This window comes from Vigna unguiculata, chromosome 7 (genome assembly GCF_004118075.2).
Source record: "Vigna unguiculata cultivar IT97K-499-35 chromosome 7, ASM411807v1, whole genome shotgun sequence".
NCBI lineage: Eukaryota > Viridiplantae > Streptophyta > Magnoliopsida > Fabales > Fabaceae > Vigna > Vigna unguiculata.
The window spans coordinates 32,701,929-32,774,017 of record NC_040285.1 but is presented as its reverse complement, the minus strand read 5'-3'; the positions used below and the strand labels follow the sequence as shown (position 1 = coordinate 32,774,017).

General features: G+C 27.5%; 6 protein-coding genes across 7 annotated transcripts in view; 4 read left to right on the top strand and 2 right to left on the bottom strand.

Moving 5' to 3' along the window:
- Positions 1 to 7,278, bottom strand: part of LOC114192614 (embryogenesis-associated protein EMB8-like) — an 8,422-nt gene extending 1,144 nt beyond the window's left edge. Inside the window, exons 1-11 of the mRNA XM_028082394.1 lie at positions 6,830 to 7,278; positions 6,669 to 6,730; positions 6,275 to 6,375; positions 4,006 to 4,095; positions 3,252 to 3,374; positions 1,635 to 1,712; positions 947 to 1,032; positions 747 to 795; positions 311 to 367; positions 102 to 232; positions 1 to 9 (exon numbers count right to left, since the gene is read on the bottom strand). The exon at positions 1 to 9 is cut by the window's left edge and continues 75 nt beyond it. Coding sequence (XP_027938195.1) covers positions 1 to 9; positions 102 to 232; positions 311 to 367; positions 747 to 795; positions 947 to 1,032; positions 1,635 to 1,712; positions 3,252 to 3,374; positions 4,006 to 4,095; positions 6,275 to 6,375; positions 6,669 to 6,730; positions 6,830 to 7,170 — 1,127 coding nt within the window. The 5' untranslated portion in view covers positions 7,171 to 7,278. The remainder of the gene's footprint in view (positions 10 to 101; positions 233 to 310; positions 368 to 746; positions 796 to 946; positions 1,033 to 1,634; positions 1,713 to 3,251; positions 3,375 to 4,005; positions 4,096 to 6,274; positions 6,376 to 6,668; positions 6,731 to 6,829) is intronic.
- A 15,317-nt stretch (positions 7,279 to 22,595) lies between these two features.
- On the top strand, positions 22,596 to 24,367 carry LOC114192266 (isoliquiritigenin 2'-O-methyltransferase-like). Its single transcript, XM_028081927.1, has 4 exons — positions 22,596 to 23,101; positions 23,379 to 23,692; positions 23,772 to 23,836; positions 23,933 to 24,367. Exons 1-4 carry the CDS (start codon positions 22,668 to 22,670, stop codon positions 24,227 to 24,229), a joined length of 1,110 nt encoding a protein of 369 aa, XP_027937728.1. The 5' UTR covers positions 22,596 to 22,667; the 3' UTR covers positions 24,230 to 24,367.
- Positions 24,368 to 24,964: 597 nt separating this feature from the next.
- On the bottom strand, positions 24,965 to 29,775 carry LOC114192263 (embryogenesis-associated protein EMB8-like). 2 transcript variants are annotated; one of them, XM_028081925.1, is made up of 13 exons: positions 29,178 to 29,775; positions 29,031 to 29,080; positions 28,816 to 28,898; positions 28,111 to 28,200; positions 27,814 to 27,936; positions 27,309 to 27,386; positions 26,683 to 26,768; positions 26,480 to 26,528; positions 26,108 to 26,164; positions 25,887 to 26,017; positions 25,714 to 25,797; positions 25,354 to 25,419; positions 24,965 to 25,263 (listed from the first exon to the last, which is right to left on the bottom strand). In XM_028081925.1, the coding sequence occupies exons 1-13, from the start codon at positions 29,639 to 29,641 to the stop codon at positions 25,239 to 25,241; spliced, it is 1,386 nt and encodes a 461-aa protein (XP_027937726.1). In that variant the 5' UTR covers positions 29,642 to 29,775; the 3' UTR covers positions 24,965 to 25,238. The 2 variants fall into 2 exon arrangements, with proteins under 2 accessions (XP_027937726.1, XP_027937725.1); XM_028081924.1 differs by having other exon boundaries at positions 29,031 to 29,092; positions 29,178 to 29,774.
- Positions 29,776 to 36,260: 6,485 nt separating this feature from the next.
- Positions 36,261 to 38,683, top strand: LOC114192264 (isoliquiritigenin 2'-O-methyltransferase-like). The gene is made up of 4 exons (XM_028081926.1): positions 36,261 to 36,762; positions 37,682 to 37,995; positions 38,077 to 38,141; positions 38,225 to 38,683. The coding sequence occupies exons 1-4, from the start codon at positions 36,326 to 36,328 to the stop codon at positions 38,519 to 38,521; spliced, it is 1,113 nt and encodes a 370-aa protein (XP_027937727.1). The 5' UTR covers positions 36,261 to 36,325; the 3' UTR covers positions 38,522 to 38,683.
- A 17,505-nt stretch (positions 38,684 to 56,188) lies between these two features.
- Positions 56,189 to 57,754, top strand: LOC114190466 (isoliquiritigenin 2'-O-methyltransferase-like). The gene is made up of 4 exons (XM_028079361.1): positions 56,189 to 56,646; positions 56,733 to 57,046; positions 57,137 to 57,201; positions 57,285 to 57,754. Exons 1-4 carry the CDS (start codon positions 56,234 to 56,236, stop codon positions 57,579 to 57,581), a joined length of 1,089 nt encoding a protein of 362 aa, XP_027935162.1. The 5' UTR covers positions 56,189 to 56,233; the 3' UTR covers positions 57,582 to 57,754.
- An 11,509-nt stretch (positions 57,755 to 69,263) lies between these two features.
- LOC114192433 (isoliquiritigenin 2'-O-methyltransferase-like) lies at positions 69,264 to 71,670 on the top strand. The gene is made up of 4 exons (XM_028082150.1): positions 69,264 to 69,722; positions 69,809 to 70,122; positions 70,211 to 70,275; positions 71,213 to 71,670. The coding sequence occupies exons 1-4, from the start codon at positions 69,286 to 69,288 to the stop codon at positions 71,507 to 71,509; spliced, it is 1,113 nt and encodes a 370-aa protein (XP_027937951.1). The 5' UTR covers positions 69,264 to 69,285; the 3' UTR covers positions 71,510 to 71,670.
- Positions 71,671 to 72,089: the final 419 nt, after the last annotated feature.

The following is a 72,089-nucleotide window of genomic DNA, read 5'->3' as shown; positions in this document are numbered from 1 at the left end:
TTATTTGCCCTATCAAAATAGTAGAAACATTAAATTGATATTGAGGTAATGCAAGAAAAATCACATTAATCAGAACCTAGGAAAACATTAAAGCAGTGTACCTGCATTCATCCCAGGGAATGGCTTCTCTGGTACAGACTGGATCATCCAGAGCACTAATACAGAGAAGCGGAATCGAAACAAATTGGACATAATTAGAACTGCTGCAGCGTCTGTAGTACGTATCCACAGTCTAAGGAAACAAAATGAGTTTAGTTAACCGATGTGAATAAAAACGAAAGATAAGGCAAAATAATAGAGTACTACATACCTCATACTTCCCAACAATGCGGGTGGCATGATTATCAAAATCTCGAATGGAAATAGACTGCGAAGCACAAGATTGTGTATGCACACATGATTGGATAAAATTTAAAACTCACAAAAAACAATAAAATGCGGCACATAACACTTAAGAATGTTTACGTGAATAAACTAGTCTAACATTAACTTCTATCATTCAATCGCTTGAATAAATCCCTTCCATGTATCTCCCTTGTTTACTACTACTACAAAGTACAGACTAGTAAATTGTCTCGATACCACAATAAATGGCTAATAAATCATTAAAGTTGAGTAATTGGATTAAACACGCCTGCATCATAAAAAATTTCAATAACTGCAGTCTTTTTTCTGTTTTGAATAACTGCATGCCTTAGTTTTATGATTAGTAGTAGTAAATACGTATTATAGAGAGTAAAGGGCACCTTTTCTATCCCTTCCCAATTAGCAAGGCGAGAAAAATGAGGCTGGTGTCTGCAATGAATATTTGTAATGATATAAATATAGATTAAGTTACATTGTGAACTAGAGGAACTTCGTAGTTTTGCAACAACTCTTCGCATATGAAGAGCTCTATAGAAAAAAGTCAATATATTTGAATTCTACATGAAAGACAAAGACATACAATTTTGCATAACCTTGAAGTCCAACTGCAAGTGCTTTATCATAAAACTTCTGCACACGCCTACGGGTTATAAATCTATCTCCAATCTGCAAATAATAAAAAGGTGATCAAAACAAAATGAAGAATAATTCAAACTTACAGTAATGTGGAATTGGTGCAAATTCAATAAAACTCCGTTGATCATGTCATAAATTATATAAAATAAAAACAATTTTTAACAAAAAGCATACACGTCTTGTACGCTGAAGTCGCCATGGATATAAAAAGCACAACAATATTATATACAAAAAGGTCTAAACAACAATATAAAAAGAATCAGCTGAAGAACCAGTTCAAAATCAATGAAAACTAGTTTGAGTCAACCATCCTTTTGATTTTCAATCAAAATACTTTACAGAGGAAATAAATTAACATGTAAAAGGTCCACGAATGATGCACAATAATTAGCCTTTTATTATTGAGTTTATCTTGTAGGATACGTAATATAATTATGTAAATTTAAAAGTCTAAGATAGTTTATTATGTACTATGTAAGATTACATCCAAATTATATTTAGTTGTCATTGGTTTAACAATGGATGAACCAACGATAACCAAGGTATGCTTTTATTGGTTCAAGTACTAATGTCGCTGTTAAAACACAAGCTAAAAGTAGACCCAACTTAATTTTTCAAATCAAAATACTAACCAAAAGGTCCCAAGGAGAGCAAACAGCTACAGCTCCAGCTACAGGAGTATTCTCACCTTCCTCACCAAGATATTTTATCTGCAAACAATCTTTCCAAATCAAACAGTGCAGTGACGAAACTAAGTTCATTACATTTGTAAGAATAAGTTAAAAACTGTACGGTCCCTAGTTTTGCTGTAGTTTGAAAAGCAGGCAGACCGTGTGCCAATGGTTACAATATAAGTATTACAAAAATTTTAAGCATTAACACAGGAGTTGCAATTCATAAAGTTACGGAACCAGCGTGATGTTTTCCTTATTTCTTTTTTCTTAATCCGTTCCCAAATAGTTTTTTACAGTGGTTCTCTAGATGTTTATTTCTCACGTCTTAGAAACTGGTACATTTTTGGGTTCCCTAAAGTTACATTCTATAGCAATAAGAGAATCCACAGTACATGGTTGCTTAAATGGATTTGTTTCGCTTAATTTTGTTAGTCTTAAATGCCAGATAGATTTAAACACTAGCCATTGAAATTCATTCCAATGGTAATGTTGCTAAAGTTGTTTAATCTAATTTTGTAGATCCTACAAATGATTATTTTTTGTCGTGATTTTTTTTTTTTAAATCTGAGTTGTATTGTTTGAATTCGATGATGAGTTTTGATCTTTTTAGTTTTCGTTGTACTTTCTGTTTTGTTTGTGACAATATCTCTCTTTTACAGCTTTTCTTCAGAAAGTTTTTAAGCTATGCTGCTTATAGCAACACTAGTGCTTGTGCAAGCAACGATAGCTCATACGTTCATCACTAAAAAAAATTTAAACAAAGGTGTTTAGCACAAACCAACCCCCTTAAGCACGCACTACCATTGGACATGGTTTAACTCAACAGAATATAATGAACCACATTAAGTTTGAACATTAAGTCTCACTAAGATTACACATAATGAACAAGGAGAGATTAATATGATAATATTTACCCCTGAGAACAGTTTTTTTATCATAGATTATGCTAAACCAATTCAAGAAATTAAGAAAAATTCATCATCTCCGACGAGGAGGAAGCATAGAGGTCAATAGGGTGGAAAATTATACCAATGACTGAACAATTTTTATCAAATATGATCCTAACCAGTACGACGAAGTGTGAAACTAGAAGGGATCAGTTGCTCCTTTGTACTTGTCACAAATGGCACTTCAAGACGTATGTGATACGGAAATTTATAGGTTTACATTATATGATGTGATTAACTAAATTAAACAATTAAGGTTCATTTGTTTATGCCTTTTCTAAAGAACACAAACTATTTAATTTATAATGATGATGTAAGTAACGCGCAAGACTAGGGCCAACAGTTAGGTCGTTGCCTTGTGACCTCAGTTCAAAGGTTTAAATCCTAAGAAAGTTCTCTCCACTTGCAGGGGTAAGACTACACACAACTATCCTCTCTAGACCTTATTTGATGGGATGGGAGTCTCGTGAACTAGACCTCCTATTATTTTAAATTCTTTGGGAAGAAAAGAAAAACCTCAGAAAGAAAAGTGTCTTTTTTCACAAAAAGTTAAAATAGCTTATAGAAAAAGTTATATATATGACAAACGCATTGTTTCAACTTTAAACAATCTAAAGAAAAGAAATACCAGAACATTAGCTCCAATGCTAGTCCCCACAATAAACAAAGGTGCCCTGGGGTTTTCTCTGTGTAGATAACTAACCACTGTGCGTACATCCTCAGTCCATCCAGCATTGTAGAAACAATCAGACTGAAACGATTTTAATGAAAAATTGCATTACTGGGGGAAACAATTAAACAAGAAAACTAATACGCCACAGTGATCACAGTACTGAAATGCAAAAATAATCCTAATATTCTGACAAAAAGTAATGAAATAAAAGTAAGAACAGTTTACAGTTTTGTTTGAATTATTTTCAAATTTTCATTTCCACTTCTCCCTAACAATTACAAAATGTCATCTTATTTCCTGTGTAAAATGAAGTTGGTGCCTTCACCAATTTGGTAATATCGTAATTATTAATAAAACCATTTCCTTGGACTAAACAGATACTTTAAACTCTTTGTGGTTACTGACTTACGGCTATTTAAGAGCTATTTTTCTGGACATGCAAATAGATTGGCCGATTTTCCCTACCTACTGAGCTTAATTAGCCAACTCATTAACCTTAAATTTTAATAATGGTAGTAGGAAGCAAGCTTAGTTTAGAGATATATGACCAGTCCAAGTCTTCGCAAATAACTATAAACAATTTTATATTGATTTAGATGCTTAAGTACTAAGTACGATATATAGATGCAAATAGTCTTCAAGTATATCGACAATATTCAAGTTATGTCTTGAAATTGAATTAAAAACCTGCAAACTGCAGAACACTAACCGTGATCGAAACGCCTCCAAGTCCTCGGTGGTTACTGATAACAACTTTCCATCCACACTTAGCTGTATGGTATGCAAGATGTTTGAGATACTACCAAGAAAGTGGGAGGATAAACGAAAAACAAAGTGTAAGGAGGCAATCTAATATAAAATGAAACTTCAAATCAACAAAAAGATGAAATTTATAAACTAATAACTATTTTATAAGGGTATATATAAGCCAAAGTCTAGCATACTTCATGTCTAACAGAATAAATTAACAAATTAGAATGATTGTGCCGGACGCTTTCTCCATTTTAACAAATTAGTACTATTCAGGGAAGAAATGTTTTTAGCAATAATACCCCAGCAACAATCAAATATCAATCTAATATTGCTCCTGGAAGTCCAGTTGCTCGTGCAAAAACTTAATGGCAGGCCAAGGCTTTTGTTGAGGATTTTAATGTGTGACATTATGTTGTGTGTGTTCTCAATATGTATTAGGCATGCATAAAAAAGGTGAAACATATATTCTGAATTTGTGAAAACTGAAGAACCTCAACCAGAAAATCAAATCAAAACATTCATCTCATAGCACAAAAAAATGAGTATTGAACTTGCAGACTGAATCATGGAGACAGTGACAACAACGACTAAGTGTTTTTTCTCGTAAGGTGGGTTAGCTACTTGAATCAAACAATGTCTTAAGGTTGCTCACAGGTATGGATACTCATTAACCCAAACCGATCCAATCCAACTCAAATACTTTTAGGTTGACAATTTTGAGTGTTTGAGTCAAACTCAACCAACCTCAATCTAACCCATTGTTCATTGAGTCGGGTATTGGAATTTTTGGTTTTGTTCATTCAGTCGGGTATTGGATTTTTTGGTGTTGTTCATTGAGTCGGGTATTGGATTTTTTGGTGTTGAAACCCATGAACCCAACCCAATCCATCTGTTACATAATATAATTTTTATTTTTATTTATTATTTGTATATTTTATAAAAAAGTAAAGATCGAGGAAAATCACATATATTAAACATCATTTTCTTTCTTTCTTGTCCTAGTCTTTTTACCCAAACATTCGTTAGAGCATCTTGAGTGGATAACTAATTCATCGGTTCTTAAACTGTCTTTTGTAAATCCTAGATTTTCCATGTCATATTTAAGAATTCTATTAGCATTTTACTCCAATTGTAAACTCAATATTCTCTATAATTTCTAGTTTTTGTAAAAAAAGGAAAATATTTGTTTATTTGCAAGAATACATTATCAGAGACAAACAATTTTTATAGTGTCAAACTCCAACAACAAACGTCATGAAAAATAAATTCCTAGTTTATGAAATGTTTGCTCACTTTTGCATCAAATTTTTTAAATTAAGATTTGGTTTAATTTATTTAGATGCATTATTCAATAAAAATAATTTAAAATTTAAATATTGGAAAGTTATCAAAATGAATTAGTAAAAGAAAATTATTATTTCGTATATTGTAAAATCATTTTTATCTTTTGGATTCCTATTAACCCAATCCACAAATCGGGTTGGTTCATTTTGAATTTGGATGAGAAATGACACATATCCAACCCAACCGAACTATTTTAATCAGGTTTGGTGATCAACCCAACTCTACCCATGAAGACCCCTAATAATATTCTTTAGTAAGTCATAACAATAGACTAATTACTTAATTGTTTTGCCAATAGTATTAGTATCCCTGTGCCTCTAGTAGCTAGGTCCTTCATCTAATCCACTCTCCTCTTCAGGGCTTCCACATGACTTTCACCACACATGACCAAACCACCTAAAGCTACATTATACCATCTTTTCAGCAATAGAAGCTACCCACACTCTTCCCCCAAATGCATGCATATCTTAGCAAGATTTTAAGTTTGTTGGGCCTATCGTGTCATTCGCTATCAAACTATCTATAAATATCTAGTTTCATCTTGACATATATATGGCTTGTCGTAATGGGGTATTGACAATATCTAAGTGAATGCAAATGTCACCTAACAAACCGCTTCTTTTATTAGGTTGAATTATGCTTAAAGTTCATTATGTTGCCAACAGATAATGATACTCATGCAACACTACATAAAGCCTATGTCATAACTACCATCTACCAAGACACTAAACTACGAAGTTTACAATTCCTGACCAAGCAATCAATTAGCTGCTCACAGGGAAGGACAGGTACGTGGTTGTTTCCAAATTCCAACTAAGTTGTATAGTGAGGGAAGTAACAACAACATTAAGAATACACGTAAACTGAAATTAATGACTTACAGCGGAGGAAGAGTCACTTGTTAGACCAGGAATTACTACAACAATGGGAGTGGATTCATCTTTACAAACAACACTCTCCACATGGGTAGCGCCAGCAGAAACTGTACCAAGACAGGACACATAAGAATGAATGATCAAACCTTGGAAATTGTACACAACTGGTATCCAGCATATCTGGAATCATATAGGATACAATTCGATATCATATTAGAATGTGTGTTTGGTCCAACTCCAACCGATAAAAACAGCTTGTGAATTGAGAGTGGTTCTTTTTTTTTTTTCCAAAACATGTTCAATCCAAAATTTATTTGATCCTCAGTGTAAGTCACTACTAAGTATGCAGGCATTATGAAAAGAGAACTAAAAAACATGAAGATTCGATATACTGTAGTACCGTCGGAACTCATTAGCCAGTCCAAAGCAACGGTTCCACCATCAGGAGTAGTAAACAGTTGTCTGAAAGATGAGAGAACATAATAAGCTGAAGGGTTAAACGAACGAATCCAATAACCCAATCAAACGCACAAGAATTGAAGAAAGAACGGTGGAGAGGACCTTCGGTATTTGAAAAAGGGAGGTCGACCGAAAAAGTTGAGGAAGACGGTCTGGAGATGGGGACTGGAGAGCCAGGGCGTGGCGAGGTAGGAGCCGTGGAGAATCCTGCATTTGGAGACGACGCCGTCGTAGACATCGGAAGCGGGGTGAAAGGTTAGGGCGACGGGGGAACCGGCGAAGAGAGAGAAGAGGTCTTGGAGGAAATGGAACTCGAGAAAACGGTAGAGAAGGACGATGAGAATGAGAGAGGCGAAGAGGAGGTAGTGGGAGATTGGAATGAGGGAGAGCGCCCGAAAGAGGAGACGGTACGCGGATACAGAAGAAGACCAATCCAAATCCATGGAAGTGGCGAACTAACCGAGGAACACCACCGATTATTCAATTCAAATTCGACAATGCTGGTTAGTTACTCCTTCTATGTTAGATCAGAGGAAGAGAGGAAGAGAAAAAGGAGAGTACCATACTGTAAGGAAGAGTGGCGCGTGAAATTAGCGACCATTCCTCGACTTCCACGTGACCCCATGCCGTGCATCGTACACGCCGTCGTTTTTTATTTTACTTAAGGTTAAAATACTCATTTGGTCCATGTTTTTTGTTGAAAAATCTCAAATAGGTCTTAAGATTTTTTTTAGTCTCAATTAGGTTCATATTTTTGAAAATATGTAACAATTAAGCTCATTCCGTTAGTATAGAGTTAACGGTGTTAAAGATGTGTCACGTGTCAACTTCACATTTTTTTGAATTTTTTTAAAATTTTTTAATTTTTTTTTAATTTTTTTTTAATTTTTTGAATTTTTTTTTAAATTATTCATGTCACGTGTCACGTCAGTATTGTATCACGTGTCAAGTCAGTAAGGTGACATGTGTCAAATCATTATCTGAATCTCAATTTGGTCCATATATTTGTTATTTTTATTACATTTTAGTCCATTTTTTTTAAATTTTTTAAATATATTTATTTTAACTTTTTACAAAATTGTTTTAAAATTTTATATTTAAATTTATAAAATTGTTAATTTTAAACCAACTCTAACATTTGTATATAAATTATTTAAAACAATTTTGTAACAAGTTAAAATAAATATTTTAAAATTTTAAAACAAAATATAAAATAAACTTAATATTATTAAAATGTTTAATAAAAATATCATTATAAAATTTATATAAAAGTTAAATTTGATCTCAATTTGGAAATGATGAAATTAAAAATTAAAAAAAAAATTGACAGAAATATAATTAAAATAACAAATATATGGACCAAATTGAGATTCAAACAATGACTTGACACGTGTTACTTTACTGACTTGACACGTGGCACAATATTAATGTGACACGTGGCATGAATAATTTAAAAAAATTTAAAAAAAAAATTCAAAAAAAAAATTCAAAAAAAATAAAAAATTTAAAAAAATGAGAAGCTGACACGTGGCATATCCTTAACACCGTTAACTCTATACTAACGGAATGGGCCTAATTGTTACACATTTTCAAAAATATGGACCTAATTGAGACTAAAAAAAATCTCAGGACCTATTTGAGATTTTTCAACAAAAACATGGACGAAGGGAGTATTTTAACCTTTACTTAATTGTAATGTAATCTTTATAATTTACAAAATCCATAATTTCCACCTTTAATTTTTAATTCTGTAATTTTCTACGTATGAAATTTTAGTTTTTCAATCATCCGTAAGTGTGTTTAATTTTTAGAATTTTTTTGTTACTTTAAACATGTCTTAATGAAATAAATGAAGTGGACAATTTTTTAACATTTTTTTACTAATTGAGATTTAACAGTTATTCAACATATTTTTTTGACTGCATATTAAATAAAATCACCGATAATTAAAAAATAAAGAATTAAAATTCCATGAGGGATGAAATTATGGATAATTAAGAGACTAAAATTGTGGGGGAAAAATTAAGGACAAAATTGTGGATTTTATAAAATTGAGGCCAGCAAACTTCCATCTTCTATGATGAAATTCATGGGATTGTTGAAAACTCTAACTTTCATTCTTGTCATATATAAGCCTCCAGTATTTAGCAAGAGAAGAGTATACTCAGGTGAGATATGAAATACGCAAAGATCAAAGCAACTCTGAAGCAAGCTTTAGAAGATAAAAAGAAGGCTAAAGTTTAGGTATGATATTAATTTTACGGTGCTTTCGGGTGATGCTTCATATTTGATTTTTGAGAGTATTGGTCAATTATGCAGCATGATGACTCTGTGTGTTGTATGAGATTACACAGCTTTTTCATCTGATCTTTTAATGTGGTTTGTGGTTATTAACGTAATGTGCTCTCTACATGTTTGTAGTTTTGTCTGGTCCTTTTCTCCATTGTCTTGCTAAGGTACAGGATCTTTGTATTCTGTGGGTACCTCTGGTGCCATTTCATTTATATTATATTTGTTTTGCTGATTAAAAAAATTGTGCCTACCATATAGTACAATCTCCAAGATCACCAGAATCAGTTTTTATGGTGATCTCTTCAATGAAGAGTAAGACCTCATGCCCCTTTCTGATCTTCTTGCCCAACAAAGGAGAAGAACAATTACTTGCATCAAAGAGCAGAAAAAAATTGAGAAATCTGAAGTCTGAGTTGAAGCCAAAAGGGAGAGCAAACAAAAGGCATTAGTTTGAGAGGGAGCAGATCCAAATTTTTGGGAATATTATTTCTTTTTGTTTGATTTTTGTAAGCCCTGATTATTTTGAAGCCTGACATGGAAAACACGTTATCTTTGACAGAAAAAAAATGTTTTATAGTTAATGATAAATAGAAAAAGGTGAAATAATTTTTTTCAAAGATTTTTCAAATTTAATTTTAGTAAAAACAGAAGAAAAAAAAGTTTAATTTTTTTTAATTATTATACTCTTTCTCATTAGCCCAACAACCAATGATCTAATGTATATTCATTACAATTAAGGTTAGGAGTGTATTGATATTACAATATGTGAATATAATCTATCATAGGTAAAGAAAAAGAGATCGAATAAAAACATATTTTCTACATTTTCTCTTTCTTTCTCGTTACTTTCTACACAAATACATTTCATTTTTATCTCTCTTGGAAAACAAAAATCCTAGAAAAGGATGCATGAAAAAAAAAAAGATAATTGTAATGTACAAGATGAGAGAGTGAAATTGATATAAAAGAAGAGATATTAAAATTTTTTGAAGATATGTCACCGTCAATTTATCTTTCTCTTGTTTTATTTCCTCCAATTTTTATTATTTTTTTAAATCATTAAAAATTAATTTTTTCCCATTTCTTTAGTGTATATTCTGTCGCTCGCATCGTATGACACCAATTTTAAAATAATTCAAAATTTTAAAATTTTAAATAAAAAGGTTTTCAAAATGATCAAAAAAATCAAATCATTTTTTAAATAGTTTTCTGAATTGTTTTTTTAATAAAGAATTATGTAACACTGATTCTCTATTCTAAATTTATAAAAAATTTATAAATAGAGATATGTAGGAGCGAGGATTAATCCTTCTCCGACCCAAAAAAATATTTTTGTTTCTTTTGTACATTCTTTTATTATTATTGTTTGGGTAAATAAATATTTTGAAAAATCATATAACTTTTGCACATTTAATTAAAGGTATCGTCTTAAGACAGACGTTGTGGTGTTAATACCTTTCCCATGCGTAACCAATCCCCAAACCCAAAATCTGGTTTGTTGCAGACCTTGTCATATCTTTTTGGTTTTTTTCATAGTTTTTCAGGATAAACTAGTGTGACAACTTCAAACTCTGTTTTCTCAAATTTTATTTTTGACCAATTTTGGTTGCGACAACTATGTTTGTTTTCTTTTTCAAATAATTTTCCAATTAAATCTATCACCGTCTTCTAATTTCCTCTACTTCATTACATTGGGCAATTCTTAAGACCTGAAGATCTTCCTCAACCAATGCTCTCGGTTGTGACAAATGACGACTCTAATGGGGATGTTAGAGAGATGCTAGAGAGTTAGGTCATTTATTTGGATGTGCAAAATTGATGTGGTTTTTTTTCACATTTTTTCTTTCCCTTTTTTTTCTCTTTCTTCTATTTAGGTATCTATCTCTTTTTTATATTTGGAATTAGGGATGGCAACAGGTCAGGTCGGGCACGGATAGTGCTTACCCGCAACCCGACTCGCAAAAAAAAAAAATTTGCCCGTTATCCGCCTGTTTACCCACCGGGTATCTGCTTAAAAAATACCTGCAGATATTTTTAAAACCCGCGAATACCTGTGGATACCCGATATTCGCAAATATTTAAAAATATATATTTTATAATTTTTTTAATATAAAATTATAAAAAATAAGTAAATTAAATTAAATTTTAACTATAATTAAATTTGATATAACAAAATATACTATTAATTTTTATTTTAATTAAATTTAACTTAATAAAATATAAATTAAATTTTAATTTTAATTTTTTGCGGGTAATGGGTACCCACGGGTACGAATAATATGATACTTATACCCGACCCGTTTATAAGCGGGTATTAAAATACCTGCTACCCGCGGGTACTAACTATCCACCGCGGATTTTATCTGCGGATATCCGCGGGGCACGAGTATTTTTGTCATCCCTATTTGGAATAGTGTTATGTGTATGTTCATTGGTCACTATGAGAACCCTAACTAGAATTTATTTGCTTTATTGGTACTCTTATTTCTTGTTGTTTATCCCGTGTCATGGAAAATGTCATGAAGTGGGTCATAATATAATTCTAGTGACCTTGATATTTAGGTATTAGGGAACTATCATTGTGAGCAAATATATTTTGCCTTGGAACTTCAAGTGTCCAACCTATGTTAAATTAAGGCACAAAAGATAGACTATGTGGGTCCTTTACCCTCACATTCCTTGTATATAATAATAAATCCATCACTATCACACCATTATTAAAAAAATGTCTTTTGTTTTCATTATTTATTTTAAATGTAAAATTTATTTTAATTATTTATTTTAAAACATGATTTTAGCTTTAAAACTAGTTGTTTAGATACTGAAAAAGTATTGAAAATTATTTTATTTCTTTAAATATATTGTTGAGTCATTAAAAATAGTTTTAAAAAATATTTTAATTTCTCAAATTTAACATTTATAGAACTAAATATATTTTTATAAATAGGAGAGACTAAATTAAAAATAAAAGAAGCAGAGTTCAGTCCTGAAATTAAAAAATTAAAAACAGTTTTTTCCTGAAATCATGACATATTTTCTTGTACCTTTCCTTTTCAATAATTGCTTAAATACGAATATATCATTTCTTTTTTGAAATAATAGAATGTTGAGTATTATTAAAAATTTTGACATATTAAAATCATTAATTATTTATCATCACATAAAAATTTATTAAAATAAAAAATATAAGAGATCATATCAATCTATAATAAAAATTAAATTATATTTATAATAAAAAAATATAAAAGACAAAAAATATATGTAGGTAAAGCATTAAACACATTTATATTGTTATTTATAAATTAAAGTTAAATGAATCAACTTAACGGTACAATGATTTTTCTTTAAAAAAAAATGAGAAATCTTAATTGCATATTCTTAAAACAAAAAATGCAAATATGAATATGATTTTGAACATACGTAACTTATTGGTTTTCATTGACGTATATAGTAAATTATTTGTATTTTAACGTATAAAACTATCCTTAATTTCTTAATATGTAGTTTTTCTGTGTGTATTTTTTACTTGGATATATTCTATAAAGTATTGTGAGTGTATTTAGCAAAATTAAGTGATAAATTAGTTTCTAATTCATAAGTTTGAACTAATCAGTTTATTAGATTAAAAATGTTTGATAAATTAGGTAACAAGTAGGTAATAAACATAAAATTATAACTAAATAAGTTTTAATACATAAATAAAATTTGTGTTTACAAAAAATATATATTGTTATAGAATTATAATTTTATATACCTTTTAAATAATTATTTTTTTAGCACTTTTACTTTTTAAATTTTTTTAATATTTGATAAATTTTTTTATTTAAATATATGTAATGAGTATTAATTAATTTTTTCTTTTTTATTTAATAAATTTAGAGTTTTTGATTTCTTAATTCAAACTAGTGTTCCATTGAATTTCGTGTTTACATTATATCATATAATGAAATATTTTTTATTTTAGTTATAATATTAATTTTTAAATTTGAATTGTAGAAAAAAATAAAGATAATTAAATAATTATACATACATGAAATTTTAGTAAAAAAAATTAGAACAATAAAAAATATATTAACATATAAGAGATAATAATAAAATAAATTAAATTAAATTATAAATTAAAAGTTAATTTAAGTAGTTTATAAAATAGGAAGTTATTATAAAGTAGACTACTTTTAAACAGTAAATATAAACTTTTAAGTTAATTAAATAAATGTAATACTTAATTTATGATTTTACCAGAATACAATTTTAGACTTGGATATTAAAGTCTTTGAATACAAACAAAGTTGAGAATGAACAACCTTGAAAAAGAGCGTCTGTAGTAAACACGTTGTAGGACTTTTGAAAACAATAGAAGAAGGCATTCATCACTTGTGGAGCAAGTGTTCGAGTATTTTCAAAGATTAAAATTCAACAAATGAAACTACAAATAATTCCACGAGGAAAATATATGTGCAAATTAAAAAAAATCAAAATAGAAAAAGCTAAAATACCTTTTTATTTTTTATTTTTATCAATTTTGTTTGATTTGGTCATTTGTTGCTAACACCGTTTAAATTATTAATCGTGATCGTCACATGCCACTTTGTAGTTTTCTTTATATATATTTTAATTTTTGAAAAAATGTTCATGTGTCAACTCAACAACGGATCACGTATCAGAGTCTATATTTTATACTCAATTTAATCCTTATATTTATTAATTTTGTTTAATTTAGTCTCAATTTTGATTAAAATTGACCAATTTTGTGTGTCTCTCGAAATTGAGATCAAAGTTAATTTTATATAAAAGTTATAATGATGTTTTTATTAAAATTCATATTTTTATTAAACATTATTATTTTAAGGTTACAATTAGTTTAAAATTAGAATGAGAATTTTAAGGATAAAAACTAACATCATTGATATAAAATTTTTAAAATTAGTCTTTATCCCTACAATTTTCGTTATAATTTTAAACTAATTGTAACCCTAAATAAAAATATTCAATAAAAATGTGAATTTTAATATAAAAACTAAATTTGGTCTCAATCTAGAGAGGGACAAAATTACTTCATTTAAAAAAAATTGGGGCTAAACTGAACAAAAATAACAAATATAGGATCAAATTGAATATAAAACAAACATTAACTCTTACACGTGGCACATTGTTGGGTTGACACGTGGACATTTAAAAAAACATATTAAAAGAAAAAAAAAGTCATGAAGTGACACGTGAGCGTCACTGTTTATTACCGTTAATGATTTAAACGATGTTAGCAAAAAAGACCAAATTGAATAAAATTGATGAAAATTGTAATCTATTTGAACAAAAAAATAAAATTAAGACGGATTTGATAAAACTTTATGAAAATTGAAACAAAAAGATATTTAAGCAATAGAAAAAACCCAAACGACAGGAAAAAATATGAAATGAAAGTAGATAATCATGTTTTGTTGCAGGTGGCATCAATTGTCCAGTAGCAGAGGTCAAGTGGGTCAAGTCATAATCGAATTGTGACGCTAGAACTTGTATACATCTAACAATTGGTATCAGAGCTAATGTCATGAGTTTGAGATTCCTAATACGACAATTGTTGAATGGGAGGTTATTGTAGGTGGTATCAATTGTCCCATAGCAGAAGCCAAGTGAGCCCGGTAACATTCGAATTGTGGCGCTTGAGCTTGTGTTACACTCTTAAGTAGAAAGAGTTTCGTCCCGTAATGGTTATAACTTTTGACCTAGTGATAAGCGCTCGATCTTAACATGTTTGTCTTTCGTAGTTTGGAGACTCGTTTTGAACGATTAGGTAAATATCTACTATATATTAACTTTTTAGAATGCGGCTTTAATAATTACATTTTTCTATTATATTTTGTTAAATAATTTTTGTTTATTATTTAAAATTTTAAATATAAGTGGTGGATTTTAATTAATTAATTTGAGAGCTAAAATAATATTATAAAAAATAAAGTATAATTTTAATATTTAATCTTCGACTATTTACCTACGTAAGGAAGATTAATAAACTTTTTCTGTTTTTAAAATTATTATTTTGCTGTAAAAGTAAGTGTTAGTTGAAGTTAAAGATGAGAAAACAGAACACCTATAAAAAAGAAAAAATTTATAGACTCATTATTTTAAGATTTTAAAATAAATAAAATATTGTTGTAATATTGATAATTAAAAATGATTTCAAGTTTTTTTTTTCGCTCTCCTTTTCAAATATTTGGAAACAATTTTATAATCCAAACTTTTTAAACTAATTTTATAATTAAAAAGAGTTAAACCCATAACTTTTTTATTCCCACCATCCCTTTCAATTTTTCACTAAATCAATCTTATAATTTCAATTTCAACTTTTTTATGTGAATTTTGACTCATCTTATCATAATTGAATATTTACGGGTGGCATAGTCACAATTTTTAATCACATATGTTCTAAAAAAACAATGTTTAAAGTTGTAAATTTGACAATAAAATTAGAAAAACTCAAATCATCTTAATTTTTTTTAGGTCCGCTCTTTGAAATAGAAGAAAGTAATTATGTGTTAATCTTAATTAATTATTTATTTAGATAACTATTTGAATTTTTCCATAATTTTTATTGTGCATATGGTTATAATCTGCTTTTAGCGAAAATATTCGGATAATATTTATCTATCTTCAACAGTCATCTACTTTTCTCGCCCGTTGTTGTTGTTTTGCAAATTTTAAATTACTATATTTAAAACCAAATAACTTTGTTAATTTCTTTTATATAAAAATAACATTTTTATTTTTGAGATATTGGTCTACCATGTCAAGTTCACCGATTTAGAAAAAATAGTTTCAATTTTGTAATCTTCCATTTCTGGATACTTTTGAAAGAGAGTGATAGTATCTTAAAAGATACTTTTTCTTTTTTTTTTGAAAAGCTCATAACTTTATGGATATGTAATAGTGATTGTATGGTTACAGTTGAAGCATAGAAAGTTGAAGTCAAATAAGGGTACATTTGAACTAAAAATTCCAACCTAAACCAAACCATTGAAATCTCTTGTTAATATTTCAAACACCCATTTTGACCCGTTATTGTCACACACTTTCTGAATTCTTTCTCCACCGCACAAAAAAAATAGCATTAACAATTATTGTGAGTAGGGTCTATCTAGAAACAATTTACATTCGACTAATGTTTTGCACACAAATAGAAATAAATTAAATTCAAATGTTTGATTTATAAATAGCTTGTAAATCATTTAATATTATTAAAAATTCAATAGACTTTCTTATTAATATTTAATTTCTTCATATATTTTTTTTTAATTTAGTTCTTCTAGAATAAAAATATGTTTCAAATATTTTCTTACAAAATTTATCTTTTATTATTTTTAAATATATAATTTATAATTTTATTTTAATGTATTTTAAAAATTTATTTTATGGATCAGTCAAATACTCATTTGTAAAAATAACTTAACAAATTAATTGAATTAGATTTATATTAAATGAGCTGAGTTCTTTAAAAATTAAATTTTATCCAATCCATTTATTTTATTTTATGAATGCCATTTTATAGGAGTGACAATGATAATGGGATGGATGATGAATTTCATATATTCATTCTTAAAGAATAAATTTATTTTTATCCTCGTGTCATACCCAACATCTATATAATAGATAATGAATATATCCATAGTAAGAATCGTATTCTCTTTCTTATACTTTCGATATCATTAATTAATTTTTATAAAAAATAAAAATTATTGTAAATAAAATATGATATTATCAAATATTTTATATTAGAAAAATAATTACATAAATAAAATTTGAGCTGGGAAGACCATGATAGATATTATAATAAATATGAAAATATAATGGGAACGAGGGCGAATATGTACATACTCATCTTTGTCTCCACATCCAAATAAAAGAGTCAAATATTATTTATATTTATACTAGTACTTATTCAATGTAAAACTTATGTCAAAGAAACATGTTCAAATAATATTTATGAAAATAAATTTATTTGTCATTTATATTTTATTAGAAGTCTTACATCAACTACAAATAAAATAATTTTATATAAATAGATACAAATCTTATCTTATAATATAAATCAATTTTATGAAATTTGAATTAGACTTAAAGAATATATATATATATATATAACAAATTCACGTATCCTTTGTGATCCCCAAAATTGCATAAATTACAAATATTATCAAATTTCTAATACACTGCCGCCTATTTAGATTCAGTGGTCAAACTTATATTAATATATATATGTATTACACGACAACGATGACCTTTAATTATATTAAAATGTTTAATGTGCACTAGATAATAAACCCAATAACGCTGGATATGTATTATGAAATGAGGAAATTATTCATTTTTGCTAAAATTATCAGAAAAAAATGTATTATTAATTTTTTAATTATAATAAAATATGCATACAAAAAGTTATTTAAAACATTTTTGTCAATCAAACTCATTTTTGTCAATATTATTCACAACTTTGATTAGCATACTTGAGCTCATATCAACCACTCTTTAAAACATGATCCTAATTCAGATTACAATTATCATTAAAATTTGCGTAACTTTTTTTTTTTAATAGGACTAGGTCATCTTTTATTTTCGTTTTTTTTTAGTGAGTGATTCACATAATTGATTGAGTCAAATTCACTTGAACAACATCATCATTTTGTTCGTCATTCCCTTTATCTAACTCTTCAACAATGTCACGGATACCAATTTTTTATTTTTTCTATAAGCAACATACTTTTTTTTCTTCAAAAGTGAGAATAAGCTGATGAAGTAGTGTTGGTGTATACCAATGACTTTACATAATAGTCGTAAAATAACAATAATTAAAATATTATAAAAATTAAAATACTTAATTGGTCATAGTTTCTATACCAAAATTCAAGATTTTTATTAATCTCAATTACCACATTTTAAAAAATGTGTAACAATTAAGTTTATCCCATTAATAGTTAGTATGGTACTAATAATATTAAGTATGTATTACATGTTAGTTTGTCTTTTTTTTTTAATTATTTTAATTTTTTTTTTCGTGTCACATATCAAGTTAGTATGATATCACGTGTCAATTCATTGCCTCCCATCTCAATTTTGTCCATATAATTTTTATTTTCATTCAATTTTAATCCCATATCTAATAAAAAAAATTAATTTCATCTTCTCCAAATTGAGATTAAATATAAATTTTATATAAATGTTACAGTGATATTTTTATTAAAAGTGATATTTGTAACAATATTAAATATATTTAAATTTATATTTTACCTTAAACTTTATTTTAAAATTTTAGATATATAGATCGATAAATTTGTATTTCAAATACTTGTATAATATTATATATCAATAATTTGTACAAATGTTAGAGTTGGTTTAAAAATAACAATTTTATAAATTTAAAGGTAAAATAAAAAAAAATTATAATAGGTTAAAATAAATATGATTAAAACTTTAAAACAAAATATAAATAAATTTTAATGTAAAATATAAATTTAAATAAACTTAATATTATTAAAATATTTAATAAAATATCAATGTTAATAAAAATATCATTATAACATTTATATAAAAATTAAATTTGATTTCAATTTGTAAGGGATGAAATTGAAATATTTAAAAAAATAGGAATAGAATAAAATCAAAATAACAAATATAAAAACTAAATTGAGATTGAGATAATGACCTAACACGTGTCACTATACTAACTTGACATGTGTCACGATAGAGACGTGACACGAAATAAAAAGAAATTAAAAATTAAAATTAAAAAAATATTTTGAAGATCTATTTGAAATTTTTATAAAAAATGTGGACAAGATAAATATTTTAACCTATTATAAACTTATCATTAATAAAACGTAAAAAAAAGAAGAATATAAAGACTTTAACATTTATATATTCATTCCAAACAATATGAGTTAATGTTTTACTTTATCAAACTAACACATACAAGAAGACAAGATTAAAATAGTAATTTTGTTACGTAATCCAAAAACTAGTCTGCAATACTCTATAATAACAGGTACTTAAAACCATAAAATAAGCTTTCAATGTTGTAAGAAGAAATCTAGGAAAGGGAATTTCTTTTACCATGGTCTTTGCATTTTGATTTTTGTTTGATGAGTGACACATAACTTAATTTACACAATTGTTGAATTCAAGTATACCCTTCAAAGAAGAAAGACACTACGAAATGGTAAACTCATTAATTAAAGATAGAGTTGAAATAAATAGAGGAAAAAAAAAGAAAAAAAAACACGTGAAATATAATATGGAAAAAATATTTATAATTAAATTAAAGAGAAAGGAGGAATTTATTTTTATTATAATATAATCTTATTATTTTATTAATTTGTTACATTAAAAAGAATTTGGAAAAAAAAAATACAAAACTCACATTTGATCATGTTTAACGTAAAATATAGCTAAAATACAAAACATAAATTATTATAGTTTGTTTCTTCCAACTTTTCAGGCTTTTTTCCTGTTCAACCAAATCATCTCTCATTTTTTATTCTCTATCTCTTTTTCTTCGCTTACTCTATATACCGTGATTAATTAAAATGTTAATCTAAAAGTTATTCATTAGTTGATGTGGATATGAAATAACATCAGCAAATTATTTTTATTAATTTCTCAGGTTATTTTCTACTTCAACACAGATTAGTCAAACACTTTTATGGTCATACTTTTATGCTTGCAATAATAGTGTTTTAGTCACTTTCTTATAGTCACTTTCTGTACTGCGTTGAATATAGAAGTAAATAGAATTATGGGTTGAAAGATTCACAAAAATGTACGAACTACAAAAACGAATAGTCTTCCCTATAATAGTAATCTCCTTGAATAGCTAGGTTCTCTCGTCAAAATAAACATCCACCCAATAATAATATACTATTTTTTTATTAGGGGTAAAATAAATAAAATTATTTTAATTATATATTTTTAATTTTTTTAAAATAATTTTCATTAAATACAGTAAATATTTTATGGAAATTCATTATATTGCAACATTTAAACAGAATAATGATATAAGGTAACGGCCACGTCAAATAACTAACAATAAAATTTAAATATAAATATTCAATTAAAAAGTTTTAATATTTTAAAAATTCAATAAATCATATAAATTTAATATATAAGAATTTTGAAAGGTTTAAATTTGTCATGCACTCAAAATATAATTATTATTTTTTATCAAATTATGATTTAAGAGAATGAATAATAAATTATATGTGAAACAAATGAAATATAATTTTAGTTCACTTATATGATCGATTATAAACTTAGGCCTTATTTTTTTGAGGGGATGTACTTTTTAAGAGGATTGGAGAGGAAGGTATAGAAGATGATTATTTTGTTCATTTTAGGGTGATGCAAGGGAATGACAAAGATGGAATAGAGGGATGATTAAAAAATTCCATCCCTCTACTTTTGAAGAGATTGGAAGGTGATTGATTTAAAATTACCATTTTATCTTCGTTATATTTATTTATGTTTTTTATCCTCATCATTTTTGTGTTTAAATTAATTTGTATGTTTAAATCTATTTTACAATTTATTTTAATCGTGTTTAATATATCAAAAACTATTTGTATGTTTAATTTTGTAATTTATCCATAAATTTATCTTTTAATCTTAAATTATTTTGTTAATAAATTTTCCAATAAAATTATGTTTTTAATGAAATAGTAAAAAAATGATTTTTATTTATTCTAGTCTTTCAATTTTGGTATGTTTTTTTCTACGTGCCATGTGAAAATATCATTTATTTTAAAAATTTTATATTACTTAATTTATTAATATTTATCAATTTAAAATTTTTAACAAATAAATATATGTAATTTTAGTTTTAATTTATTAATATAAATAAATAAAATTTTATTATTAATGAACATCTAAAAATCTAAAAATTAAAAATATATAAACAATATATAATTCTATAAAATTTGAAAAAAAGGAAAAAAATTATTAAAAATATTACCTATATTATTAACAAACATAATCAAATTAAAAAATATGTTCATATCAAATAAACAAAAAATTTTATATTTCAAAGACTTAAAAACAAAAAATATATAACAAATAAATTATTTTTCATGTAAACATTAAATTGATAAATGTCAAATTTAATTTCGTACCAAATAAATTTGATTATTATTTTTTTATAAATATATTTTTATTATTTCACACAATTAATATAAATTAAATAAATTACTCTAAATGATTTATATAGCATTTTATATTACTTTTAACATCAGAGATATTTTGGTAATCTCCTTTTTTTATTTATTAAATTATTTTTTTAATATGTCACATCACTCAATTTAATCATAAACTTTCACGAATTTCATATTTTAATCTACTCTAAAATCACCTCCTAATTCCTTAAAAAGAACAACATCAACTTTACCTTCTAATCCTTCCCATCTCCCCCTCTCCTTCTAATCCTTTCTGTCAAAACTTAACTAATGTCATCTTTATTGCTGATTCATGCTTACCATTCAACAATAAATAATGAAGCAATCAATGAGATATGCACAATCAAAAACATCATCTCATTATATTTGTCAACATATTTTATTATTTTATATAGTAATCCACTAATCCTAATTGATGAGTGACGGTTTATGTTCCACTTAAGGAGCAATTCTAGCAATGTTGAAAAATGGAAACTACCTTTTCTTTTATATAATTAGAGGGCAACTATTTCTATGCTAAAAAGTGTCTCAAATTGATATATTGAAAAGGTATTTATTTTTTTAAAAATAAAATAAAATAAAAATATTTTTTAATAAATAACTTTTAAGATATTTTAAAAAGATAAATATATTTTAAAAAATGTTTTAAAATATTTTAAAATAAATAAATTAAATATTGATGGCGCTATCATTATATTTAAATTTATTTTCATTGTCTCTTCTAAGACTTACAGAACTCGATAAATTGACGAAGTGATTAAATTATCTTTTGTATTTGATTCGCACCGTATATACGAAAAATAAAACCTTAAAGAGAGATAGATATAAGAAAAGCAAAATAAAAGAAAAGGTAACCAGAGAAAAACGCAACCTCATAATGTTCAAACTCTTCCTTCATACTTTTCTATTTTCTCCTCTGCATTTATTTTCTATGCAGGAGTCCCATTCATACTCAATCAAGTAACTTAACGTCCATATCTTGACATTTTACCATAAAAAATTATGCAACTTTTTCTTTAATGTATTGTTCGTAATTAGTCTTCAAGTTTATTATGATTTAAATTTATCTCTCATTTTAAAAGTATAATCATCTTTATCTTTGAATAGTCAAAGTTACACAGATAAGTAGAGAAACTGAACATATTTTTGATTAAGAGAGTAAATCGGGAATTGTTATGTAAATAGCAAAATTTATTCTCAAACATTTATAGAGTTTACACGTAAGTCAAGGAAATTGAAATAAATCTCTCACCACAAGCGTTGCTTAGGTACCCACCGCTAAAAAAATCAACCAACAAGACAAGGAAAAATCAAGGTAAAGCCTTCCATCTACGACCACAAACACCTATAAAAGGAGCACACTGAAGAGCAATTAAGCAGACACATTTGTAACCAAACCAGAAAACTAAAGATCATTGGAATTCAAAGAAGCAAGAATGGGGGAATCCAATGTTGCTACCCACAATAACCTCCTTACAACTTGTCCCAAAAACACTGAAGGTGCTCGTCTATCTGGAATGCTGCTTAGTACTGCTGTGGTTTACCCTGCAGTTCTGAATGCTGCTATTGAGCTCAACCTGTTTGAGATCATAGCCAAGGCAACACCACACGGTTCGTTCATGTCATCTCACGAAATTGCTTCCAAGCTCCCAAACCAGCACCCTGATTTGCCTGATAGGCTCGATCGCATGCTGCGTTTGCTTGCTAGTTATTCTCTTCTTACCACTTCCACACGAACCACACAACATGGTGCCACCGAGACAGTTTATGGACTCTCACAAATTGGACAATACTATGCTCCTGATGCAGCTACAGGCTACTTCGCTTCATTCGCATCCTTTCTCTCTTGTCCTGCACTCTCACCACTTTGGTAAATGATTTTAACTCTTATGCATGTTTTCTTATCATTACTGTATCATGATGTGAATGAAACTGGTATGAAGTTATTTTAGTTTAGTTTAGTTAAGTGGACTATTAAGTATGAGGTTGTTTTTTGTAGACATAAAGGGTGTGTGCAGTATTATGAGAAGAATCTTAAACACTTTTTTCATACATTACGTCAACGTGACTAAAAGTGCAGCCCTAATTCCCATTTTTCCAAGAAGGAATGCTTACTTTGCTCCAATGTTTTTAACTATTTTCCTCAGGCTGAATTTCAAGGAGGCAGTGGTCGATGCAGACGTTGATTTGTTCAAGAAAGTTCATGGGGTAACAACGTACCAGTACATGGAAAAGGATCCCAAAATGAACCAAATTTTTAACAAGTCTATGGCAGATTTGTGTGTGAATGATATGAATAGAATACTTGACATATATACTGGATTTGAGGGAATATCAAGGTTGGTTGATGTAGGAGGTGGAAATGGACAAAACCTCAAAATGATAATCTCGAAACACCCTTCAATTAAAGCAATTAATTTTGATCTGCCCCAAGTCATTGAGAATGCACCAGTGCTATCAGGTAGCCTGATATATCTAATGTTTAATCATATATATCAAAGGGTTAATTTAAATTCTAAACTCTGTGAAATTTTGTTAAGGGGTTGAGCATGTTGGAGGAGATATGTTTGCAAGAGTTCCAGAGGGTGACGCCATGACACTGAAGGTACTTGATAGAATAAACACCTAATTCATTAAATAAATCTAATTTAATTTTGAAGGTTCTAAATCCTTTTTTATGTGTTTTATGATGTTGTTTTAGGCTGTATTGCACAACTGGTCTGATGAGAAGTGCGTAGAAATTTTAATCAATTGTCACAAAGCACTGGCTGAAAATGGGAAGGTGGTTGTTCTGGAGTTCATAATGCCAGAAGAACCAGAAGCAACTGAACAATCTCAGCTTGTTTCCAGCCTGGACAACCTTATGTTTATCACAGCCGGTGGAAAAGAAAGAACTGAGAAACAGTACGAGAATTTGTGCAAGCTCGCTGGTTTTTCAAAATTTCATGTTGCTTGTCATGCCTCCTCTGGGCCAGGAGTGATGGAATTCTACAAATAAGTATTTTAAGGTAAAAATGTGGAGATAAAACAATAAAGACTTCCAAGTGAGGTGTGGGGTACCACTTTCTTGTCCACTTTCCATTTTTCATGTGATGTAACGTTTGCACTTAAATAATTGGATTTCGTCGTCGATATATATTCTCTTAAAAAGTAAAACTAATATATATATATATATATATATATATATATATATATATATATATATATATATATATATATATATATTTACTTATGATAATGATAGCAGTTGATCCGCAAGTTGCAAATGGAGAATGAAAATAAAGTCATGGGTTTAATTATTTTATCCTAATTTTAGAACAAAAAATCATCTTTATCCTCATATATTATCCATCTTTATCGATACTTGTTTTTTTTATTGTTCTAAATATTAATTTAAGTATTATTTTATAGCAAATAAAAATTACAATAAAAAATATCATAACTAAATGATATTAATCTAACACCGAACAAATTTAATATAAACAAACCTTCTAATATATATGAAATATATTAAAATTACTATAGTCAAGCCTTATCAAACTAATTTTGGTATTAGTGACAACCACTTGAAGGTTAAATTAAAAAGAGATTAATGATTTTTTTTTGTTGTAAAATTTAAAATTTTCTAAATTTAATTAATCTAACTATTTTTATAAAATTGTAAAATTCTTTGTTCAGACTATATCTTTTATAAAGCGTTTAAACTGTCTAAAATTAAATTAGCTTCTTCAAATTTTCAATCCAAAATATTATAGAAGACTTTTATCCTCTGTGGCTTCGTAAATCACGAGGCACAGTATTGAAAATAACTTGGGTCAAATAGCAGAGAATTCGTCAACTCTTTCCATTGGTTAGTCACAAGCTCATCATTTAATGAACATTTTCTTGTGGAACCGTGTTATGACTGTCATTAATACATATACTGGACTAAACCTGTTTCTTCCACATCGTTTCCGAGGTCATTGATTGTTCAGGCACATTCATAAGTGCGATGATCAATTCACGAGTCAATGGAATTTTTGGTTGACAAATCTACACGACAGGTAGCAAAGAAAAATCAAAATTCAGCCAACACAAAATTTCTGCTTATTTCCCCATGAACAATATCACACCAGATTTTACCTTTCTCCTTGCATGTAATTGCTGCTGTGTAGAACACCAAGGAATTCATTTAGAGCTCTTACCCACCTGCAAGAGGGGAAAATTAAAAATGTACCAATGATTGAAAATTAGTTTAATCACCAAAAATTGTCTCTAACAAGATTAAAAAATTTCATATCAATTAGAGATATCAATTAGAGATAAGATAAAAATATATATATATATATATATATGGATGCAAAATTTGGGTTAGATTTAAAATTCACCTATTAATACTAAATACATCTTGATAAAACATGTATTTATAAGTTTTCAATTTTTTTTTCTAGTTAATATGAAATTTAGACACACTTATATGTCGATAAAAGAACAATTGTGTACCAAAGACGAGATGCCGTTAGCCCTTCAAAGAAGGCCAGATGTCCTCCATGCTTTAGAGTAGCCAACACAATGTTTTTATTTGCCCTACCAAAAGAGTAGTGCATTAATATGAGCTAAAGTAATAGAAGAGAACGAAAATAAATAAGAAGCAATGAAACAATGGAGGAGCATACTTGCATTCATCCCAGGGAATGGCTTCTGTTGTACATATTGGATCGTCAAGAGCACTAATACACAGAAGCGGAACGGAAACAGAATGCACATAAGTGGAACTACTGCAGCGTCTATAGTACGTATCCACACTCTAAGAAGAAAAAGAGTTGGTTTTGATTAACTAATAAAACGAGACAGAAAAAGAGATAAAATATTACATATTTAGGCCATACACAAGTACCTCGTACTTCCCAACTACACGAGTGGCGTGATCATCAAAATCGCGGACAGAAAGTGACTGCGAAGCAAAAAAAGCACATGCACACATGTTTGATGAAAATTTAAAAACTAACGTTGAATAAGACAACAACATTTAAGAATGTTATAGGTATTAGAATTAGAATAATTAGGCCAAGAAAAAGTTAACCCAAACACAGCTAAATGAGTTGCGAGGTTTTTTAGGGGAGACATTGAAAATACGTCCATAACAAATTACGACATCACTTTCAATTTTACCATATATAACACGACAAAAACAGCCTTATTTTACCATTGGAAAATAAATGAAATTAAGGTAATCAAATGAAAATAAAACAATAACGAGTAAGGCCACCTTTTCTATTCCTTCCCAATTAGCATTGCGAGAAAAGTGAGACCGGTGTCTGCAATGAATGTTGGCAAAAATATAAAATTAAGTCAAGAAACGAACAATGGACAAAAGTTCTTGATGTTTCCACTTTGTCTGCACTTTGAATAGATTTTATAGATTATGAAGACGATAGTTAAATTCAACTGAAAAAAAAAATGCAGACTTACAATTTTGCATAATCTTTAAGTCCAAATGCAAGTGCTTTATCATAAATTTTCTGCACACGCCCCCGGCGCAAGTATCTGTCCTCTATCTACAACGATAAACAAGTAATATAACTTCGCGAAGTTTAATAAAAGGTAAAATGAAGATCGATTCCAACATATACGAGAATATTGAAGAGGAAATTAAATTCAGTACACTATTTTGATAATTCCAAAAGTATTACATTAAATAATTTAAAACAGATCCAAAACTCAATTTGAACCACCAATCGCATTCAAAATAGTTTTTGATTATTCACATACACTTTTTGATAAAAGAACACTTATGAATGGACAATTTGACCTTTTATTATTGTTTCCTTCACCACTTCTACGACTTGATTTTTAAGGCATGTAATCATAAACTCCAATTTTCAAAATATATTATTCTCAATTATTTCATTCAATTTGTATTATTTTCTGTTTCGTACAAAACTAATTTCTTTTCTTCAATTAAACCATCTAGCAATTAAACCGAGAAGTGAGAACAAATTCAAATGAAAGATTGTAGTGATTTTTCATAGCATATTGACCGAAGTCTTTTGAAATTCAAAATTTAAAACAAGTCACTTTAAAATCAAAATACTAACCAAAAGGTCCCAAGGAGAGCAAACAGCAACAGCTCCAGCAACAGGAATATTCTCACCATCCTCACCAAGATATTTAACCTATAAACAATCATTGAATAAAAAAATGCAGTGCAAACACAGCTCCTCGCATAAGTGATAATAAGATAATTTCGTGCAGTTTTGGTATAGTTTGAAAGGCAAATAGAAAAACGTATCAATGATGAGAAACATCATAATGAATTTCAGTATCAGTCCTAATAAGATATATAATACGAGAAAGTGAAATTCTTTTATATAGCTATAACCAGAAATTCTTTTATATTTGATAACAGAGGTCAAATTTTCGAGAAAATAGAAATGTCATACACAAACTTAAATAATTTTTTCATTGGCCCTTCCTGCAAGTGGCACCTAAAATGTATGTCCTTTCAAAAAAATTATAATATTGATAGTAATTTAAATTATTTTTGACGTAAAAAAGGCAACATTTATTATAACCATTTCAGAAGGCTCAAGTTTAACATACCAGAATATTAGCTCCAATACTAGTTCCAACAACAAACAGTGGTGCCTTGGATCTCTCTTTATGGAGATAATTAACCACTGTTCGGACATCTTCGGTCCATCCAGCATTGTAGGAAATGTCAGACTGAAATGATTTTAAAAAGAAAAACAAGATCAAGAAACTATTAACACAAGAACATGAGATGAGATTGATACAGTGCAAAATAATACCACATTATAATCAACAGGATTCAAGTTATGCTTTAAAACTGTAGCAACCCTTTGTTCTATTTATTTAAAGCTTGCAGAAAAAACTAACCGTGATTGAAACACCTCCAAAACCTCGGTGGTTACAGACAACAACGTTCCATCCACGCTTTGCAGTGTGATACGCGAGATGTTTGATATACTGTCAACATGAAAGCAAGAAAAGAGAAGGAAAAAATAAAACTGAGATATCAGTGTAGTGTATAAATGCATATGAAAACTAGGGGACGTTCATAAGGATACAAGGAAACATTTATTGTTCTTTTTTCACGAAAGAATAAACTAATAAAACAATAGTGTCCAATTCACTTTCCCATTTTGTCAACTGCTATACGTGAGCAAGCTATATAGGAGACAAGGAAATCACTTTCAACTTAACCTTTAAGCAACAGGTATATTAGTATCTTACTCATTTTTACCCGACATGAAATTTCTAACTCACCTTAAATTCCTAACACATTATGTAATGCAAAACAAAAGGTAAATATATTGCAGCTGCACACTAAACTGTTAAAAAAGTTAAAACAACAATAATGGTTTCATAACGCAAGACTTTGCATACTAAGCTAGAGAAGTTCAGATGGTACTAGGACAAGGATAATAATAAAATAACATTACAAGCCCTGATCTAGTAGCAGACAAGGAGCTGCCGACAGAGCAAGGATAAAACGTGGTCTACTGTAAAAGTAATGCAGTGATTTTTAATTGGTTGACATCGAAGGGTGTATTAAAATCAAAAGTAAATAGAAACACTTACTTGAGATGAAGAGTCACTTGTGAGGCCCGGAATAACTACAACAATGGGAACAGATTCATCTTCATAATCAACATTATCCGAAACTGTAAAATGAGCAGTCATAGAAAAGACAGAAAGATGGATGAACCTTCGACTTCGACAACTATCACCAAATTACTACATCAAGTACGCATGTTTGTCCATAAACCATAACAGAACACTTTAATTAAACTTACCATGAGAACTGAACAGCCAATCCAAGGCAATGGTTCCAGCATCAGCAGTCCTAAACAGTTCCCTGAAACAAAACTAATTATTGCGTCTTCCATCTTCAACAATCTTCAACAAATAAATAGGGATTAGGTAAGGACGGTTGAATTGACCTGGTGTATTTCAGCAAGGGAGGTGTGCCGAAGTAGTTCAAGAAAAGAGTCTGAAGATGAGGGCTGCAGAGCCAGGGCGTGGCGAAATATCTTCCGCGAAGAACCTCGCACTTCGAAACGACGTCGTGGTAGATTTGAGAGGAGGAGTTGTAGGAGAGAAGCACAGGGGAGCCTGCGAATCCCGAGAAGAGATCTTGGAAGAAATGGAGTTCGAGGAAGTTGTAGAGAACGGAGAAGAAAATGAACGCTGCAAGGAGAAGATAGTGGCAGAGAGGGATGAGAGAGAGGACTTGCAGAAGAAGCCAGTAAGCGCTGGAAGAAGATGCTGAATCGGGTATACAGAATCGTTCATCCATGAATGGAGGAATGAGGAAGAGAAACAGAATAATGGCAGGAACTTGAAAATATCTAACGAACCACCATTGCTCCGTAATCCTTTCACTGTGATTTATGTTTTCAACCATTCCAATGAGTTCTTTTTTGTCAGAGAAAATGGGGGAATGCCATTGGTGACCTGTGAAGAATGTGTATTCTTACAAAGAAAATGTAACACGAATAAAACATGGCTCATATATATCACATGACCATTGTCTTGCATTTCACACTACCAATGGTTGTTCACTTTTTATGTCTTCGAGGAAACTCTTGAATTTCCGACTAAATAACCGTAAGGACCGAGCGTAAAATTTCAAGCTACACGGTTCGATCGTAACAACCGTTAGGATTGAGCGTTTGTAGGCCAACACTTATAGTCAATATTTAGGGTACAATTTCTTTTACTTTAAAAGTGTAACATTTCAAGCACCACAATTATTGTGACTTAACCTATTTGGTCTTTCTTATAGGACAATTAATATCACCTGCAATAATTTTCTTGTCTTATTAGGAATCTTACTTCAATTGTCACTTGACCCACCTGACCTCCATTGTAGGACAATTGTGCAACCTGCAATAATCTCTCCTTAACAATTGTTCTACTAGAAATCCTATTTGGATTGTGACTTGACCTATCGGGCCTTTACCACGAGACAATTGTGCAACCTGCAACAATAATCTTGATTTCAAGTGATATTCCTCATAATGGAGTATGATTGCTAGTACAAAATGAAAAAGACTTAAATTTTTATCAATCTTAAGAATCGCAAATAGAAATGATAAAGTGGATCAAGGTGTTAAAAGTTGATAGTTTAGAATGAAATTTTCAGTGTCAATTCATTTTGGCTCAATTCCTCTAAGACGTCAAATTGGCTGGATGTAAACGAAAAAAAATGGGACAAATTGGATCACAGGTCTTTTTTCAATTAAAAATAAAAATAAAAATAATTTTAAAAAAATGTATTTTTTTATTATATTCCTTCAATTATGTAAAAAGGTGATTGTATTGTAATTTCACAAATTATAATTATTAATTATATTAGAGTAATTTAATATATATATATATATATATATATATATATATATATATATATATATATATATATATATATATATATATATATATAAGGTTCAATGACAAGATAGGTGGTCGGGTTCATGTGTTCTCGTTTTAGGTAAAAATAATTATTAATTATATTAGAGTAATTTAATATATATATATATATATATATATATATATATATATATATATATATATATATATATTTCAAAAGAAAATTTGTAAGATTGGTGGTCATGAGTTTCTCTATTAACACATTGATGTGTATCTTTCAAGTTATATTTTTGTGTAGTTTTATGTTACAGAAAGTAACTAAAAATAGAGTCAGATTCTCTATTGAATCTTTCAGTGTTCTTCTTTGCATAGTACTACAAAAATACTATATTGGTACTTTAAATATCTTTTTAATATATTTTAAATTTTTAAAATTTGTGGTCATCAAAGTGTTTTAAAGACATAGTAGATAGACAACACAAAAAAATCCAACAAAGAATCCAAATTCCTAAAGATATTGTATATTATTGCACACATAAAACTATGACCATAAAAGGGTTTGACTAATCTGGGTTGAAGTAACTCAAAATGGGTTATAACTTGCAAGTCTATAATTTGCGAGTTCACTTGACTTATCATGAGTTTGGGTTAGGTTAAATTAAAAAAATTATAAATTTCGATACGGGTCAAAAATATATTTGGTTCACCTGGGTTGAACTCATGGTGAGTCGGGTTGTCTCACCAATCCATCTATAAATTTTAAATATTAAAAAAATTAAAACCCTATATATTTTTCTCTCTCTAAACTAGTGTCACCCATCCATTTTTTGCCTAAAATAAATTATACAACTTTATATAGATATTTAGAACACATTCAATTATGTAAAAGTGTATAAAAAAATTTTCAAAAAGTAAAATGATACACCAAAGTTATAATTATCAACTTAATGTCATTTTCCTTTGGCTTTTAGTACATTTTCTTTAGTTGAAGGTAACTTATGTGAACCCATGAATCAATAATATTTCTTAACTTTAGATTTTAATCAAAATTATAATTTAGTTCTTTTTTTTAGGATTAAAGAAAAAAAAGTAATTTTTTAAAATTAATTGAGTCAACCTGTTTAATCCATTATTTCGTGATGAGCTGGACCAAATTTGAATTTTTTAGACTCACTAATAAGTGAGTCGAGTTGAATTTACTTACTAAGTGAACAACCCATTATGAACAGAGCCAAGTGGTCCATTTTGATAACTTGAGAAATTAATAAAATAATTTGCTGATGTTATTTGATATCCACGACAATAAATAACTTTTGGATCAGCATTTTAATTAATCGTGATATAGAGTAAGCGTAGAAAGAGAGATAAAAAAGAAAAATTATTGAAACTTAAAAAAAAATTAAGGATAAAATTTTAGAAAATGTGAATATTAAAACAAAGAATTGTTTTATATCTAAGTATAAATTTATTTTTTTTATAAATAATTGACATTTAAATAATTAATATAAAATTGAATATGATATTAAATATTTGATAATATTATATTTTTATTATGTTTTTAACTTTTGATAAAAAGATATTTAATAAATGTTTAAAAGAGTAATTATATATAGAGATATGCACATGCAAGTTTACTAGTTCACCTAAAGATGACGCAAATGTGACAAAAACGTTTTACCCATTAGATATGTTAATGAATCATGATGATGAATTCTTAATATGGAAATGGCATAATCAAAGATGCATCCGTCTCCACCATTCTCATCCTTACAAAGGAGTTATTTTAATTAAGTAAAAAATAGGTGTTTCGGAAGTAAATAACTTTTAGAATAACAACTTATTTAAAATAATCACTTTTTTTACTTTATAATTAGTTATTCTTAATTTTACGGGTGACAAACTTATCAATATGTTTATATTAATTTATCAAAAATAAGGTAGAATGAACTAGTCAATTTTTTAATTTTTATTATCTTTTTGAACCGTTTTAAACCATTTGTTTTTTTTTAAATCTTTTTTCGATGGAATTTTGAGAAACGCATCCATACCTGATCTAAGGAAAAGTTTGAGGGATTTCGAAGAACGTGTCCCAGACCAAACAAATAGTGAACAGGTGGGCTCTGGTTAAGACACTTTCATGCCCGACCAATTAGATTGCTCACTCTCGAGTTTGATCGGTAGTTGAAAAAAAAGGAAAGTACATGTTTTTCCTTAAAGGGTTAAATATATTTTTCTCCTTTAATTTTTAGTGAAAATTAGAATTATTTTCTCTTGAAAACCTTCAATCAATTTGGTCACTTATTTTTAGAAATGTGTAGATTTAGTCCTTTAAACCATTTTTTAAAGTTTATTTGACGTTTCGAACGCGTTTCTCAATTAACATTGAATCAAATATGTGTCAAACGCTGTAAACAAACTAAAATACTATAATAAGATGTGTTTGAAACGTCAAATCAACTTAATAAAATTTGGCTAAAATGACTAAATTCATGCATTCACAAAATTAAGGGACTAAATTAGTTAAAGATTTTCGAAAGAAATTAATTTCATTTTTCACTAAAAATTAAAGGACAAAAACATATTTAACCATTTTCTTAATAATTGGAGGGAAACTTTTGTAATGATAGAAAAGATGGTTAATTTACTAAAATGGTTAATTTACTTTTACATCTACGAAAAAATGTTGATCATTTAAAATTTTACAAGATGAAGTCGTGTCTGGAATGAAGACTTAAATAGTTGAAATAGCACCACTTAGGACGACTTCAGCTAAAAGTCAAATTTGTTCCACCTAAAGTTGCCCTACATATAAAGACTTCGGTTAAAAATATTGTTTTTGTCATAACTTAAGTCTTATATGATGGCATGACTTTAGCTTTTTCTTTTGTTTTTAAGCAAAGTTGTCACATATACGAAGATTGCTGTGAAAAACATATTTTTTTTGTTAAATTACTCTTTTGGTTCCTCTATTTGTCATGAAATTTCAGTTTGGTCCTCAAGTTTTTCGTTGTCTAAATTTGGTCCTCATTTTCTTAAAAATGACTCAATTTGATTCTTACCGTTAATTTTGATCAGATGGTGTTAAAGTTAACGCCACATGTCAATTTCTGTTTTTTTTTGAATTTTTTTAATGTTTTTTTAAATTTTTTACACGGGTCACTTCATATTTGTGCCAAGTGTTGGCACGTGGCATAGCTATGAAGTGACACGTGTAAAAAAAAAGAAATTCAAAAAATTCAAAAAAATCAGAAATTGACACGTGACGTTGACTTTAACACCGTTTGGTCAAACTAACGGTGAAGACCAAATTGAGTCATTTTTAAGAAAATGAGGACCACACTGAAATTTCATGACAAATAGAGGGATCAAAAGAGTAATTTAATTTTTTTTTGTTATAGTTGAAGTCATATGAAGTGAGACAACTTTAACTTATATAATTTATTTAATACTTATTTTAATAAATTTTCCAATTATTCATTCTATTAATACAAAATCACTATATTGAATTAAAATATTAAAAATAATTACAATATTAATAAAGTATTATTTTATTAAATTTTTGAATAATTTAAAATATTGAAAAAATATGAAAAATATTTAAAAAAATGAAGAGTTAAAGTTGTGTTCACCGTGGACTTAAGCAATAAAAGAAAAAAAAATTGTAACTAAAGCCTTTATAGGAATGAGGATTTCACTTCAAAAGAAAACTAAAGTTGTGTCATAACATACAACTTTAACTATAAAAAATGTTTACAACGGAAGTTTTCATATATTTGACCACTTCATTTTAAAGGAAAAAGAGCTGGTTTCACCTCATACAACTTAAGATGGCACAAATCTAATTCAATTAAGTCGTCACTGGTACGACTTAAAGTTTTTTAAGTCGTCCTCACATTTATCTTGTTATCTACTATTTTAGAAACAAACATCTTTTCATACATAAATGTAAAAGAAAATTAATTCATTTTGATAAATTAAGTTAAAAAGACGGCCTTAAATTGATAGATTAAAAATGTGTTAAAGTCCTATAATCGATATTTGAACCATTTTTTTAAATAAATTTTTAAAATAATTTAAAAAATAAATTAAATTGAATATAGATGGCGATCTCATTATCTTTAAATTTATTTCCATTTGTCTTTCCAACACTTGGGGGAATTTCGATAAATTGAGGCAGTGATTAAATTATTTTTAGTGCCGTATTGTTTGACAAACAAGTGTAAATGGTGGTGGAAAGGTGTCACGTTATTTTTCCTTAAACAAAAGCTAGCCAGAGAAAAACGCAGTCCCGTAATGTTCAAACTCTTCTTTCATATTTTTCTATTTTATCCTCTGCATTTATTTTCTATACAGTAGTCCCATTCATACTCAAATAACTTAAAATCCATATTTTGACATTTTACCATAAAAAATTATGCAACGTTTTTTTCAATGCATTGTTCTTAATCCACTCGAATATAATTATGAATTCAGTTTATGTCTCATTTTAATCATCTTTGAATAGTCAAAGTCACATAGATAAAGTATAGAGAAATTGAACATATTTTGATGGAGACAGCATATTGGGAATTATTATTTAGATAGCAAAATTTCTTCTCAAACACTTATAGAATTTATACATAAGTTAAAAATTTGATTTTTTAAAAAAATAATGTACTGTATGTCCCATCGGTCTATCGGTCATGTCCAGTCCTCAGGTCTATCGAACAAGATTGAGAAGGCTCGTGTATAAAACATATCCACCGGTCGAACGACCTTACGGATGAACTGTATAGGACCATCGGTCGATCGGTCTCGCAAACGAACCACGTTAAGGGCCATTGGTCTATCGGTATCATAAACGAGTAACATTAACTTATAGACCAATCGGTCGATCGACCTACATATTAATTACGCTCTACTCCACAACGGACCATTAGTCGTTCGGTCCCACACGAACAACGCCTTAACTTATAAAGGACAATCATTTGATCAGCCACCAGGTCGATCGGTCGGTCAATCTCCTAAGTAATTCGCGTAGCGCTTTATATATGACCATCGGTCGATCAGTTATAAACGAATTATTCACTTGTTAAAATCAGGAGATAACCAGCCTAGTCAAGCGGCCATCGGTCGCACGACCAAACAACACCAGTCAATCGGATTAATTGAATTAATTAACGTTAAGCAAGTCAGTAATCTTGATTAGAGGATCATTGGGCCATGATTAAGGAACCCTAATCACAGGCCCACACCGGAAACTATAAATAGGACCCAAAGGTAGATTGGTGAGGATCTTTAATTCGCATTTATTACTGCAGTTATACTGATACACCGATCGGTTCATTAACTGACTTAAGCATCGAAGCCTTTTAGACAGGTACCCTGATCGTCTGTTCGACCGAACGAGCGAGAAAGTGGATTTCTTGGAAAAGAAGTTATTATAATGGTGAGAAGAGAATATTTCAAGAAGAGGAGTGAGGTCGAAGAGGTTCTTAGTAGACTCTTGGTCCCTACATCCGAAACAAATAATATGAATGAATTTTTATATATCACAACAACCTTCCTTACATGCACACACCACGCTAAAAAAAGCATCCAAGACAGAAACAAGACAAAAAATGCAAAGTCTTCCATCTACGACTACAAACAGCTATAAAAAGAGCACACCGATGAGTAATTAAGCAGACACATTATAACCAAACCAGAAACCAAAGATCATTAGAGTTAAATTAAGAAAATGGAGGAATCCAATGTTGTTACCAAGAACAACCTCATTACAACTTCTCCTAAAAAAAGTGACGAAGGTGCTCGTGTATCTGCAATGCTGCTTAGTACTGCAGTTGTGTACCCTGCAGTTCTGAACGCTGCTATTGAGCTGAACTTGTTTGAGATCATAGCCAAGGCAACACCACACACTTCGTTCATGTCATCTCATGAAATCGCTTCCAAGCTCCCAAACCAACACCCTGACTTGCCTAATAGGCTCGATCGCATGCTGCGTTTGCTTGCTGGTTATTCTCTTCTTACCACTTCCACACGCACCACACAACACGGTGCCACCGAGACAGTTTATGGACTCTCGCAAATTGGACAATACTATGCTCCTGATGCAGCTACAGGCTACTTCGCTTCATTCGCATCCTTTCTCTCTTGTCCTGCGCTCTCACCACTTTGGTAAATGATTTTAACTCTTACACATGTCCTTCTTATTCTTACTTTTTTTTTTATTTCAGGGTCTTTTTTTCATTTGAATTTGTAAAGATAAATCAGTTGAATTCTTTTTTTTTAAATAGAAATAAGTCTTCATTATACTGTGAAGTCCTGCATCCCATCAATTTCATTTTTTTTTTTTAAAAAAGCAAAGTCATTATATATAGTGAAATTGTTCTCGAGGACTTCACTTTTCATTTTTATTTTTTTTTATGTTATAGTTATAATTTTTAAATGCGGTGGTTAAAGAAGGATACTTGGTCATTTTTCATGAAAGGAGCAGGATGTCTACACACACCCTATAATTCTGTAGCTTTTTCTCCGTTTCAAGTTTGAACACATGTTTATATCTTATTCTTTTTTCAATAGCAAGTTAGGATTTCATCTTTTAGATTCTATAATAAGACTTTTAAAATAAGATATACTGAAGTGAATAATCATAAATAAATTAATTTGTTTTATATATATATATATATATATATATATATAATATATACACCAGTGCTATGGAAAATTCTTTTAAATGGTCTGCAGTGGTTTTACTTTTTAATAAAAAAAAATTATTAGGGTGAAAGACAACTTTGACGACTTGTTTTTATTTTACAAAAAGAAAAATCATCTGATCCATTTTTGTAATAAGTCAAAAAAACCATCGAATACAAAAAAGCATATTCTTACTGTATCATGATATGAATAGTATTAAATATGAGCTTTTCATTTATCACTTTAATTAAGATTGTTTTTTGTTGACATAAAGGGTATGTGTAGCTTTATTAAGAAGAATCTTAAGCACTTTATTCATAAAGTCTAAATATTACGTCAACGGGACTAAAAGAAGGAAAGCTTACATTGCTCCAATATGGTTTTTAACTCTTTTTCTCAGGCCGAATTTCAAGGAAGCAGTGGTTGATCCAGACGTTGATCTATTCAAGAAAGTTCATGGGGTAACAACGTACCAGTATATGGAAAAGGATCCAAAAATGAACCAAATGTTTAACAGGACTGTGGCAGATTTGTGTGCAACAGATATGATTAGAATACTTGAAATATATACTGGATTTGAGGGAATATCAAGGTTGGTTGATGTAGGAGGTGCACATGGACAAAGCCTCAAAATGATAATCTCCAAATACCCTTCAATTAAAGGGATTAATTTTGATCTGCCCCACGTTATTGAGAATGCACCACTGCTATCAGGTAGCCTGATATATCTAATGTTTTATCATATATATATCAAAGGGTTAATTTAAATTGTAAACTCGGTGAAATTTTGTTAAGGGGTTGAGCATGTTGGGGGAGATATGTTTGCAAGAGTTCCAGAGGGTGACGCCATGATACTAAAGGTCAGTATATAGAGATGTTGAATTAATCTAATTTAATTTTGAAGGTTCTAAATCTTTTTCTGTCTTTTATGATGTTGTTTTAGTCTGTGTTGCACAACTGGTCTGATGAGAAGTGCGTAGAAATTTTAAGCAATTGTCACAAAGCACTGTCTGGAAATGGGAAGGTGATTATTCTGGAGATCATAATGCCAGAAGAACCAGAAGCAACCGAAGAATATAAGCTTTTTTCCTCCGTCGACAACCTAATGTTTATCACAGCAGGTGGAAAGGAAAGAACTGAGAAACAGTACGAGAATTTGTGCAAGCTCGCTGGTTTTTCAAAATTTCATGTTGCTTGTCCTGCCTCCTCTGGTCCGGGAGTGATGGAATTCTACAAATAAGTTAATTGACAATAGTTGAGGATGTTAATTAGAGTAAAAGTGTGAAGATCAAACAATAAAGTCTTCCATGTGAGGTGTGGGGCCACATTCTTGTCCGCTTTCCATTTTCATGTGATGTATTGTCTGCAGTGCACTTAAAATAATTTGGATTTCATGTCTTAATTTTGAATAATACAAATATGAAGATAAAATTCAGATTTTCGAATAAAAACGAATATTAACGGAATATTTTAATCTAAAATTAATATATATATATATATATATATATATATATATATTTATATTTATGATAACGACAGTAGTATAAAGTTATATGACCTTAAACAATATTTAATATATTTTTTACACATAATCAAATTGATTGAAGAGTTGAAGGAAATTTTAAAGGCTATAAGACTAAGTTGATCCGCAAGTTGCAGAGTTAGATTATTTTATCCTAATTTATAAAATAAAATTTGTTTTAATCAACAGTGGCAGTCATTTTTAAACAATAAAACTTGCAGATGCTTTAATTAATGCAAAATTGAAATTTTTTTTAATAACTTGGAAATAAAAGTATTGATAGTCTTTTTAGTCAAGCGTGATTAGAGATGACAAATAAACTCGTTTCCGTGAGTATAATTCGAACCCGTCCCCGTTTTGACGGGGAATCCCTGCATTGACTGGGTATAGGTATGGGTATGGGGAATCCCCGACTTTTTCAATGGGTATGAGGATGGTTATGGGTATGTACATAGAGATGGCAAATAAACCCGTCCCCGTGGGTATTGCCCAAACCCGTCCCCGTTTTGACGGGGAATCCCCGCATTGACTGGGTATGGGTATGGGTATGGGGAATCCCGACTTTTTCAGTTGGGTATGGGGATGGGTATGGGGATGTACATATACCCGCCATAATACCCGTCCCCGCCATATCTCTATTCTCGTTTAAATTATTAAAATATTCACAATTAATCAAGTAACTCCTATATATATATATATATATATATATATATATATTTTTTTTTTTTCTATTTTTTTTCTTTTAATTATTTCATTTGTCATGAAACTCATTCTCATCTCCAATATATTTTTTTATCTTATCATAACCTTTATGTAATTATGTTAAAATGATGTATGTTAATAAAAAAAATATTATGCCTCACATTTAAATATTTATATTATTTTTTAATATTTTTATTTATTATAAATTTTCCTTTCACATGAGAATGTTTATACTCTCAATTTAAGGTAATATAAAAAAAATTCTTTACTTATTATTATTATTATTAATTTTTGTTTAATTTGAAGAACTCTTTTGTTTCATTAAAATAATTTTCGTTATTTTTCAACCATTAAGTATATATGTTGATATTTGAAAAGTTTTCTTAGTTCTCTAAGATATTTTTCGTCTTATCATACCTTAGTTATACATTTGATTTCCTTTGTGTGATTTTTTTCGATAGTCTCTTAAATTATTTCTAAAACACACATTTGTTAGTTTTTTAATATTTTTATTTATTGTTTTTATTTTCATTATGTAGAACAATATTTCGATATATTCTATCTAATTATTTTTTATTTTATAACTCATTATTAATCATAATGTAATTTTTTCACTTTAAATTCTGTTTGAAGTGGTTAAAATTATATATATATATATATATATATATATATATGTATATATATATATATAATGATATTTAGGAATAATATATGATAATTCACTACAGGGAAAACATGAAATGGTGACTGATTTAGTCAGCAACCCATATCAGTCACTATTTTTCGTCATTGGTGGTAGTAGTTGATTTACTGTCTGAATCAATGACTAAATTAGTGACTGATTCAATGATCGAATCGATACTTGATTTAGTGACCAATTTAATTACTAATTTATTTGTAACTTAATGACAAATTTTTTGGTCACTAATGATATTTCTATTTAATTTTAACCCTTCAAACATAATTTAATAATTAGTTCTCTAAGGTATTTTTCATTTTATCATACCTTAATTATACATTTGATTTTCTTTGTGCAATTTCTTTCGATAGTCTCTCAAATTATTTCTAAAACACACATTTGTTAGTTTTTTAATATTTTTATTTATTGTTTATTTTTATCATGTAGAATAATATTTCGATATATTCTATCTAATTATTTGTTATTTTATAACTCACTATTAATCATACTGTAATTTTTTTCACTTTAATTGTATAAATAACTTTTATTTACTACAATATAAAAATTTAATGTAATTGCTATGAATATTTTTTTGTCACTATCCAACATATATTGAAGTTCAAAAGATACAAAATCTATGTCAAAATTTTATTATTATGTTTATCATTTGTTCTTTGTGTCATTTTGATCAAGTGATGTATTCTAACTTTTATTAGTGTATAAAAAAGAGATTCATTATAATTTAAAAAATTGAAGTAAATAAACATTTAAAATATATTTTAATTTGAATATTTGTTTTCCTTTTATTATTATGTTTATTATTTGTTCTTTGTATCATTTTGATCAAGTGATATATTATAACTTTTATTAGTGTATAAAAAAGAGATTCATTAGAATTTAAAAAATTGAAGTAAACAAACATTTAAAATATATTTTAATTTGAATATTTGTTTTCCTTTTATATTTTTTTGAAATATTTTTTAATTTTATCAACTAAGTTCATCAATGTTGTAGTTTGCAAATTTAATAAATGTTTTGGTTCACATGAAATTTTATTTGGTATTCTAATATAAAATGTAAACAATTATAATTTATTTTAAGGTATTTGGCATCGAAGAAAATCCTCCTAATATTGAATATTTCATAATATTATGTTTTCTTTACCGTAATTATTTCTTTTATAAAAATTAATATTGAAGTAGTTAGAACACGGGTACGAGTATGGGTACGAGATTATACCCGTTACCCGGTGGGGATGGGAATGGGAAAAAAGTTTGATACCCGTTGGGTTTGGGTATGGGGATGGGGATGAATTTTTTATGCGGGGATGGGTATGGGATAGTGTTAAGACTTTGGCAAGTGTACCAAGTCGCGCAAGTAGTAACCGGTAAGACCGGGATATCGTTTCCCAAGAGACTCGTGTATACTAATTAATTGCGTAATTAGTGACTAATTTAAACTAATGAATAAATCCATATTTTGAGTTTCAACGTATGAAGTTAAACTTTGCATAAATAATTAAAATTGAACTTTGGAAGTTAAAGGCACTTAGTGAATGGAAAAGATTAGAAATGATATGACTTGATATTACCGGGGTTAGAATTCACCAACTATGCTCTCATGCAACTACAATTTAACATCCTCTTCATTAATATGCTAATGCTAACCCACAATATTACTCAAACCCTAATTCCTTAATAGATTGAGTCTAAATTTCCTTATTAAAAGCCAATTCCTTGAACTCTTAATAAGCAAATTTGCTTTATGCACAAAGGTTTAAGACAACCAATGGGTCAAGCCCCATTCCTAGGTACTAGCTCCATTGAGTTTTCTTATTCCGAATCTAGGTTTCAAAAGATATTTCCACACCCAATGAACTAAAAATCATGCAAGAGATGGCTAAATCAATGCAAGCTTTAAGTGAAGAAATAAGAAGACTAGCAATTAATGAAAGAGTCATATATATAATCAAAACATTTGCATTTACACAAGAGTTTTGTGGCTACATCTAACCCCAACAAAAATGGGTTTAGCTCTCCATTGCCATGGAAAGCTCAAGCTTAAAAATGGAAGAGATGGAAGAGAAAGAGATACAAAGAGGAAGATGGAGCTGTTCCCACAAGCCCTAGCACTCTTCCAAGCTCTCCAAATGTGTTCTTCGTGCCTCCAAAATGCCAAAGATCAGTTTCTCCTCGTGAAAACAGAAGAAAAAGAGCCAACTTGCCACATCAGCGAACACTGGCGCCTGGCGGAAGGGTCTCACCGCCAGGCGGTATCGAGCAAACAGAGGGCAAAACTGGCAGCTACCGCCTGGCGGTGTCCAGTTACCGCCAGGCGGTTCGTAACAGGGGCGCCTGGCTGGCGCTTGACTGGCGGTCTGTTCCGCCTGGCGCTTGCTTCATGTCGTCAGGCGCTTTCTGTTGACATTTTTCTTCTTCTCCTTGCTATTCCGGGTCACTCATTAATCTGGATTTTTGGACAAAGCTTCCCATCTACAAAAAGGACACAAAAAATAGGGATTAATGGTATATTTAGATAAATGTAACCGAAAATGTATTTATTTACAAAAGTAAGGTAAAATTGAGGATTAAGTAGGTTAAAAGCTTTGGAAGAGATGATTTTGCTAATGAAATATAGCTTGGATAATGGTAAAAATTAACATTATCAGATAGCGAAACCCGTCCCCGCCCCGCCCCGTTGCCATCCCTATATGTACATATCCCCGCCATAATACCCGTCCACTCCATATCTCCGTCATCATTTAAATTATTAAAATATTCATAATTAATTAAGTAACCTTATATATATATATATATACATATATATATATATATATATATTTATTTCTCAATTTTTTATTTCTTCTAATTATTTGGGTTGTCATGAAACTCATTCACATCTCCAATATATTTTTCATCTTATCATAAAATTTATGTAATTATGTTAAAATTATGTATGTCAATTACAAATTTTTTATATCTCATATTTGAATATTTCTATTATTTTTTAATATTTTTATTTATTGTATATTTTCCTTTCACATGAGTATGTTCAATACTCTCAATTTAAGTGTTTAATAGCCTAAATCTTTCATTTACTAGGTAATATAAAAAAAATTCTTTACTTATTTTTATTAATTTTTGTTTCATTTGAAAAAACTCTTTTGTTTCGCTAAAGCAATTATTTTTCAACCATTGAGTATATATGTTGATATTTGAAAAGTGTTCTTAGATGTCTAAGGTTATTTTCATCTTATCATACCCTTAATTATACATTTATTTTCCTTTGTGTGATTTCTTTCAATTGTTTCTCAAATTGTTTCTAAGACATACATTCATTAATTTTTTAATATTTTTATTTGTTGTTTATTTTCATCATGTAGAATACTATTTCAGTATATTTTATCTAATTATTTTTATTTTTCAACTCATTATATCAATCATACAGTAATTTTTCACTATAATTGTATAAATAACTTTTATTTACTACAATATCCAAATTTAATGTAATTGCCATGAATATTTTTTCATCACCATCCAACATATATTGGAGTTCAAAAGATACAATAATCATGTTAAATTTGTTTTATTATGTTTATTATTTATTATTTGCGTCATTTTGATTAAGTGATGTATTATCATTTTTATTAGTGTATAAAAAAAGAGATTAATTAGAATTTAAAAAATTGAAGTAAACAAACATTTAAAATATACTTTAATTTGAATATTTGTTTTCCTTTAAATTTTTTTAAAAATATTTTTTAATTTTATCAACTAGGTTTCATTAATGTTTGCAGTTTGCAAATTTAATAAATGTTTTTGTTCTCATGAAATTTTATTTGGTATTCCAATCTAAAATGTAAACAATTATAATCTATTTCAAAGTATTTGATATCAAAGAAAGAACCATCCTTCTAATATTGAATATTTGATAATATTATGTTTCCTTTACCGTAATTTTTTATTATTTTATAAAAATTAATTAAAATTTATATTGAAGTTAGTAAGGAAACGGGTACGGGTATGGGTACGAGATTATACCCGTTAACCGGTGGGGATGGAGATGGGATAAAACTTTGATACCCGTTGGGTTTGGGTATGAGGATGGGGATAAATTTTTTTTACGGGGATGGGTATGAGATAGTGAAACCCGTCCCCGTCCCGCCCCGTTGCCATCCCTAAGCGTGATAGTCATTTTTGGACTTTTTGTCTCTTATAGATTTTTATTGAACTTTATAACGTGAGTAGACCATCAAATTTTTTTTTCTATGTAGATTATTTTATTATTTCAAATAGTTCATGTTAGGTATTATTATGAATCGACAATATCGACATACTAATGTTTATTAATGATTTGTTATTATATAAAAAATTATTAAAAAGATAAATGAAATTAAACAATACAAAATATGGAGAATCACACTGAATTTGTGATAAAATTACACTTTACAAAAACATAGTTAAACTATACCTAATATGAAAAAAAAATCTAAATAAACACAAATAGGTAAAACAGTAAACCATTTATATTGTTCTTTATGAATTAAAACTAAATTAATTAACTTGTCAGTACAATAATTCCCTTCACAAAAAATATGAGAAATTTTGAACTGCATATGCTTACAAAAATGCAAGCATTGACAGTATGTCCCTCGATGAGACTATGATTCCAAATGAACTACTTGTTGATCCACAAAATCATGACACACTAAAAAAGAATCATTCTCCAACCAAAGTCTTTGATAGCCCTCCTTCTAAGCATGTTCCAATGCATAAATGATCACCATAAATTTGACATAAATAGAAGTTTGTACGTCTAGAAAAGCTGAAAAAATACCTCAACTTCCTTTAAAAATACTAGCACATGAAGTCAAACCAAGATAACCTCCAGCTGCTGCAGCAATAGTCACCTTAAGTCAATTGACATATGAAACTTGTGAACTTGTCATATTAATTACTTCCGTAAATGAGATCATCCTACATTCCCTCGTTTGAAGATTGAAGATTTTCAACACCAACAAATCAGAGATAGTCTTGTCACCACATTTCATCCAATTAAAAATTAATATAATTAGTTAAAATTCATTTCCAATTAAAAGTTAATACAAAACTACAATACGCAAAACCACAGCACCACCTAATTAAAAATTAACATAATTGATTTTTTTTTTCAGCCACAAATTTTGGATACACACAAACACTTATTTTGCCTCTTTAATTTCATTTCAATTCTCCTTGTATCTCTCGTATTTTATTTAAATTTTAAAGGTTAAAATTGGATTAATTTCTACTATCACTAAAAACTAATAATTTTTAACTCACATAGGGATAAATTTTGTACTAAATTTAAGTTTGATTAAGTATTAACAAGGGATTAATTTTATTTTCATGGATGTGTGGTTGATGATATATATTATGTTTGTATAAAAAGTAAAATCTATGATCCGTGTTACGGTCTCTCAATTTACGATTATATAAACCCTTAACGATCTTAAACATAATCTCCTTTTTAACTATCTTGAGCTCTACCACTCCCCCTCTAATGAAACTATTTTGATTAGGAAAAAATATTGGTACTAACAATCATTGCAAGTTTATCAGTGAAAGGTTTTGTAACAATTTTGAAACGAAAATTAGCCATTGCTATAAGAAAAAAATCAGTTAGGAATAAGAAAAATAATATTCAAATTTATACTAGAGATGATCCAACCTTACCGAAAGAATTGTTGGACAACTTTACAAAGATCAACACAACAATATTCCAAAGGGAATGATAAAAACATCCACCAAAGTCATCTGAATCAGGAACGCTACCACCATTAAGAGAAAAAAATTGCATGTTTCACCTCACTAAGATAAGGACATGTAATTAAAAAATTATTTTCATTATCAATAACTAGAAAAAGAATATAAGAAGCAACAAAAAACTACATAAAAGTAATATAAACAATAAAAGTGGTAGCAACAACGTATAAATTATTATAAAAAGACAAAACAAAATCTTCAATTATATGTGGATCAATATAACTTCATCATGATGACTCAACTTAAAAATACCTGATGCATTATGTCTCTTGCAAACAACAATATAAAAAAAATGCTATATTCTTATTCCCATCTTTAAACCAATTCATTTTAATAGTTTCCTTTCCGATAAACAATTCGACAATCAAGAGAAAAATACAAAATTTAAATAATTTGTTGTTTTACCCTCATTAATTAGCAAAGTATTTAAATAAGATGAAAAAACATCCAAAATTTGTTGTTGAATATTATATTAGAAAGAAAGCCTTTCACTGTTAAAGTACAATTTCTTTTTTCGAAAGACTAAATTATCATAATGTTTTATCTAATTTTGTAGGTTTTTTTATACTTATTTCTACTATTTGAGGATTAATTTTTATCAACATTTTTCTCTAATTTTATAGATTTGTATATTTATTTATTTACTTAATTAAAATTTTATAATTTTTTGGTCTCAATATAAATTTAAAAAATATATTTAACAATATTTATAAATTAATTGGAAATAAAAAGTTTGAAGAATGATTATAATAAAGAAGATAATTTAAATATATTGTAAATATTGTAATATAAAAATTATCATTATAAAATATTGTAGTTGTGGTTGGTTGGTGTTTGTAAAATTAATTTTATTAAATGTATATTATTTAGTTAAAATAATTTATGTAATAATTTTTTGTGTGTGTAATAAGTTAGAAAATATAATAAGATAATAATATGATTGTAGGTGGAAATATGTGAAAAAAATTTAATGTAAAATTAAAAATTAGTAATATGAATGTAAAACATTTAGGTTTATTTATAAAAAATATATATTTAAAGAAAAGATTAAAAAAATATAAATTTATTTTTTTAAAAAAAGTTATGTTTAGAAAAAATATATAAATTTAAAGTGAAGCAAAATATAAAAATTCTTAATAGAATTTTATAAGAAAATTAAAATACAAAAGGTATAAAATTCAAATTTTCAATTTAAATTCTCAAATTAGATAATTATTTGTTAAAGTTATTAGTTATTTAAATTAAAGTTATTAATTATAAAAAAATAAATTACTTAGTAATAAAAAAAAATTTGAAAAAAGTTAGTAAAATTTTTACTTCTTATTTATTTCACTACAACACAATTATCAAATAATGACCAATTTTATGAAGAAAAAAAAGTTTAGAGATTAATTTCGTAATTAAAAACTAATTTAGGAACAAATTCTTTTGGTAGCCAAAATTTAAGTAGTGACCAATTTAGAAATCAATTCATAATAGAAATTAGTTTAGTTGCAAATTTAGAGACCATTTATAATTTTTTGAAATTATTTTAGTTACCGATAATTTTTAGTTTATAAATGAGTATCTAAATTGACTACTATAGTGACTAATTATTTTTTTGTCACTAAAATGGGTCATTAATCAAAAAATTTCTGGTAATGTTTTCTTTTGATTTTTGTCATCTTCTTTCTCACATTTTTTTATTTACATCTATTTTTGGAGTTTGTTTTTTTAATTTTATTTATCCACATACTTACAAAGAAAATTAAAACTAAAACAATTATTACTTTTTTTACTATTTTTAACTCAATTTATTTCGATAAAAGATTATTAAAAATATACATCCACCATATAAATTTGGTTATTTTTTTAACTCAAGTCATGTTAGTATATTCTTATTTAAGTTTGGATCTCACCTAAGTTCGTATTTGGAAATGAAAAAATTTCAAATTAATAATTGTGTGACTTTATTTGTAGAAAAAATCATGTAAAGTCATTTAGCGACTATATTTGATTCATTCACATGTGATTGTCTATTGACCATTTTGTAAAATGTGACAAAAGGTGAAGAGCGCACCTGAAACATGATCTTATCATAAATAAGGAAAATTTTTCAAGTGACTCATATTGACATCAAGATTGACACTAATGATTGTAAGATAACATTGGGTTGATCAACTTCAACTTCGTCTAGACCAATGTCAAATTCACTAACTGCTGTGGAAAGATGACCTCATTCATGATTTGTTCGATCTCTTCTCAAATTTATTATATGACTTGTTGTTAAGAGTTCTTAATATCTTTTTTATTTAAATTAGGTTTAGAAAATAATTTTGTTTTTAAAATATATTTTAATTTTAAAAATTAGTTATTATTTTAAAATTAAAAAATCAAGATTGAGATATTATAAATATTTTATACTTTATATTCTATTACATTTTATATATATATATATATATATATATATATATATAAATGAAGTATACAAATAAATTAAAATCACAAGATCCTTCGCATAACATATCTTATATATTTAACATATATCTCATATTTTCATAATAACTAAAATTTCTAAATCTCTTATATAACTCTTAAAATTCTATAAATCTATATCTAATTAAATTTGTATTAAACTCTTTAGATCAATTTGAAAATTTAAGTTGATATTTACTGTACTTTATCAAAATAAAAATACTTTTAGAATGTATTACTTTACAACATTCAATCATAAATATAAATTTAAATATAAATATTATTTTATCTTATATACATATAACAAGTTTTTTTTGTAATTTTTTATCCACATTAAAAAAAAACAGCTCAGAATTCAATTTCGTGAAAACGGAATTCCGACTCATGTTCTAACGTAGAGTCTATATGTGTAATTATTGGTGGAAATAGTGCTGAACAAAAAATGCGAAATATATTCACTACAATCAATATTATTATTTTATTTTATTTTTCTAAATCATTACACCAAAACTTTTTGTTATATAAATTATTTTAACCAAATAAATATATATTTAACAAAATTAATATCACAAAAAACAACCATATTTCCAATATTTTATTATGATAATTTTTCTGTTACTATAATTACAATATATTTAAATTATTTTATCTATTATAATTATTCTTCAAATTTTTCATTTCTAATTGATTTATAAATATTAAATTAAATTTATTTTTTAAAATTTATACTAAAAATTATAAATTTTTGATAAAATAATTTATTATAAATAAATATACGAATCTATAATACTATAAAAAAATTGCAAGAATTCGATCTGAGTGATTACAACTCCTTAATAGCCGACTCATGACAATAAAATTAAAAAAATAGTTTTTAACAGGGAAAGTCTCATTTTTCGGTCAAAATTTATCACGACTTCGTTTCACGTCATTCAATGTTGTCTTCATTTAATATTGATCACAATTACGTATTGATTAGAATGATTTGAACGACTTAGTTTTTTATTTCTAAACTTTCCACTGATTTTGACCTTGAAAAAGAAACACAGATAACATTGAAAAACGCAGGTACCAAATTTTTCATTCCACATTAGAAAATATATACCTAATATTAGCAATGAATAACATTGATTCTTCATAACATAAATAATCATTACAAAAGTACACAAAATAAATTAAAAAAAAAACAATTCATATCTTCTACAAATAGTATTCCAAATAGTTAAGAAAATAATAATTAATATAGATAAAAAAAATAGTGTAATTGTACTATATAAAATCGAGACCATCTGAGTCAGATTTATTATAAAAGAGGGAGCATATAATAGGTACATCTTGTCAATAATTACATGAATTATATGAGGCCGAAGTATCTTGACTAGGTTTTTTTATTTTAGGCCAATAATCATATAGGAAAATTCCAGCCAACGGCTATATGACTAGGACATCTCGATCAGGGACAACATGAGGTCTTGTGCCAACAGGGATCATATTAACCTCAACAACACATTAGCATTCATTAGCACCAGCGAACACGCGTGACAGATGTTGCGTCGTCGCGTATGTGTATTTGTATTTTTTAATTTTTAAAAAATTTAAGATTAATAATAAATATATAATTTTTAAAATAATTATTAAATATAAAATTAAAAAAAAGATATGTAGAAAGAAAATTTAAATAATAATTTAAGACAAAAGAGATTTCAAAAGAGATTTGTAGAAAAATGATTAAAAATAAATTATTTATAAAATAATTAATTTTTAAAATAACTAAAGATAAAACGGGTATTATGAAATGTGGATACAAAAAAGAGGAATTTCCTATATTGTTATAGATAGATATAGATTAATGGAAATATATAAACTTTCCTAAAATGAGTCAAATGAATTAATGAGAGTGAGGTATATCTCCATGTAAATAGTATCAGAGAAACCTATTCTTACTAAAACTTAGAATTTATGTTTTCTCATCATCGACTTTAGTCAGATTATCTAGACTATATCTACCGTTACTAGGGATGGCAACGGGGCGGGGACGAGATTCACTATCCTATATCCATTCCCGTAAAAAAAATTCATCCCCATCCTCATACCCAAACCCAACGGGTATCAACGTTTTATCCCATCTCTATCCTCACCGGATAACGGGTATAATCTCGTACCCATACCCATTTTCTTACTACTTCAATACAAATTTTAATTAATTTTTATAAAATAATAAAAAATTACGGTAAAGGAAACATAATATTATCAAATATTAAATATTAGGAGGGTGATTGTATCTTCGATATCAAATACTTTGAAATAAATTATAATTGTTTACATTTTATATTGGAATATCAAATAAAATTTCACGAGAATTAAAACATTTATTAAATTTGCAAACTGCAAACATTAATGAAACCTAGTTGATAAAATTTAAAAATATTTTTAAGAAAATGTAAAGGAAAACAAATATTCAAATTAAAATATATTTTAAATGTTTGTTTACTTCAATTTTTTAAATTCTAATGAATCTCTTTTTTTATACACTAATAAAAATGATAATACATCACTTAATCAAAATGACGCAAATAACAAATAATAAACATAATAAAAAAATTTAACATGGATATTGTATATTTTGAACTCCAATATATGTTGCATGATGATAAAAAAAATATTCATTACAATTACATTAAATTTTGATATTGTAGTAAATAAAAGTTATTTATACAATTATAGTGAAAAATTACAATATGATTGATATAATGAGTTAGAAAATAAAAAATAATTAGATAAAATATACTGAAATAGTATTCTACATGATGAAAATAAACAACAAATAAAAATATTAAAAAATTAACAAATGTATGTCTTAGAAACTATTGAAAGAAATCGCACAAAAAAAATAAATGTATAATTAAGGATATGATAAGATGAAAAATACCTCAGACATCTAAGAACGTTTTCAAATATCAACATATATACTCAATGGTTGAGAAATAATTGTTTTAGCTAAACAAAAGAGGTATTCAAATGAAAGAAAAATTAATAAAAATAAGTATTTTTTTATATTACCTAGTAAATGAAAGGTTTATGCTTTTAAACACTTCAATTGAGAGTATTAAACATACTCATGTGAAAGGAAAATATACAATAAATAAAAATATTAAAAATAATAGAAATATTCAAATATGAGACATAAATTTTTTTTAATTGACATACATCATTTTAACATAATTACATAAATGTTATGATAGGATGAAAAATATATTGGAGATACGAATGAGTTTCATAACAAACCAAATAATTAGAAGAAATAAAAAATTGAATATATATACATATATATATATATATATAGTGTTACTTAATTAATTGTGAATATTTTAATAATTTAAATGATGATGGAGATATGGCAGAGACAAATATTATGGTGGGGATATGTACATCCCCTAACCATCTCATACCTAATTGAAAAAGTCGGGGATTTCCCAACACATACCCATACCCATACCCAGTCAATACGGGAATTCCCCGTCAAAACGGGGACGGATTCGGGCAATACCCACAGAGACGAATTTATTTGCCATCTCTAACGGTTACCCATTTTTATTATATTTTAAATACAGATTCTCTATTGATTTTTTTTATTGTTCTCAGCTGAACATTAAAGATACACTTTATTGATATTTTAAATATCTTTTTAATATATTTTAAGACATTAAATTTAGTGGTAATTAGTGTATTGTGAAGACATAGCAAAAGAACAACACATAAAAACCCAACAAAAAATCTAAATTTTTCTTCTATTTTATCAAAGAGCAGCACAAGGATATTTCCAACATTTCAACCAGACTAAACAAGACCTCTTAAGATAATTCGGTTCCTTACAAAAACAATAATATAAAACAACAATAAAAATAATTATAATAATATAAATAAAAATAATTTTTTGTATAAAAAATAACCAAGAAACTATAATCATTATTAATAAAAAAAATAAAAAATCTTAACTAACATTAATAAAAAAACATAACTTATGTTGCCGAACACAATATATCTAATTGATATTTGTTGAACAAATTGTAATTAACTTAACCTAAAAATAATTTAACTGATAAATTAAAAACGAAATTTTCAACATTAGTCCGGAAATTATTTTTAAGATTAACAAAAGAAACCTACTAGCGTTGATGGGAAAATAATTTTAGTCTAATACCAATCGGTTAGAAAATAAACAGGATGTACTTTAATATAAACAAGCCTTCGCTAATATTTATAAAAATATATTAAAATTACTACAGTCAAGCCTTATTAAAATAATAATATTTTGGTATTAGTTAAGAGCACAACCACTTGACCAATATCATGTTAAATAAAAAAGATAATATTTTTCAATTAAAAGTTAAAATATAAAATAATTTAAAATATGTTTTTATTATATATTTCTAATTATATAAATATTTAAATGTATTGTAATTTTTAGAATTTAAATTCTAATTATTAATTATATTAGAATAATTTAATATGTAAATATAATAATCGTTTTAATTTATTTAATTAAAGGTATTGATTAATCAATTAAAATTTCAAAAAAGAAATATATATATATATATATATATATATATATATAAATGTTAAAAAAAAATTGATAGAGGAACCATGAGTTTCTTACTGTTTTACTACAATGGACCAGTCCATTCTACATTATTTTTACGAATTAATTGTGGACAGATTAATTTGTTTTGTGACTTAAAAATAAGAATAAATCTATAAGAATATAAGAGAATTTTTTTTTTCACATTTGAAAATATCGATTTTATTTTTTAAAATAAAATTATTTATCAAATTTTTAAAAATTGACCGTTATTTTTATAATTTTTTATTTATTTATCAATAATTACTCTCTCATCTTTTCATATATTTTACTTCATTTTTAATAAAAATAATTTTATTTTATACATTAATTTAATAACATTATATTATCATCACTTATTAATATAATATCACGTATATTTAAAAAATACGTATACACATACACTATTGCATTTGTATATACTGGTAAAATTATTATATTATTTATTTTATTTTGTTTATAAGTGTCTTTAAAGTTAATTTTTTAATTATATGATATTTTAAAAATTTTCATTTATATTTATTTTGTTATTATATGATTATATGTGCATGAAAATCATTTTATCTTTTTATTAATTTATCTTATTTTTCAATTAATTAATTTATATTCATATTGATGCCACATGTGTATAGAATTTATTGTACTTTTTTATTCATTTATTTTATTTTTAAACTAATTTTCGTATACTATCCATTTTATTTGTTTTTAATCTAATTTGCCGTAAAAATAACAATATATTTCACCTCTAACATTTAATATCAAATACATTATTATTTTAGCTCTTAAAAAAATTATTATTTTCTCTAAATTTTAAATTTTCATATCAATCTCCAAAATTATGTATAAAGTTTGAATTATTTTTTTAATCAATTTAATTCATTATATACATTTCTAAAAACTATTCTAAGAATTTGTTGATTTTTATAATAAGTAAATAATGATTTCTTTATTGAGTGCCCTTAGACACATTTTTAGACACATTTTAATCTGAAAAAAATTTCTAATATATTTTCAATATATTTATTATTAAGAAATAACTTATATTTAAAATATTAATTCCTTTGTTTTATACTATCTTTTTTGTTATTAATTTTGTCCTTTCATAACTTAAAATTACTTGATGATTTAATAAGTTATTAATGATTAACTTATATTTAAAATATTAATTCTATTATTATATTTTATAATTATTTTATCAAATTAAATTAAATTTAGAAAAAATATATCTTAGTTTTATATCTCAAAATAATACCGTTTATAGATTTCTTAATAATACATATTATTTATAGTCATATAAAAATATTGCCATATAAACATTAGACGTTAGACGACTTTGTCCACTCACTGATTAGACGAGTCTTGTAATACACATTAAATGAGTTTGAACATACACTAACTAGATGAGTCTAGTAGTACACGTTATACGTTATACGAGTTTGTCTGTATACTTATGAGATAAGTTTAATACTACATATTAGAAGAGTTTATCGATGCATTGATTATACGAGTCCACCAATACACATTAAACAAGTCTTTCCATACACTTATTAGACAAGTATTGTAAACAATATTACACTAGTCTAACAATACAATTAGACGAGACTCTACATACACATATTAGAAGAGTATGACAAAAATATATCAGACCAATCTAGCAATACACATTAGACAAGTCATTAATATATTGATTAAACAAGTCTAACCATACACATTAGATAAACTTTTTCATACACTAATTAGACGAGTCTATTAATACACATTAGATAAATATGTTCTTTCATGGATTATATGAATCTTGCAATATACATTAGGCAAATCTATTCATACACTAATTAGACAACTTTAGCAATATACATTATATGAGTATATCCCTACATTAATTAAACAAGTATATTGTACATAAAACATAAAACAAGTCATTGCATGCATTAATTAAATGAGATTAAGAATATGCATCAGGTGAGTCTATCCATACATTGATGCAACATGCATTAGATGAATTTATCAATACATTAAATGAGTCTAACAATATACATTAGACGAGTTTGTTTATAGACATATTGTATGAGTCTATTAATATACATTAAACAAATCTATCCATCCCCTTATTAGACTTGTCATGCAATACACATTAAATAATTTTGTCCATACACATTAGATAAGTACATTCATACACTAATTAGACGAGTCTAACATTAGATATTAGATGAATCTGTCGATGTTTTGATCATACGAGTCTAGCAATACGCATTAGACCAACCAATATGTTCATACACCGATTTTTATTTATAACGAATATACTCTATTTAATTTTTCATAGTCTATCTTTTGTATTTTTTTAGAGTTTATTTTATATTTTTTACATGTTATATCCTTTGTATGTTTACAAAATCTGCTCTTTACATTTTTACACATATATTGAATTTCTAAACCTATAAATAATTTTTCACATTGATTATATTTAAAAATTAATTATAAAATTAAAATTATTTTTTTTTCTTTAACCTCTAAATATGTTTTAATATAATATCTATTAAAAAAAATTAATATAATCTATCTTTACTAACATAAAAACACACAAAAAGAACATCAACCCATTCATACCACAACTTTAAAACTAGTTTTAAAGAAAATAATGATATTTTAACCAATTTTTTTGACATACTTTTAATCCACCACTCTAATCACCATTCAATTATTACATCATACCACTACAAAAATTGAAATAAATAATTAAAAAATGATTAAAATGATAGGTTAGAAATTAGTCAAAATATCATTATCTTTCAAATAAAAACATATACAAATTTGTGACGTTATAGTCAACCCCTTAACAAAATTAGTTTTTTTTTTTTATTATTTCAAAGCATATATAATGAAATTGATCATAATGAATTTCCGACAACGACCTTGCTTATATGCACACACCACGCTAAAATATTCAACCAACAGCACACAGAGACGTTATTGTTTACTTTTTCATTATAAAAAATTAGTCAAATGAATGGAGCCGCCGTGTCAGTATTCCATTCCCCCTTAGAAAAATCGCAACTGGGCAAGGCAAAGCCTTCCTTTACCGACTGCAAACAGCTATAAAAAGAGCACACTGATGACCAATTAAGCAGACACATTGTAACCAAACATCATTAGAGTTAAATTAAGAATCAAGAATAATGGGGGACCTCATTACAACTTCTCCTCAAAAAAGTGATGAAGGTGCTCGTGTATCTGCAATGCTGCTCAGTACTGCTGTGGTTTACCCTGCAGTTCTGAATGCTGCTATTGAGCTCAACCTGTTTGAGATCATAGCCAAGGCAACACCACACGGTTCATTCATGTCACCTCATGAAATTGCTTCCGAGCTCCCAAACCAGCACCCTGATTTGCCTGATAGGCTCGATCGCATGCTGCGTTTGCTTGCTAGTTATTCTCTTCTTACCAGTTCAACACGCACCACACAGCATGGTGCCACTGAGACAGTTTATGGACTCTCACAAATTGGACAATACTATGCCACCGGTGCAACTACAGGCTACTTCGCTTCATTCGCATCCTATCTCTCTTGCCCTGCACTCTCACAACTTTGGTAAATATTATACACTTTTTTCGTAAAGTCTAAATATTAAGAAGGAAACCTTACTTTGCTCCAATGGTTTTAACTCTTTTTCTCAGGCCGAGTTTCAAGGAAGCAGTGGTTAATGCAGATGTTGATTTGTTCAAGAAAGTTCATGGGATAGGAGCGTTCCAGTACATGGAAAAGGATCCAAAAATGAACCAAATGTTTATCAGGGCAATGGCAGATTTGTGTGCAACAGATATGATTAGAGTACTTGAAATATATGCTGGATTTGAGGGAATATCAACGTTGGTTGATGTAGGAGGAGGAAATGGACAAAACCTCAAAATGATAATCTCCAAATACCCTTCCATTAAAGGAATTAATTTTGATCTGCCCCAAGTCATTGAGAATGCACCACTGCTATCAGGTAGCCTGATATACCTGATGTTTTGTCATATATCAAAGGGTTAATATAATTATATAATTTAAATTCTAAACTCCGTGAAATTTTGTTAAGGGGTTGAGCATGTTGGAGGAGATATGTTTGCAAGAGTTCCAGAGGGTGACGCCATGATACTAAAGGTCAGTATATAGAGATGTTGAATTAATCTAATTTAATTTTGAAGGTTCTAAATCTTTTTGTGTGTTTTATGATGTTGGTTTAGGTTGTGTTGCACAACTGGTCTGATGAGAAGTGCGTAGAAATTTTAAGCAATTGTCACAAAGCACTGTCTGGAAATGGGAAGGTGATTGTTCTGGAGATCATAATGCCAGAAGAACCAGAAGCAACGGAAGAATCTCAGCTTATTTCCTGCCTGGACAACCTCATGTTTATCTCAGCCGGTGGAAAGGAAAGAACTGAGAAACAGTACGAGAATTTGTGCAAGCTCGCTGGTTTTTCAAAATTTCATGTTGCTTGTCGTTCCTCCTCTGGTCCGGGAGTGATGGAATTCTACAAATAAGTTAATCGACGATAATTGGGGAAGTTAATTTGAGTAGAAGTGTGAAGATCGAACAATAAAGACTTCCAGATGAGGTGTGGGGACCACTTTCTTCTCCGCTTTCCATTTTCATGTGATGTAACGTCTGCAGTGCAGTTAAAATAATTTGGATTTCATGTCTTTCAAAAGTAAAACTGTTTAATAATATTATATATATATATATATATATATATATATATATATATATATATATATATATATATATATATATATATATATATATATATATATATATATATATATATATATACACTTACGATAACGATAGTAGTATGAACTTATATGACTTTAAACCAAGGATACACAAAAATATGTGTATCATAATATACTATTTCATACGTGGATATGTTTATTTTTGAAATAATAACATACGATAATAGATACATAATATATAAATATTGAAAAATATACAATAATTTTCATAAATATAATAAAGATATGATTGTTAATGTGTAAATCTAAAATTTTTAATTAGAGACCAACTATTTTGGTAGCCAACACCTGGTAGTTAATGTTAGTGACCAATTTAAAAATCATTAAAAATCATTTAAAAATTATCAATTTAGAGACCAATTATAATTTTTTGAAACTATTTTAGTTGTCAATTTAATCATTATATAGTAACTAATTATTTTTTGTCACTACAAGTGTTCACTATTTAAAGATTGATTTTATTGTTGTGTACTACGACTTTATAAAGTAGATACTTCATTGATAAGTATTGTTAAAGTATCCTAAAGTATCGAACAAGATATGTGTCAGACACGGATACATGACCAAAGTTAAAGTATTGGTGCATCATAGCCTTAAACAATATTTAATATATTTTTACGCATAACCAAACTGATCGAATAGTTGAAAGAAATTTAAACGAGACGACTAAGTTGATGCACAAGTTGCAAATATGAAATGAAAATAACGTCGTGAGTTAGATTATTTTATCCTAATTTTAGAATAAAAATTGTTAATCAACAGTGATAGTCATTTCTAATCGATAAAAGTTTTAAATGTTTTAATTAATACCAAAATAGCAAAAATTGTTAATAACTTAGAAATAAAAATATTATTTTTAAGTATTACTATGAACTTTGACATATCATTTATATTGACATCGTAGTTATGCTAATGTCCCAAAGTCCATTAATAATTTGTCTTCATATAAAAATGTATTAACAAGAAAAAAAATATAAAAGAGTACAAGATCACACCAAATCTATGATAAAAAGTTATCCTTCACGAAATATAAACAATTTATGCTTATTATGAAAAAAATTTAAATAAATACATGAAGGTAAGAGATTAAATCACTTATATTGTTCTCTATGAATCAAAGCTCAGCACAATGATTTCCTTCTAGAAAAACATGAGAAATTTTGAACTCCATATGCCCACAAAAATGAAGTATTGACGTTATCTCCCTCTAAGACTTCAAGGAACCACTCATTGATTCAAAAATCATGACACGCTAAATGTGAATCACTCTCCAACAAAAGTCTTTATATCCCTTCCTCCAAGCATGCTCCAATACATAAATGAGACCCATAAATTTGGCATAATAGAAGTTTGTGCACTCGAAAAGCTGAAAAACTACTTTGTCTTCCTTTGAAAATACTAGCACATGAAGCTAAATCAAAACAACCCCTAACGACTCCATCAATATTCACCTTAAGCCAATTGACAAATGGAACTTGTCATATTACTTCCATAAATGAGATCACACTACCTTCCCTAGTTTGAATATTGAAAATTTTCAACAAAAAAAAAAAAAAACAGACACACTATTACTCATATACTTCTTAGATTTATTTTCCGTCATACGCACTAACTCCTTGATTTGAAAAATAGTAAAAGGAATCGCAATTGGATCCTGAAATATACTCTAATATATCATCCTCCAAATCATTCAAATAATTATAGTAATGACAACCACTTTAATCATTTTAAGAAAAGGACAACAAGAAGATTTCATAAATTGAACAATAAATCCAAAGAAGAAAACTACAAATCCTAAAAAGCTTCCTTCAACCATGCTCACAACTATATAACAATAGAATAATGAAACAACAAATGAGAGAAATATTCAATATTATTACCACACAAAGAACACATAGAGCATAAAACCACCTCTTTCTTTTGAATCTTCAAAGCAATATGTAAACGATCATACAACAATTTCCAAAAACCAAAGTTTTAGTTGGTGACACCTCATCCAACCAAATCAATTTTCCCCAATCCATACATTCCATACAAAAAGCATAAATCTCTTTTGCAACTTTTTGAGAAAGCACACCAGTATCATACAGGATCGTATTAGGTACATCATCATCTTCATTAACCATTAAAGTAGAAAATTTACATAGACTAGCAACAAAATAAGGAAAGTTTCAATGAGTACCTCTTAGGCCGAACTAACAACATAGTATAACTTTACTTTGTCAAAATAAGGAGTTCTAACCAATTTAGATATACAAATGTCAGAACACCAACAATCATTCCAAAAATTAATACAATCACTCTTACCTAGTGTCCAAAAAGTATTTTCAAGAACGACATTATATGCATCCTTAATACTATCAACACCTAATTTCGTCCGGGTGAATACATTTGTTTTGTTAAAAAAAAAAATAAAAAATAAATAAAATAAAATAAAAAATAAAAAATAACAAAAATATGTTTTTGATTGATGGTAGGTATTTTAACTTTATAATTCTACCATAGTAAAAAAAAAGAGGAGAGAATCTAATATGTCTTTAATTATCACACCCTTTTCATTAGCCCAAAAGTTTTGTACATCCTTTTCCCCATTGTTTGCTATTTACACTCCACATATGACATGTTAGGGAAGGACATTTTATAATCTCTGTTTTTAGAGGAGCGTATAATATTAAAAGCAATATTCTTCGTAATAAGTCGAATAAATATCTTGAATTTATGGTTATGTGATGTGTCTCATCGAGTTTTTTCATTCAGAGAAGATATTATTTTAATAATTAGAAGCAAATATTCCCGATAATAATGTTTTTTAGAGAACGGTACGATTTTTAATAATTGGAAGAGAATATTCTTGGTAATAATTAGAATCAATTATATGAATAATATGTTATGATTTGATCAGGATCTTCATGTACCGGTAAATATATGATTATAGTAATTACAAGCAATATTTTGTTAACAATAATTATAATCAATATCCTATATATTATGCGACGATTTAATTTCTATAATATGTTTCATCGGGATCATTCCTTCCTTGTATATTTTATTATAATTGACTAGGATTTCAGTGATATCCCAAGGTGTCTATATAAGCATAAACCTCTCCCATGCAAGACACAGACAAAAAAAAATAAAAAAATATCTCTCCTTTTTTATTACTATAGCACACACGCAAAAGTGGGTCACCTTATTATCCTTTAAATCGGTTTCGCTCTATTCGTGACCCTGAAAGGTAAATTCTAAATTCTTTGCTCCTAATGTTATTCATGTCCTGTTAAGATTTGCTATAATAACAAATGTATGATTGATTAACTCATATGGCTAAATGTGTTTGGGATTTGAATGTTAGGTGATTTTGGATTTGGGTTCGTCATTGATATGTCCAACCTTTCTCTTTTCTTTTATTTAGGATGCCATTATTTTGGTAATTATAATTATAAAAATAAATAAAAAATAAAAATGATATTATTATTTTTATATAAGTATTGAATATCATATCAAGTCTTGGACTTGCTTGATAATCATAACACTCATTCATAGGCTTTTAATTTTTTTATTAAAAATAATAATAATAAAAAATAAAAATTATAAAGTTATTTTTGAATATCATGTCAAGTCTCGAATTTGCTTGATAACTAGATCTTTTATCATGTTGAATCTCAGATTCTCTTGATATTAATAAATATATATATATATATATATATATTAAAAATTAAAATTTTAAAAAATAAAAATAATATCAAACAACAAATATTTTTATAAAGAACTACGTTATCCATGATTTTCCATAGGAGTGAGGTACAATCATCGTCGGGTCAAAAAAAATAAAAAAATAATTTTGTTTTTAATATTTATTATTTCTGTATGTGTTTTCTTTTTTTATTTTGTTTGATTTTTTGGGACAACAAATATTTTAAACATCAACTCCTATCTTGCACACTTAATTAAAGAGAGAACTGTCTTAAGACGGGCATTGCACTGCAGGGTGTTAATACCTTCCCCACACGTAACCAACCCCCAAATATAAATTTGGTTTTGAAGACCATTTTTTTTAAGGTTTTTCTATATTTTTCCATGATAAACTATGGTGACGACTCCTCTGTATTTTTCAAATTATTTTCTTCGTCCCACTGCGACCTCGATTGTGACAAATACTATGCCAAATTGATGACGATTTAAATAACATATATTTCTTATACTCATACTTAAGAAACTGAATATGCTTGAGTTCGGTTCAAGTCATTTTGCCATAAGCAAAATCCCAAGCTAAACGTAGCATATAGGTTTTGTTCTCCGTTTGAATATTAGTAACCTATAAACCACCATTCACCTTAAAATCACATAATATAGATCATTTAATAGTAAACAATCCCCATTTTTGTGTTTCTCCATTCTAAACAAAATTCGGAATCCTTATTGCACCTCAAGATGAAGCTTAATAGACCATTTGTAAACCTTGAAACTATAAGACAATAAGTCAACAATTACTGAATTTACTAGCTAAATTTTTTCCATCATATTACACAACTTCTCTTTCCAAGAAGCAAGTTTATTATGAACATTATCAACATTCATGAAAACCAATACAGTGCAACACTTGAATTAAGAAATGTCAATTGATGATATCAAGAGCCTTGGTTATATCAATCTTGATGGCTACATTACCATCCTTAACCTCTTTAGATATAAGAACTTCATAACTAATATAATATTTAACACTTCTACTTTTAATGAAACCATTTTGATTAAGGAAAATAATCCTACTAGAAATCATCACTTAGTCTATCAGTTAAATCTTTTGTAGTGATTTTGAAACAAAAATTAACCATTGTTGTAGGACAAAAATAAGTTATATGTTCTACCCCATTAACTTTAGGAATAATAGAAATAATATTCAAATTCATACTAGGGAGGATTTAACCTTGCCGAAATAATTGTTGTACAACTTGACAAAAATCAACACCAACAATATCCCAAAAAGAATGATAAAAACATCCACCAAAGCCATCTAGACCACAAGCTCTATCATCATTAAGAGGAAAAATTGCATGTTTTACCTCATCAAGATCAGACCATTTAATCAAAAAATTATTTACATCATCAGTGACTAGAAAAAGAATATAAGAAGCAACAATAGACTAATAACTAGAAGATGAATATTAGTACAAAAAGACAAAATAGAATCTTCAATCATATTTGGATAAGAGATAACTTTATAATCATGACACAGCTTAAAAATATCTCCTGCATTAATCCTCTTACAAACCACGACATGAAAAATTACAGTATTCTTATAAATAACCCATTTTTATACCAATTCATTTTAGTATTTCCCTTCTAATAAATAGTCTGACAATCCCTAGCAAAATTTAAATATTTTTTATCTCAACCTCATTAGCAAAACATTCAAATCACATAAACAAACATTCAATTTAATCCCCATTTATGTTTTTTCGTTTCAATTTAGTACCTACTTATGTGTATTTGATTCAATTTTGACCTAATAATTTTTAATAATTAAAATATTTTTTAATAAAATTAAAAGTAATTAAGTATAAAAGTTTTAAAAAAATTAAGTATTTGATATTTATATTAAAATTTAGTGGTAAAAGTCATTTTATTAAGTCATTTTTAATAAAAAAAAATAGCATAACATTCATACCAATAGAAATTTTGATTTAAAATTAGTAAGAGACAATATTGTTCTATTTTGAAAAAAAAAACAAAACATGAGTACTTAATAAAAAAATAATTAATAAAGTAATATGTTAAAAAGTCGTTTTTAATAAAAAAAATATTAGTATAACATTTATACAAATAATAAATTTGGTCTGAAATTGAGAGAAGCATTATAAATATTAGTACTTAATTTTGTAAAAATATTTATACTTAATTATTTTTAATCTTATAAAAAATGGATTACCAAAATATTTTAATTATTAAAAAAAATTTGGGACAAAATTGAATCAGATACACATACTTAGGTACTAAATTGAAACAAAAAGACATATGTGGGGACTAAATCGAAATCAACACAATGACATCTAATAGTGACACTGACACGTGGCATTACAATGTCACGTGGCACTGGCAATGCCACGTGACACACACAAGGACTTGACACGTGGCATTTTAAATTTTTTTTCAAAAAAATTTAAAAATTTAAAAAAAATCAAAAAAACTACAGATTGACACGTGGCACGTTGACTAATGGCATTAGTCAACTCTGTCTGAAAGGGACCTAATTGAAGCAATTTTCAAAAGTTGGAATGCAATTGACATTTTTTTAAAACCGGGTACCTATTTGACACACTAGCCTCAAACTAGGTACTATACGATTAATTAAACCAAAAAAAGTATTTTATTGTTAAGTACAATTTCTTTTTGCGAAAGACTAAATTCTCATAATGTTTTTTATAATTTTGAATGCTGTTTGCTGCATGAATTCTGTTCTTTGATCAACAAATTTTTAGCAATATTTTCTTCTAATTTTATGGATTTTTATATCTATTTATAATAAATTACTTCATTAAAAAATTATAATTTTTTATAAACTCATGTGAATATAAATTTAAAAATATATTTAATTTAAAATTTAAAAATTAATTAGAAATAAAATGTTTTAATAATGATTATAATAAAAAGAATAATTTAAATATATTATAATTATGGTAATATAAATATTATCATAATAAAATATTGCAATTCTGACTTCTTTTTTAACATTAATTTTATTAAATGTATATTTACTGGCTTAAAATAATTTATGTAATCATTTTTTGTGTGCAATAAGTTAGAAAAATAAAATTAAATAATAACATGGTTACAAATGAAAATAATTGGAAAGAAATTTAATGTAAATTTGAATATTAGTAATATGAATGTAAAACATTTATATTTATTTGTAAAAATATTATTTTAAAAAATATTGAAAAAGTATATATATATATATATATATATATATATATATATAAATTTTTAATAGAATTTTATAAAACATTTAAAATAAAAAAGTATAAAATTCAAAAATTCAAATTTAAATTTAAATTCAAATTAGATAATTATTTGTTGAAGTTGTTTGTTACTTAAATTAAAGTTAATAATTAGAAAAAGAATTACTAATTAATAAAAAAAAATTTGAAAAAAGTTAATAAATTTTTACTTTTTATTTTTATTTTCTTTTGATTTTTTTAATTTTTTATCTCAAATTTTTTGTTTAGAGTCTACTATTGAAGTTTTGTTTAACAAATTATATTTAAGGAGACAAATTTGGGTGTTGACTCTTATGAATAAAATTGCAAATAAAACAATTCTTAATTATTTTTTATTATTTTTATCTTAATTAATTTTAATAAAACATTATTTTTTAAAATATATATTCATCTTATAAATATTTATATTTTTAAATAAATAAATAATGTACTTCATCTAAATAAACATAAATTTAGAATGTATTACTTTATAATATTAAACCGTAAATATAAATATTGTTTTTTCTTGTATACATATAACAATATTTTTCTTCACTTTTAAACTTGAAAAAAAAAAAAACAGGTCATAATCGATTGCATGGAATAATATTCTAGCATAAAGTGTTATATATGTGATTATCGGTGGAAAGTAGGGGTCAAAATGAGTCAATTCGGCTCACACGGTTAGTCCATTATGGATTGAGTTAAAAAAAAGAACAATTCAATTGGGCTTACTTTTTTGTAATTGAGTCCAATTTATCACATATTAGTGGGTTAATTAGTTAGCTCACTTACGATTTTTTTTTACAACTTATTTTATAAAATTTATTGCATTATAAAAAGTAGGGATGTAAAAAAAATTTGTATCTGCAGATACAACCCATAACAGGTAGGAAATGAATATTTAAAATGGATACGGGTATTGTTTATACCCGCATGTTAACGAGGGGTACAAGTATCATAGTATCCGTACACGTGGATACTCGTACCCACTACACTCTAATTTAAATTAAAAATTAAAAAAATGATTAAAACATTAACATATTGGTTTTGAATGAGTTATTTTTTATCAATTGGTTTTAAAAAATCCCCATTTATTTGTAAACTGTCATTCAACACTTTAAATGGGTTATCTGCACTTTGTTTGAAATTTATAAATGTTATGCATTGTATTTTTATTTGAATTTATGATTAAAATTTGTTGTTAAATTAATTTTTTTTCTTTTTGTAAATATCCACGGGTACTCGTGGATATATGTGAATATTAAAAAAATATGCGGATACCCGTAGAACGGATACCCTAAATGGATATAGGTACGAGTGCAGAGCGGATATTTATCCAATGGATAGGGTACGAGGGAGTTACTATCCATACCCTACCTACCCCGTTAACATTCCTAATAATGAGAGTGAATCAACTCAATTTATTTTGTATAATAGTGGAATCAAAGTGTCCACTTAATGCTCGAAGTATTATTATAAATATAGTAGTTATTAAAGTATCAATGTATATAATTTCACAGACAAATAAATCAAACAATCAAACAATTATAGAACAATATTGTAGTATTTAAAAATATGAAATTGTGAACCTATATAATTATAAGTAGTAAATAATTATAACAAAAGAAAATTAAAAAAATTGTAAGAAATGGTTGGTGGGTTAAGTGGGTCAATCCACCTTCAACCTGACTCAAACCCATTTAACTTGTGAGCTATGTGAACCGGGTCCAACTAAACCCACTTTCTAAAAAAATAAAATTTTATCAACCCAACCTGACTCGAACCTGTGGTGAACCGAATTAGTTTATGGATTGGAACCCACTTTTACATCTCTAGTGGAAAGAGTACTTATAAAAACATGTCAAAATATATCCACCTAAGATCATATTATTATTTTATTTTAATTTCTAACTTATTACACGAAAAATTATTATATAAAATATGTTAACCAAATAAATATACACATATCAAAATTAATTTTACAAAAAATAACAATAATTTTAATATTTTATTATGATAATTTTTCTATTATCATAATTACAATATATTTAAATTAACTTATTTACTATTATCACTTTTCGAATTTTTTATTCCCCATTAACTTATAAATATTAAATTAAATTTATATCCACATGAGTTTATAAAAAATTATAAATTTTTAATATAGTAATTTATTATAAATAAATATACAAACTTATAAAACTATAAAAATGTTGCTAAGAATTTGTTTCTAAAATAACTATAAAGATAACTCAAATATATTTACGTAAAGGGTATATTAAGAAATCTATTCTTATTAAAATCATTATATGTTTTTTCATCACTAACTTGAACATTTGAGCAACTACAGGTACCACCTCATTCTATCTAATCAAGGAGTAGGTTCAAGGATATCTCAGACATTTCAGCATAAATAAACAAGACTTCTTAGGACAATTTGGTTTAATAAAAGAACAACAACAATAAAAATAATTATAATACTATAAATAAAAATAATAATTTTCATCAATATTATCAAAGAAACTCTAATCAATATCAGTCAAAAAATAGAAAAATCTTAAGTAACATTACTAAAAAAAAATTCTAACTTACGTTACCGAAAACAATATATCCAATTGGTATTAGTTGAACAAATTATAATTAACTTATCCTAAAATAATTTTAACTAATAAATTGAAAAGGAATTGTTCAACATTACTCCGAAAAATATTTTTAAAATTGACAAAAGAAACCTAACTAGTGTTAATGGGAAAATAATTTTAGTCTAATACCAATCCGTTAGAAAATAAACATGATGTACTTTAATATAAAAAAAAAAAAAAACCTTCGCTAATATTTATAAAAATATATTAAAATTACTACAGTCAAGCCTTATCAAACAAATAATATTTTGGTATTAGTCAAGTTTACAACCGCTTGGCCAGAATCAGGTTAAATTAAAATAGATTAATAATTTATTTAATTAAACATTAAAATATAAAATAATTTAAAATATATTTTTTATTCTATTATTTTAATTATGCAAGTATCTATTTGTATTGTTACTTAAAAAAAACAATGATTAAATATTATATATATATATATATATATATAAGTTAAAAACCGAAAAATAAAAATTACAGGACGAATCATGCATGAGTTTCGTATCGTTTTACTACAATGACCGGTCCATTCTACATTGTTTTTGACGAATTAATCATGGACGGATTAATTTGTTTTTCACTCCTAAAATAAGAGTAAATAATTATAAAGTATACAAAACTGCTTATTTTAAAATACCTATTTTTACTTATTAAAATAACTCATTTGCAGGATGACAAATGGTGGAGAGGGATGCATCTTTGATTATGTCAATTCCATATTAAGAATTAAGAATTCTTCGTCATGGTTCCATTTTTATATATAACGAATAAAACTTCTTTTGTCAATTTGCATCGTCAACTAATAAACTTTGATATGCATCTATACATATATAATTACTCTTTTAAATATTTTGTTAAAATACTCTTTGATATATTTTTTATTAAAATTTCAAATAGGTCCCTAAATTTTTAAAATTTTAAAATTAAAATAAAAATAAAAAAATAAAAAATAAAAAGAATGAGGAGTTGAGACATGATATATATTTAACATTGTTAGTATCCTATTAACAGAAATGATCTAATTATAATTTATTTTCTAAAATATGGATTCAATTGAGACTAATCAAGATTTGGAGTCCTATTTGAAATTTTGGTACAAAAATATAACAAATAGAATATTTGAACTTAAATATTTATTAAATAATTTTTTTATCAAAAATAAAAAACACAATAAAAAATTAATTTTATCAAATATTTAATATTATATTTAAAGTATATAAATATTAAATGATAATTTTTGAAGGTCAATTAATTATCAAAAAGAGTAAATATAATTAAATGTACGTAACTAAGTTACGAAAATAAAGTGTAAAGAAAATTTATTATAAGTATTTTGATTATAAATGTTTTAACAATTTAAAATAAAAACAGATACAAATTTGATACCTGAATAAGGCCGGGGACAAAGGTATATATATATATATATATATATATATATATATATATATATATATATATATATATATATATATATATGCATACTCAACTCCTTAACAAAATGTGTTTAATTTTTTTTTTCCTGTTTGAAAGCATGTATAATGAATAAGGAAATTGATTTAAATGAATTTCTCCTAACAGCCTTGCTTATATGCACACACCACGCTAAAAAATTAAACCAACAAGACAAAGACTCGTTATTGTTTACTTTTTTCATTATAAAAAAATGATGTCAAATGAATGGAAACCGGGTCAATATTCCGTTGCCCCAAAGAAAAATTACAAGTGGACAAGGCAAAGTCTTCCATCTACACTACAAACAGCTATAAAAAGAGCACACTCATACCAATTAAGCAGACACATTGTAACCAAACCAAAAACCAAAGATTATCAAGAATGGGTGAATCCAATGTTGTTACCAATAATAACCTCATTACAACTTCTCCTAAACTAAGTGATGAAGGTGCTCGTGTATCTGCAATGCTGCTTAGTACTGCTGTGGTGTACCCTGCAGTTCTGAATGCTGCTATTGAGCTCAACCTGTTTGAGATCATAGCCAAGGTAACACCACATGGTTCGTTCATGTCATCTCATGAAATCGCTTCCAAGCTCCCAAACCAGCACCCTGATTTGCCTGATAGGCTCGATCGCATGCTGCGTTTGCTTGCTAGTTACTCTCTTCTTACCAGTTCAACACGCACCACACAGCATGGTGCCACAGAGACAGTTTATGGACTCTCACATATTGGACAATACTATGCCACTGGTGCAACTACGGGCTACTTCGCTTCGTTCGCATCCTATCTCTCTTGCCCTGCACTCTCACAACTTTGGTAAATATTATACACTTTTTTCATAAACTCTAAATAATAAGAACGAAAGCTGACTTTGCTCCAATGGTTTTAACTCTTGTTCTCAGGTCGAATTTCAAGGAAGCAGTGGTTGATGCAGACGTTGATTTGTTCAAGAAAGTTCATGGGGTAACAACGTACCAGTACATGGAAAAGGATCCAAAAATGAACCAAATGTTTATCAGGGCAATGGCAGATTTGTGTGCAACAGATATGATTAGAGTACTTGAAATGTATACTGGATTTGAGGGAATATCAAGGTTGGTTGATGTAGGAGGTGGAAATGGACAAAACCTCAAAATGATAATCTCCAAATACCCTTCCATTAAAGGAATTAATTTTGATCTGCCCCAAGTCATTGAGAATGCACCACTGCTATCAGGTAGCCTGACATATTCAATGTTTTGTCATATATCAAAAGGGTTATAGAATGATATAATTTCCATTCTAAACTTCCAAGTTTTGTTAAGGGGTTGAGCATGTTGGAGGAGATATGTTTGCAAGAGTTCCAGAGGGTGACGCCATGACACTAAAGGTTACTATATACAAATATTGAATTAATCTAATTTCATTTTTACCTTTCAATAATTTTAAGAAATTTAATACCGGATAATTGAACTATTTATAATTTAATTTTTCTAATTTATTAAATAATTAGTTTTGATAAAGTAATTAAAATATTTTAATTTTTAATTTTTTTATAAAGTATTCCATTTCTATTATAAGAAGAACTCAATTATATTTTTGAGTCCAACTTAACTTAGTTTGACCTTTAATTCAGTACAACTCATCTTGACTTTCGATTTAAGTCGAGGTTTGACCCGCTTCACCTTCGGTTTAGCTTGACCTTTGGCGGAGCCTGGTCTATCTTGACCTTTGGCCTAACTTAGGTCGGTCCTGTTGGACCTTTGATCCGACTTGGTCTAGCTCAACCTTCAAACTAGTTTGATTCGGTACGACATTCTCGGGCCAACCTGGTTTAACTTTCGATCTGGCTCGACCTTTAGCCCGATCTGAATTGGCCCGACTCGACCTTTGGCAAGACCTAACTTGGCCCTACTCGACCTTTGGTTTGGCCTAGTATGCCTGGCTTGACTTTTGGCATGTGTAGGCACGACTCGACTTTTGACCCGGATTGGCACGGTTCAACTTTAGTCCGTACTGGCCTGACTTGTCCTTTAACTCAGTTTGACCTTATGCTCGACCCAATTCAACTTTTTGGACGTGTAGACTCTTTTTGTGCTAACGAATAAATTATGTAACTTATTTCAATTTTCTTCTTAATAAATTTCAAATTCTACTATTTTAGTTATTTAAAATACTTTTTTAAAATTTCTCAATTTCATTTTTTTCTCATCCAAACATATTATTTTCTTTAAAAGAATTTTAAAATTTTAAAATAAATAAATTAGTCTTGTAAATAATTTAATAAGATTCTAAATCTTTTTCTGTGTTTTATGATGTTGGTTTAGGTTGTGTTGCACAACTGGTCTGATGAGAAGTGCGTAGAAATTTTAAGCAATTGTCACAAAGCACTGTCTGGAAATGGGAAAGTGATTGTTCTGGAGATCATAATGCCAGAAGAACCAGAAGCAACCGAAGAATCTCAGCTTTTTTCGTCCCTGGACAACCTTATGTTTATCACAGCAGGTGGAAAGGAAAGAACTGAGAAACAGTACGAGAATTTGTGCAAGCTCACTGGTTTTTCAAATTTCCATGTTGCTTGTCGTGCCTCCTCTGGGCCGGGAGTGATGGAATTCTACAAGTAGGTTAATAATAGTGCACGATTTTAAGATAAAAGTGTGGAGATCAAACATTAAAGACCTTCATGTGAGGTGTGGGTACCACTTTCTTGTCCACTTTCCATTTTCATGTGATGATGTAACGTGTGCATATATATATTCTCTTTCAAAAGTAAAACTAATATATATATATATATATATATATATAACGACATTAGTATTTCTTTTGTCTTAATGTATAATCATTGCATTCTCTTTTGCTTAGTTCATATCTATGCCTATGTTCTGGTTATGCTGTAATAATGACATTGCAGAAGAGGTTCTGGCTTTTGTTGCTGTTAGTTCAGACGCCTGTTCATTAAGGATATTTTTCTAATATGAATGAGTTTTTTTTTATTTTATTTCCTGTTTTAATGTTAAACTTTTAAATTTTATTATACAAGTTAAGTTCCTTTTTTGTAAAAGGATCAGAGTACAAGTGTTTTTATATAATTATTTGCTGATAAAAAAAAATTAGTATGAATTTATATGATCTTAAACAATATTTAATTAATTTAATTGATTGAAGAGTAAAAGGCTATAAGACTAAGTTGATCCGCAAGCTGCA

Coding starts and splice junctions, on each gene's coding strand:
- LOC114192266 (XM_028081927.1), top strand. CDS start 22,668: ATGGGGGAATCCAATGTTGCTACCCACAATAACCTCCTTACAACTTGT. Junction 23,102..23,378: donor CCTGCACTCTCACCACTTTG/GTAAATGATTTT, acceptor TATTTTCCTCAG/GCTGAATTTCAAGGAGGCAG. Junction 23,837..23,932: donor GTGACGCCATGACACTGAAG/GTACTTGATAGA, acceptor ATGTTGTTTTAG/GCTGTATTGCACAACTGGTC.
- LOC114192263 (XM_028081924.1), bottom strand. CDS start 29,641: ATGGTTGAAAACATAAATCACAGTGAAAGGATTACGGAGCAATGGTGG. Junction 26,018..26,107: donor GTGTAGTTGGGAAGTACGAG/GTACTTGTGTAT, acceptor TTTTCTTCTTAG/AGTGTGGATACGTACTATAG. Junction 25,798..25,886: donor ATTCCCTGGGATGAATGCAA/GTATGCTCCTCC, acceptor CTCTTTTGGTAG/GGCAAATAAAAACATTGTGT.
- LOC114192264 (XM_028081926.1), top strand. CDS start 36,326: ATGGAGGAATCCAATGTTGTTACCAAGAACAACCTCATTACAACTTCT. Junction 36,763..37,681: donor CCTGCGCTCTCACCACTTTG/GTAAATGATTTT, acceptor TCTTTTTCTCAG/GCCGAATTTCAAGGAAGCAG. Junction 38,142..38,224: donor GTGACGCCATGATACTAAAG/GTCAGTATATAG, acceptor ATGTTGTTTTAG/TCTGTGTTGCACAACTGGTC.
- LOC114190466 (XM_028079361.1), top strand. CDS start 56,234: ATGGGGGACCTCATTACAACTTCTCCTCAAAAAAGTGATGAAGGTGCT. Junction 57,047..57,136: donor GAATGCACCACTGCTATCAG/GTAGCCTGATAT, acceptor AATTTTGTTAAG/GGGTTGAGCATGTTGGAGGA. Junction 57,202..57,284: donor GTGACGCCATGATACTAAAG/GTCAGTATATAG, acceptor ATGTTGGTTTAG/GTTGTGTTGCACAACTGGTC.
- LOC114192433 (XM_028082150.1), top strand. CDS start 69,286: ATGGGTGAATCCAATGTTGTTACCAATAATAACCTCATTACAACTTCT. Junction 70,123..70,210: donor GAATGCACCACTGCTATCAG/GTAGCCTGACAT, acceptor AGTTTTGTTAAG/GGGTTGAGCATGTTGGAGGA. Junction 70,276..71,212: donor GTGACGCCATGACACTAAAG/GTTACTATATAC, acceptor ATGTTGGTTTAG/GTTGTGTTGCACAACTGGTC.